The 65,747-nt window shown below is 37.7% G+C and overlaps 3 protein-coding genes across 3 annotated transcripts; all 3 read left to right on the top strand.

Moving 5' to 3' along the window:
• Positions 1 to 16,517: 16,517 nt before the first annotated feature.
• LOC112920142 (olfactory receptor 10D3-like) lies at positions 16,518 to 17,453 on the top strand. The gene has a single exon (XM_025998796.2). The coding sequence runs from the start codon at positions 16,518 to 16,520 to the stop codon at positions 17,451 to 17,453; it is 936 nt and encodes a 311-aa protein (XP_025854581.2).
• A 7,407-nt stretch (positions 17,454 to 24,860) lies between these two features.
• Positions 24,861 to 25,802, top strand: LOC112920141 (olfactory receptor 10D3). The gene has a single exon (XM_025998794.1). The coding sequence runs from the start codon at positions 24,861 to 24,863 to the stop codon at positions 25,800 to 25,802; it is 942 nt and encodes a 313-aa protein (XP_025854579.1).
• A 36,223-nt stretch (positions 25,803 to 62,025) lies between these two features.
• Positions 62,026 to 62,991, top strand: LOC112920140 (olfactory receptor 8G1-like). Its single transcript, XM_025998793.2, has one exon. It carries the CDS (start codon positions 62,032 to 62,034, stop codon positions 62,989 to 62,991), a length of 960 nt encoding a protein of 319 aa, XP_025854578.2. The 5' UTR covers positions 62,026 to 62,031.
• Positions 62,992 to 65,747: the final 2,756 nt, after the last annotated feature.

Genomic DNA, 65,747 nt, shown 5'->3' with positions numbered 1-65,747 from the left:
TGATGAACCACTGAATCCTACTCCTGAAACCAATATTGTACTGTACGTAAGCTAACTAGAATGTAAATAAAAATTTGAAAGTAAAATAAATGTCATAATTAATGAAAAATATAAAATAGACTAGTAAAACGAGAACAGAAATAATTAATTTTGTAAAAATGTTCAAGAAGCTTTCAGAAAAACATTTCAAATATACTCACTCATAATTTTGTGCCTTTGTAAATATATTCTCTCCTCTTGGGATGCCTTTCCCTCATTCCTCTGCTAGAAAAACTTCTACTTATCCTTCAAAACCCAAGTTGAATGGTCGTTTTCTTTGTGAAATTTCTTTATCTCAGACACAATTAAGTTCTTATTTCTCTGTTTCAATTTTGTATTGACATAAAGTATCAATTCATCATGTGAAAAAAAGATTGACAAAGTGACCCTAAAGGATAAACAGCTAACTAGGTGCAGGGAGGTGAAGAAAGGGAGACAGTTGGGTACTAACAGCTCAGAACTATCCAACCTCTCATTTGTTGGGTTAATAAATTGAAGTGTGACTTTTGGATGACATTTTTAAAAAAGATTTATCTATCTTGGGGCACCTAGGTGGTTCAGTCAGTTGATTCTGGCTTCACCAGGGTCCTGGGATTGAGCCCTGCATCAGTCTTCCCGCTCAGCTATTCCCCCTTGCCTTATGTACTCTTCCTCTCTCAAATAGATGGATATTTTTTTAAAGACGATTTACTTGTTTTATTGCAGAGAGAGAGTAAGCATGTGAGTCAGGGGAGGGGCAGAAGGAGAAAGAGGATCTCAAGTGGACTCTGAGCTGAGTGCAGAACCTGCCGTGGGGCTCCATCTCACGACCCTGACATCCTAACTTGAGCCAAAATCCAGTCGGCCACTTACCTAAGTCACCCAGGCCTCCCTCTCGATGACATTTTATTATTGGCTAGGACCTCAGTGTATATATGTTGTTACATGTTATTAAGCATCTGCTAGGAATGCTCATGCACTGCTTTGAGAAAATAGTACTAATTTATGCTGACAGAAGTAACAGAATTAGGTGATGTGGTTTAACTTTTACCTTAACATGTATGCGCTGTATTAACAAGTTATTTAACTAATTTAAATGGTTATATCTTAATAGGTAGATGGAAATAGTTTTTTTTAAGATTTTATTTATTTATTCATGAGAGACACACACACAGAGAGAGAGAGAGAGAGAGAGAGAGAGAGAGGCAGAGACACAGGCAGAGGGAGAAGCAGGCTCCATGCAAGGAGCCCAATGTGGGACTCGATCCTGGGTCTCCAGGATCACACCCCATGCTGCAGGCGGCGCTAAACCACTGCGCCACCCAGGCTGCCCTAGATGGAAATAGTTAAGCCTACTTCATTGAATTGTAAACATTGACTTAGATGTTTCTTTAAATCACCTAACACTGTATCTTGAACATGATAAATGTATTATCTTCCCCTTTTTGTTTCTTAAAAAATGCACTTTTTAAAGGAAAAAATAGATAATACAAAAGCAGTGTTCAGTTTAGAAGATATTTCTTTGGGAACAATTCTTCAAGACAATTAGTGGCAGAGAGCAGTGTTTAAGAACAGTGTTTGAGAGTGTGCTGGGCTTTGTAGCCAGACCGATTGGAGTTTAAGTGCCCTCTTGGACACTTGTCATTTGTATGGTGTTAGGCAAGCTCCCTTCCCATGTATTTTGAGAAGGATGTTAAGTACCCAACTCACAGGGTCACTGTAAAGATCAAATGATGTTATCCATGCAAGGCTTAGCATATAATAAGTACATGGTAATAGTCCATATTGTGTATAATATGACATTTTAGTTTAATTTAATACATTCATTTTATACCTTAATTTATAATTATGTAATATTTTGGATTGAGGCAAAATTGATGAGGCTCTGTTTCCCATTACAGTTCTCATCACTGAAACGCTGAATCCTTGAATGTATGATCCTCAAAAGCTATAGATGATGGAATTAATATTGGAATTACACAGTTTATCTCAACCTAACATCTATTTGGGCTTTAGCTAGAGCTAACAAATTGTAGGCAGATATAAACAAAAGACTTAGGAAACAAAACAAAACAAAACAAAAGATCCTGTTCCTAAATTGTCCCAAAGAGTAAACAAGATACAAAGTTCTCAGGAAATATCAGAAATGCTGCTGCTGCTGCTGCTTCTAAATACTACCAGAAATTGAGAATCTGCCAAAGCAATTTAAAGAAGCAAAAATACAAGATTAAAGGTTATATTAAAATGAATGGGACTTAGATTAAAGAAGTGAGCTGATCAACTTATTACAATATAACTATAGGTGGGAAGGATAAACTGAAACTTCCATCAGAAGTGTTTGAGATACCAAGAAAACATAAAAGTTCATTGTGATTAACTAAGATTTATAGAGCATTTCTGATGTGCTGAGCACTGGGCTGGGTCCTCTGCATGTCCACTGCAGTTCATCCTCATAGTAACCTAAGAAGTAAGTGCTCCTTTTTAAAAAGATTTTATTTATTTGCTTGTTTGTTTATTTATTTTTTAGATTTTTGTTAATTCATGAGAGACACACAGAAAGAGGCATAGAGACATAGGGAGAGGGAGAAGCAGGCTCCCTGTGGGGAACCTGATGCAGGACTTGATCCTGGGACCCCGGGACTATGCCCTGAGCCAAAGGCAGATGCTCAACCACTGAGCCACCCAGGCCTCCCATGTTTTATTTATTTGACACACACAGAGAGATGGCCAGAGAGCACAAGCAGGGGGAGCAGTGGAGGGAGAAGGAGAAGCAAGCTCCCCAACTGAGCAAAAAGCCCTACATGGGGCTTGATCCCAGGACCCTGGGATTATGACCTGAACTAAAAGCAGAGGCTTAGCTGACTGAGCCACCCAGGGACCTCAGTAAGTGCTTCTTATTATCCCTATTTTGTAGTTCAGATATATGAAATTGAGAGCTTGAGCAACCTGGTCAAAATGACGCTTGTACTGTGCGCGTGCTCCAGCCCTAAGTGAATCTCATCTCTGTCATGGGCTACATTGTCTTCTCCCAAAATTCATATGTTGAAGCCCTAACCCCCAGGACCTCAGAATGTGACTGTGTTGGGAGCTGGGACTTTATAGAGGTGATTCAATTCAATGGGCCCTAATCCAATGTGACCTGTGTCCTTATGAGACAAGAAAAGCTAGAGACACAGAGACACCAGGGATGCACATGCAGAGGAATGACCACAGGAAGGGACAGCAGGAGGATGACCATCTACAAGCCAAGGAGAGAGGCTGAAACAGATCCCTCTCTGTCCCCTCAGTGGAAACCAAGCTTTCCAACACCTTGATCTTAGGTTTCTAGTCTCTGAAACTGTGGGAAAATAAATGCCTGTGTGTAAGCCACCCAGTCTGTGCTATTTTTTTTATGATAGTCCTGGCAAATTAATATACTCCCAAGCCCATCTCTGCTCTAATGCCCCTCCTGTATGATTTGTGTGAGTGATAATAAATAGCATGTGCTTTTTGTATTCATGCCTATTAGCATCATTGTTTGAAACTCGGAAAATGGTCCTTGCTTCTCAAAGTGGGTCATGGAAAGTTCCAGAAAAGAAACAACATCTATAAAACTTTTCTTACATTCAAGCTGTGAGATTTCTCTAAGGGAGTCATTGAGAAGAGAACTTTTTAGCTAATTAATGTCAAAGGTATTCTTTCCTAGGAGATGCTTCTCATGCTCATTATGACTTTGGCTTTGCTGCTCTCTAATTTTTGTTCCCCGGTTGTGAGCAGTGTAATAGGGCAAAGTGAATTAATGAGACTGGAAATTGGCTTAGGAAGTGCAAAAGCCTTATTAAAGTATTTACAGTCTTGGGTTCCCTCTGCAATTATTATTCCAAGGAAAAACCAAGCCTGAGTACCACACTTGTAACATGTGTGTAACACACATATAATAAATTACAGCCTCTTTCTAAGCACACACTCATGCACAATTTGATTCACATCCGTTTTTCTAGAATTTCCAACATGAGGCTGATTCTTCCTAAATTCTCTGCATTGAGAGACAGAGAGAGAGAGAGAGAGTATGATATCAACTTCCTTGTGAGAGATAGTGATAAAATGTCACTTGCCAGTTAGGATGCGGTTAAACAGTCTTCGCAGAACAGTGAAAACATGGTTTTTAATGTCCAGGTATTAAATGGCTACATTTTCTAAGGGTGGAATCTTCTTTCTCCGGGAAGCATCAGTGGAATCTGTCAATCACATGCCAGGGCTCAGAGCCGCCTTCGCCCAGCACATGGAGAAAAACATGAATTACAACAAGGCAGTTAGACTGAACAGCAGGACCAGAGTAAGCAATTAGAGACTCTGAATTTCCAGCGGGAATGTGGGAGGCTCAATTTAGCAACCATGACAGTTCTCATGGCTTAAATTAACTGAATACTTGCTGTTTCCATCAGTGCATGCTGTGAAGGGTTTTCATGGCTCGCCTCACTGCCCTGCCAATTCTGAAATCCAAGATTTAAGAGAGCTTTACATTCTTAGTTATTTTTAGGGCACTAAGGAATATTTAATTACCTAAACACACACAAAGAAACACACACCTGCCCACACGCATAACATAATCGATGGGAATAACTAAATGACATTTTTAACTAAATGTCATCAAAATATTTTTAGGGCCTCCAGTAAATGAACCATTGCTATCAAAATAAAGAGATGAATTCTTATGTCCCTTTCGGAGGATAGACAGGGATGAGACCTGAACTATCACATAAAATAATTACCTCATTTTATACATGGTGAAACAACCGGATCCAGGGAGGCCAAAGGACATACATAAAATAACACAGAATAAGTGAAAACAAAGTGAGGTGCTCTGCTATACAGAGTTACTTCATTTAAAGGGATAGATTGGTGTTTGATCTCAGATTTAAATCTTCTGTTGATCTTATTTGCCTTAGAACAAGCTTTTACAATGATCTTTGTATTTGTTCCATCCATCTCATAGATTGCTGAGTCCCCAAGAATAGGCCCTGTATGCCCCATTCGTCTTGTATCTCTGATCCCATTTTTATTTCCCCTGCAGTGGTTCAGCATGGGCCTAAGCACAGCAGAAAGACTTTTACAATTTGTAATATTTAATTGGATATCCACATGTAAATGATATCCATGTGTATCCTCAGTCCTCTGCCAATTCCATTATTTACAGACTTAAGCTTATCTACGTGGAAGCTAATGGCAAGTGGGACTAAAAGGAAAAATTTAGACTGGACCCCACAAACAAAGCTAGTCTAGATGTATCACAATTATATCTTATTTTTATGTCACTATCATTAAATAGAAACTTCGTACTGGAAGGGACCTCAGAGATCCAGTGTAGAAATATTTCTTCCCAAAAATGAGGAAAGAGGCCTATGTACCTAAATGATGGAATGGAAATGAATGTATGAAATGGACAGTTCTGTTCTCCATCCAGGGATCTGAAGCCTAAATAGGTTTTCTACCCTTTTAATTGAGTGAGGTATTAATTTAGTAAACATTCTTTGAAAATCTATTAAGTCATTTAGCTAGATGCTATGAGAATAAAAAAGTGAATGAGACAGAGGTCTTCATATAATTAACTTATAAAACAAATTATAAATTATCTGTCAAGAAAAATACAGTTAAAATACTAATAGATTCAAATGACAGAGGTTAATTTGTTCTGAGAATATTAGGGTGAGTCTAAAGGAGGAGACAACATATAAACTGAATCTTATTGGCTAAAAGGATTTAAAAATTTGGGCATGTGGTAACCATTGGAGGGGAATATAGGAGAGGTTAAGGCATACAAATGTCAAGAAAATAAGAAAAATGTCCTTTTTTTCTTTAGCTAAAAATCAGTAATATATAATATTTAATATTATGTATTTATAATATTGTATCTCATTACAAAATAATGTGAATTATTATTATATGTGGAATTTCTGTAGATACAATATATGTATAGATATATAATAATATTATAATTTTATTTTATACTAAATATAGCATAGTATTTTTATAGTATTTAAAATGTTTATAGCAAAAAAAATGTTTATAGCATAATGTTATATAATATAATTATATTCCTTTGGTGTGAGCCATGCTAACATCATTGGCTCTATTGTCAGAATCTAAGGAAAAAACCCCAGCAGGCTTAAAATTAATTGTTAGACTCTCTGTGTGCTTCTTTCTACCTTTGGTTTCCATGGAGACCTTTTCGAGAGGACCCTGTGAGTCAGCAACAGACCAAAGCTGGTTTGCTAAACCCTGTGAAATGAGGTATAAGCTTTAAGGTCAGTGAAAATGTTGCAAGTAAAATAACACACTGGTCATACAATTTCCAAAGTCCATTAAACATAATTAGGCCTATTATCTTCCCTTGTAATTCTCTGCTTAGCCATCATGCTCACAGGCCTTTGATTTACTCTCTCTTTCTCTCTCTCTATATATGGTTGATGTCACTGTCTGTTTCTTGTGGAGCCACAATTTAAGGTGATTTCAAACATACTGAGAGGATACATGGAGGGTAAACTATGGTTCATATGCTACAAACTTCCTTTGTGCATATGAATGTGTGAAATGTCACTTCCTTTATTTTTCCATAATTAAGCTTATTTTTATCTTGAACCTCCATTTTTACCAAATGCTAGGAAAAAATATTCTACTTACATTCAAGTTAGTGACATTCAAGTTATGTTTGTTTTTAAAATTTTTTATTTTATTTATTTATTTAAATTCAATTGATTAACATATATTGTTGGTTTCAGAGGTAGAGGTCAGTGATTTATCAGTCTTATATAATACCCAGTGCTCATTCTATCACCTGCCCTCCTTAATGTCCATCAGCCAGTTACCGCCTCTACCTCCCCTCGCCCCTCCAGTGACCCTCAGTTTATTTCTCATGATTAAGAGCCTCTTATGGTTTGTCTCCCTCTCTGATTCCATCTTGTTTTATTTTTTTCTCCTTTCCCCAATGATCCTCTGTTTTGTTTCTTAAATTCCATTAATGAGTGAGATGCTATGATAATTGTCTTCATTTGACTGACTTATTTTGTTTAGCATAGTACTCCCTAATTCCATCCACATCATGGCGAATGACAAGATTTCATTTTTTTTATGACCAAGTAGTAGTCCATTGTATACACATACCACATCTTCTTTATCCATTCATCTGTCGGTGGGCATCTGGGCTCTTTCCATAGTGTGCCTATTGTGGACATTGCTGCTATAAACATTGAGGTGCAGGTGACCCTTTTGATCACCACATTTGTACCTTTGGGGTAAATCTCTAGTAGTGCAATTGCTAGGTCTTAGGGTAGCTCTATTTTCAACTTTTTGAGGAACCTCCATACTGTTTTCCAGAGTAGCTGCACCAGCTTGCATTCCCGCCAACAGTGTAAGAGGGTTTCCCTTTCTCTGCATCCTCGCCAACATCTGTCATTTTCTGACTTGTTAATTTTAGCCATTCCAACTGATGTGAAGTGGTATCTCATTGTGGTTTTGATTTGTATTTCCCTGATGCCAAGTAATGTTGAGCATTTTTTCATGTGTCTGTTGGCAATTTGCATGTCTTCTTTGGAGAGATGTCTGTTTCAAGTTACATTTGTTATATTTGAGTTACAGAACTGTTATGTTAAAGTTCCAAATCCAGCTTTTCTTTTCTTTTTTTCTTTAATTTTTATTTAAATTCAATTTTTTGACATATAGTGTATTATTAGTTTCAAGGTAGAGTTTAGTGATTCATCAGTTGCATATAACACCCAGTACTCATTACATCAGGTGCCCTCCTTAATGACCATCACCCAGTTACTTAACACTACAGCATCGGTGGGAGGAAGGCCCACTCCCCCACTTTGATACACCTTCTCTTGGTCTCCTCAAATATGCATGATGCCCTGTGATGGCACTTGTCATCTATATCTGTCTCCATATCTGCTGAGATTGACTCATTCCTGTTACCGATTTTTTTTTAAAACGGGCTTTAATTCACTTTATTATTATTTTTTTAAATAAAGTTATGTGATGGCTATAGCTGGAGCCTGGGTCCTCTGCATGGAGACTCTAGTGTGGGTCTTTACAATATGGTCAGTGAATTCCTGATAGGGAGGCTTGGTGAACACAGTCTTTTTCCATAGGTCAGGGGTGAGATGGCTTTAGGTCCTGACAATGACATCAGAAGTAGCCTTGGCGAGTCTGCCCAGGGTGCAGTACAGCCCATAGCCGAGGTATAACAGTTGCCAATACAGACCATCATCAGTAGCTTCTTGGGCATGGGGGCTGAGACAATGCCGTTTCTCTGGGGGCAGAGATGAGGAGCCCCAGCACAGAGCCACAGCAACCTGTCACCTTGCAAGGGACTGTGTGGGGCTTGCTGATCTCGTTCCTCAGAAGCCTCCACAATGACATCCAATACAGAGACTGCTTTGGCTTGATGACATTCCTTCAAAATTTAATTGTCATTGTTACTTTAAAATTTAATTAATGAGCCAGTGAACACAATACGTTGATCATTTTAAAAGATCATTTTAAAAAGAAGTAAGATTACAACAAAAGGTAAGAAGATTTAAATGATGTTTGAACATACCTTGAGTTTTAGAATCAAGCTGACAAAACATTTAAGATTTTCAAATCTAATGTTTTTATTTAATTTAATTCAGCATCAACCTCATAATCCTTTAGAACAAATGAACAATGAATGTTATTAGAATCATATTGGTTCTATGGGCTTTTTTTTTTGTCACTGAAGAAAGGTTGTAAGCAAGAGTCCATATCCAGTTTTATATTTGAGATAATATAACACATAAGAAATGTATGAGTCAACATGAATATTTTTTCCTTTCTGTTGAAATCAAGTTGAATCACCAGTAATCAAGTTGAAATACCAGTTGTCCAGATCTAACACTTCACATGTAGGTATATCCTCAAGAGATCTGAAAACATATGTTCACCCAGAAATTTGTACATAAATTTTCATAGCAACATTACTACTAATAATTGAAAGTGGGAACTAGCCAGGTTCCCATGAGTGGATAAACAAAATGTGGTATATCCACACAGTGGACTATTGATTGGTCATAATGTCCCTTTGGACATAGTACAGTCAGGTGGATGAACCTTGAAAACATTACACTAGCTGAAAGAAGCCAGACACAAAGGATGACATAATATATGATTTTATTTACGTGAACTGTCAGAAAAGATAAGTGCACAAGGATTAAAAAAGCAAACCAGTAGATTCCTGGAGCTAAGGATGAGAACTAATACTGGCTACCAATAGGCATGGGGGATCTTTCTGAAGTGCTGGGATTGTTCTAAAATTGGATTGAGGTGTTGGTTGCAAAATTCTCCAAATTCACTAAAAATCATTGAATTGTACACTTTAAAAGGATGAATTTTGTGATATGTGAATTATATCTCAATAAACTTGTTATTAAAAATGCCAAAAGTCTAGGTCTCTTTAAGAGTTATACCCACCATTTCTAATAGTATTTATTAAAAGAAAAATAATCAAAGTAGTGTTAATGCTTCATATTTACATTTACAGAGAGATTTACATTCCAAAAACTGCTTTGCACACACAATATCTCATTTGAAATTAGCAAAAATATCATGTGAGGGCAGGGTGCCTAGGTAGCTAAGTTGATTGACCTTTCAGCTCTTGGTTTGGCTCAGGTCAGGATCTCATGGGTCATGAGATCAATCCCCACGTCAGGCTCATGCTTAGCAGGGAATTTCCTTGAAGATTCCCTCCCTCTGCCTCACCCCCTCCCCAACCCTCATGCTTTCTACAATAAATAAATACACTTTAAAAAATTATAAATATACAATGTGAAAGGTATTATCATCTCAATGTTACAGATCAAGAAATCTGATGATCATCCAACAGTTTAGTTAATTGTTCATTCTCTTTTTTTTTTTTAATTTTTTATTTATTTTATTTTATTTATGATAATCACAGAGAGAGAGAGAGAGGCAGAGACATAGGCAGAGGGAGAAGCAGGCTCCATGCACCGGGAGCCCGACGTGGGATTCGATCCCGGGTCTCCAGGATTGTGCCCTGGGCCAAAGGCAGGCGCCAAACCGCTGCGCCACCCAGGGATCCCCCTTGTTCATTCTCATATATGTCATTGCATGGCTGGGACTTGAAATCAGTCTTTAAAATTCAAAATATCATGCTCTGTGCATACAGAAATCATGAGCCCTGTGGTTGGTTTTGGGAAGAAACAATCATTGAGAATTCTATTAAAGTGTCAGGAATAAATGCTTTTTTTTTTTTTTTTTTTTTTTTTTTAGGAATAAATGCTTTTTAAGTAGCACTATCTCTTTGGTTTTCAGAGATTCTATGTGAAATGTTCTCCAAGGTATCTGATAGCTCTTCCGGAATAGTCTTGGGAAGAAGTTTCATCATCTGTGCACCAGTATTAGTTGGTTACGTTCCATTCTGAGATAATAATAATTTAAAAGAAAATAAATAATTATTACTTTCTCCAAACCTAATTAGTAAGAAAATGATGTTACCTTTAAGTCTTAGGGACTCCACACAGACTCCAGGGAACCTGTTTAAGCCTGTGATTGGCAGTTTATTTTCACAGACACTGACTAGCTCAAGGGTAGAAACATGGAAACATAAAGTAAATCTAAAGACCCCAGGACCAAGCCAGTCTCTAGGATCCTTTCTTTTTCTTTTTTTTTTTTTTTTAAGGTTTTATTTATTTATTCATGAGAGGCAAAGAGAGAGAGAGGCAGAGACACAGGCAGAGGGAGAAGCAGGCCCCACGCGGGGAGCCAGACGTGGGACTCGATCCCTGGTCTCCAGGATCAGGCCCTGGGCTGGAGGCGATGCTAAACCACTGAGCTAGAGGGCTACCCTCTAGGATCCTTTCTTAATAAGAGAAGCATCCATAAGTGATTCCAGAAGAACAGAAGAAAAGCCTGCATTTGACTTGGACCAGAAGACTGTTTACATGCTGGTTGTAAGCTTTCTTTGTTTCTTTGGCTCGTCCTTCCTTCCTTCTTTCCTTCCTTCCTTCCTTCCTTCCTTCCTTCCTTCCTTCCTCTTCCTTTTTTTCTTCTTTTTTTTTTTTTTTTTAGAGAGAGCACATGAGCAGGGGGAGGAGCAGAGGGGAAGAGAAAGGAAAGGGGAAAGAACCCCAGGTAGACTTCTTGTTGATTGTGGAGCCCAACTCAGGGCTTGATCTTACGACCTTGAGATCATGACCTGAGCTGAAACCAAGAGTTAGATGCTTAATTGAGCCACCCGGGTGCTCCAAGCCTATATTTCTATTACATATTTTGCTTTCTCTCTTTCTCTCATTTTATCTTTCCCTATTGCTCTCTCCTCTCTGCCCTTTCTCTGTTTTGTTCACTGTTTGCTCTAAGTGAACTAGTAACAATATTTTCACTATTCCTTTATAGAAAATAGTAAAGAAAAATGTAAACAAATAAGTAAACAAAAATTTCACTTTGGCATTAACCTGGTTAATTACAGATGTCCTGTTATCATTTTTCTAGGTTGGGTAGTGATTCTTTACCATTTTGATGGTTATGAACTCTTTTAAGAACAAAAGAATACTATTGAATATTTCCCCAGAAAAGTGTGTGTGCGTGTGTGTGTGTGTGTGTGTGTGTGTGTGTGTGTGTATGTTTGTGTATGTATCTCCTTCTTCATAATAATTCTGGAAATGATGTCAAGGGATTAGGTATAACTGGTTCAGAATCACACCTACCTTGGACCTAAATTCTGATCCTGAATCTATGACATTGGGCAAATTTCTTTGTTCTTGATTTTCACCTCTTCATGTAATATTTGAGGCACAAGCTGAGATCTTTTTGCTTCCTTCCAGAGCGAATAATCTAAGATTTATTCTGCATGAGTTCCAATATATAAGCCTACTCCATGGTCCTCTTTTGTCTTATGATGGTAAGGACATGTCTACAGTTAAGGAATTGTACTATAGGATTAACTATTGGAACCTTAAAATTTAGGCTCCTGGATTGTTATCCCTTGGCGTACATAATTGTTCCCATGGATTTGGGTACTTGCTGAAGAGAAAAAGTTTGAAGTCACTGTCATAACATACTTACAGCCTTTATTTCTGGAAAGTCATGCACAAGACTAGCATTACTTAATGTGTCATTTTGTGAAATTCATTTCAATACTATCTTACACGAAGTTAACACTCATAGTCTTCTATGTCCAGTGAAGTGTTTGACTTACCCTGTGAAGCTGAAGCCACACAACTGTATAAGGCTTTTCCTTTTCCTCTCCAACACAGAATCTGGACTGAGCTCTAAAAAGCTTAAAGAAATCATATCCTAAAATAGACCAACCATAATCACATGACTCACACTTAGCCCAAGACCTCATAAGATCTCTATTTAGCTCCAGAAGTTACTGCCTGATAATCTTTTTTTTTTTTTAAGATTTTATTTATTCATTCATGAGAATACACAGAGAGGAGAGAGAGAGGCAGAGGCACAGGCAGAGGGAGAAGCAGGCTCCATGCAGGGAACCCAACGTGGGACTCGATCCCGGGTCTCCAGGATCAGGCCCTGGTGTGCAGGCTGCGCAAAACCACTGCGCCACTGGGGCTGCCCAATACACTGATTTTTAAAATTAAATTCAAATTGCCAACATACATATAGCACTCAGTGCTCATCCCATCAAGTGCCCTCCTTAGTGCGGGTCACCCAATCACCCCATCCCCCCATCCTCCTCACTTTCTGCAACCCTTTGTTTGTTTCCCAGAGTTAGGAGTCTCTCATGGTTTGACTTCCTCTCTAACTTTTCCCCACTCAGTTTTCCCTCCTTCCCTTATACTCCCTTTTACTATTATATTCCACATATGAGTGAGACCATATGATAATTGTCTTTCTCCGATTGACTTATTTCACTCAGCATAATACCCTCCCCAGTTCCATCCATGTCGAAACAAATGGTGGGTGGGTATTCATCTATTCTGATGGCTGAGTACTATTCCATTATATACATAGACCACATCTTCTTTATGCATCCACCTGCAGAAGGACATCGTGGCTCCTTCCACAGTTTGGCCATTGTGGACATTGCTGCTATGAACACTGGGGTTCAAGTGTTCTGTTGTTTCACTACATCTGTATTTTTGTGGTAAATACCCAGTAGTGCAATTATTGGGTCATAGGGTTGCTCTATTTTTAACTTCTTGAGACTCCTCCACACTGTTTTCCAGAGTGGCTGTAGCAGCTTGCATTTCTACCAGCAATACAAGAGGGTTCCTCTTTGTCTACATCCTGCCAACATTTGTTGTTTCCTGTCTTGTTAATTTTAGTCACTCTAACTGGTGTAAAGTGGTATCTCATTGCGGTTTTGATTTGTATTTCCCTGATGGTAAGTGATGTGGAACATTTTTTCTTGTGCTTGTTGGCCATGTAATACACTGATTTTAACAGTGTATCTGAGTTACAGGATAATCTGGGGAGTGGTAAGAGGAAGAAATGAAAAATGGCCTCAGAACTCCCCACAATTCTCAGATGCTCTCAGCCCTTTTCTTGTGTTTTATCTTTAGCACTCTTCTACTTTGTACATTCAAGGAGTAATCTTCCACTCTTTGGTTACATGTCTACCCCTGAGCTTCTTTTTAGTTTCAGAGTCATACATCCAACTGCTTTTGAACATCATCAGATTTTAATTCTATAATTCACTTAATTCCATATCTCGTTTAATAGCACTACCATCCACATAGTCTTTTTTAAAGATTGTATTTTTTGTTTTGTGAAAGAGAGTGTGACGCAGAAGGGAAATGGGAGGAAGAAGCAGACTCCCTGCTAAGCAGGGAGCCTGACATGGGGTTCTATCCCAAGACCCTGGGGTCCATGCCCTGAACAGAAGGCAGATATTTAACTGAGCCACCCAGGTGTCCCTAGTCTTTCCATTATTTACTAAGACATTAATTCAGTTCATAAGTATATGTGAATTTATTATTTCTTCCTCCCTTGCCTGAGTGGTTGCTTTAGATTTTCATCTTGTCTCTCTAGCTCTAAACTATTCCCCCTGTAAAACCCTATACATTGCTATCAAAGTCATTTATCTTAAGCATGAAGCTCATACATTTGCATCGCTGATTAAAATCCAAAGATTTTATTCCTTCATATAGTGCCTCTTATAGTACACACCCTGGATACTCGGTGTGAAGACTTTCCTCAAAACTCCAACAGGAAGTATTAATCATATTTTAACTATAATAGACATATATCTTTAATGCTATAATTATTACACTGTATCATATTTATTTAATTGTTTGCATTGATTTTCCCTTTAGTCTGTGATCTTTTTTTTAAAGATTGATTATTTATTTATTTATTTACTTATTTGAGAGAGAAAGAGAGTGAAAAAGAGAGAGAAAGCATGGGTGGGGGGAGGAGCAGAGGAGAGGGAGAAGCAGTCTCCCCACCCTGAGCAGAGAGCCCAATGTGGGGCTCTATCTCAGGACCTTGAGATCATGACCTGAGCCAAAGGCTGATACTTAATCGACAGAGCCACCCAGGTGTCCCTGTGTGATCCTTTTGTTTTCATTTTTAGAAATATTTTTCCCTTAAGTTTATTGTATTGTGGTCAGAAGACTTATCATGAGATCTACCCCTTTATCAGATTTTCAGGTGTGTAATACAGAATATTGAGTATGGGTACAATGCTGTACAGCAGATCTCTAGAACTTATTCCTCTTGCTTACACAAAACTTGATGTGGTTTGATTAGTAAATCCCCATTTCCTTCTCCCTCCCTGGCAACCATCATTCCACTCTTTGGTTCTATAAATTTGACTATTTTAGATTTTCATGAAAATGGAATCTGTTTGTTAGTCCTTCTGTGAATGGCTTATTTCACATAGCCTAATGTCCTCAAGGTCCAATCACGTGGCCACATGTTACACGTAACTCTTGTTTTTTAAAGGCAGGAGAATATTCTATTGCACGTATATACAACCTTTTCTTCATCCATTCACTTGTGGTGGCTATTTGCGTGTGTGTGGAGTCTTTCAGGTTTTCTATACAGAAGATCATGTAATCTACAAAATGTTACTTATTCTTTTCCAATTTGAATGTTTTGCTGTTGTTGTTTTTGTTGTTTTTTTATGTTTTTGTCTATTTTTTGTTTTGTTTTGTTTTGTTTTTTTGCTTAATTGTTCTGGCTAAAAGTAGTATCACTGGGCATCTTTACTTTGTTCTGCTCTTAGAGGAAAAGAACACAGCCTATACTGGATGACAGAATCAAAATCCACAAAAATGCTTTATGTGAAAAGAAAGATTTTATTTATTTGGGAGAAAGAGAGCCCAAGCAGGAGGAGTGGCAGGGAGACCAATGCGGAGCTTGATCCCAGGACCCCAGGATCATGACCTGGGCTGAGGGCAGACTCTTAACTGACCGAACCAACCAGGCGTCCCAACCCAAAGATACTTTAATAGCCTCAGGTGATGTGTAAATACTAAAATGATGAAACTGGAAACCTTTAAGCCATATATGTAAGGATCCGTGATTTTGCAGAAACAAAATAAAACAACAAAAAAGAATGGTTCCAGCACTTAGCAGAAACCAGGGTGAAACTCTTCCTTGTAGTTCGACATATGAAAAAGTTAGATTTTAGGTCACAGTGTTCTCAAAGTTGCTTTGATTGTTCCTGAGATGTTTGAGCACATTGACTGAAATAAAGAAGCAATGATAACCTTCCTTGTTGCATAGCTGTCTGAACTGTTGAACAATAATAGACAAAAGGATAGAATTAACCTACGAATGATTAGAAAGGAGTTCAAGGACCACTTGGCAAGGACATTTATGGAGAAATCCAAATTAAAAAGTCAGTGATTGAGCTAAATTATCACTAAGGCCCTTTCAGTTCAGAGAATACATTGATTTTTCTTTTATTTGCATTTCTATAGTTATTTTTTCCTTTTATCCAGTTATGGTGTAATGCATTTAGAATCCTTGGGTCCCAATTCTGGATCTGTCATTATCTGTATCTGAGAATCTGAGCAAGTTATTTAACTTCCCTGAATCATCATTCCATTATCATCTATGAAATGAAGATATTACACTTGACTTCGAGGATTCTTTTAAAGCTCCAGAAGCAAATGGTTATGAATATTCTATGTAAACTATAAATGTGTCTAATTTGTTTCCTCCTCTTTTCTCTATCTTATTTTCTTTTCCTTCTTTCGTCTTTCCTCTTTGTTCTCAGTTCTCAAAACTTCTATGCTCTTTGTATTTTGTTCTTCTCCATCTGATAATAATAAAATAATACCTGTCTATGGACCAGTCAAGTTGCCTGCATTGTGTCCTCACCCCAGAGACCACACGTCCTCCTGGGGCATTTGCTGCCCCCAGTCCAAATAACTATACACATTATCTTTTCACTGATAGAGCATAAGATTACATTCCCTTTTGTGAATCTACTGATAGCAAGCAGTGCGATTTCATTCCTTGGGCCACTAACTTATTGTCATGTTTCCTCCTTTCCAGAATAAAGTCTAACTTCTATGGAGGTGAGGAATCACACTTTGGTTACAGAGTTCATCCTGCTGGGCATCCCACACACAGAAGGGCAAGAAACCATGCTCTTTGTTGTGTTCTCTGTCTTCTACCTCTGTACCCTACTAGGAAATCTGCTCATCCTTGTGGCTGTGATGTCTGACTCCCACCTCCACACTCCTATGTATTTCTTTCTTTGTAACCTCTCTGTGCTAGATATTGGCTTCTCTTCTGTGAGCACGCCGAAGATGTTGGCCAACCTGCTGGTGAGGAACCGAGTCATCTCCCTGGGGGGCTGCATTTCTCAGGTCTTTTTTTACCACTTCCTCGGCAGCACTGAGTGTCTGCTCTACACGGTGATGGCGTATGACCGGTTTGCTGCCATCTGCCACCCACTGCGTTACACCACCATCATGAACCGCCGGGTGTGTGCCCTGCTGGCTGCTGGCACCTGGTTTACTAGCTCTTTTCATGCCACAATTCTCACCACGCTGACCTTCCAACTGCCCTACTGTGGGTCTAATGAGGTAGACTATTTCTTTTGTGACATCTTTCCTGTAGTCAAATTGGCATGTGGTAACACCCTCATCATTGAGACAGTGAGCTTCACCAACATCGGCCTTGTGCCCATGATGTGTTTTCTGCTCATCCTTGCCTCTTACATCCTCATTGTCATTGCAATCCTAAAGATGCACTCTGCTGAGGGGAGGCGCAAGGCAGCGTCTACCTGTGTCTCCCACCTCTCGGTGGTCACACTGTTCTTTGGGCCCTGTGCCCTCATCTATACCCAGCCATCTTTGAGCGAGGTACTCGTAACTCCAGTGCAAATCTTTGGCAATGTAGTCACCCCCATGCTGAACCCCACAATCTACACCCTGAGAAACAAAGATGTCAAAGGAGCCTTGAAAAAACTGGCTACAGGCCAGATAGTTTCAGGTCACTAGTCCCCTTGTGGGTTAGGCTTATTTTTTGGTCTTCCCATTTGTATGTTAAGTTAATTTAAAAACATGTATCCATGACCGTTGTAAGTCTTTCTGCCATGAAGACAGCTGAGCAGCAATTCAACTGATACAAACCTGTGACATATTCCCCATTTAATAGACCAGGGATCAGCAAACATTTTTCTCTAAATGTTCAGATAGTATATATTTTAGGCCTTGAGGACCATATAGTCTCTATTGTGAATACTGAACGCTACTATGGTAGCATGAAAAGTGCCATAGAAAAATATACGAACAAATGGATGAGACCTGTTCCAATAAAACTTTACTTACACAATCAGGTAGCAAATGAGATAATGCCCGACCGGCCATAGTTTGCTGATTCCTATCACAGAGGTTAGTTGAATTTGAGAATCAGTTTTTTCAAGGACATGTTGATAATGGTTTAAGAGTGGAATTTGACATGGGCTGGGTCTCACCACAGTGCAAAGTGAATTTCTGATCAGGGGTAAGTGGTGAAAAGATGGATGTTAAGGGACAAGGTACGCACATCTGTGAGAGGACTGTGTAGCACCTCGAATACATCTTCTGAGAACTCTTCACTGCAGCAGGGCCATCTGGATGTGATCCATGCGGATGCCTAGACATGTCCTGAAACCTCTGCTCCTTATATCCTTATGGCCAGTTTCCAAAGGCATGAATGTAAACAAACACTATTCTTGCTCATACAAGCAATCTCCATTCCCCTCCGAAGTTACTCAGCTTCCCCCTGCTAGCATCAGTAACTGCATTCGTTTTCCATCCACAAAACACCAAGAGCAATTGGGTAGGCACCTTGGAATGTGATTTTGACAAGTCTACCAAAATCTGTCACAAGATATGATTATTGCATTGATTTTGCATCAATTTAGCAGGGTACTAGACAGAGTGAATCTCCTCTTGCTGCCTGTGGTCTGACTGCAGTGCTAAAGGACATGATGGGTGGTGTGTATGCCTGTGAGTGACTGCAGCTCATTCAGTGGTGGGACCAGACCCTCTGAGAATAGTACCAGAAATCATGGAGCTTTGTGCTCCCCCTATCTTCACAGAGAAACAAACTCTGTTGGGCAGTGGTGATAGTTCTCTGGGTGGGACCATCCACCTGCATGTTTTAATTATTTCCTATCTACTCTGGGAACTGACTCTAGTCAGCTAGTTCTTTTTTTTCTTTCTTTCTTTCTTTTTTTTCTTTCTTAATTTCATGAGAGACACAGAGAGAGCGGCAAACACATAGGCAGAGGGAGAAGCAGGCTCCTCAAGGGGAGCCCGATGCAGGACTCAATCCCAGGATCACGCCCTGAGTTGAAGACAGACGCTCAATCACTGAGCCACCCAGGTGTCCCCCTGACTAGTTCTTAATAAGGAATTGGGCCAACTGGGCTATTAGAGTGGTACTAGCAACTAGAGCTGTCCTTGGCCTGATGGATAGACAGATCACCTTCTTTCTAGCTATATTGGGCTAACTTCTCCTTTCCTAGTTACCCATAAAAGCAACCCTCTAAATCCCCATGTGCCAAGCCTCCAGAACTTTCAAAGGACTTAGTATAATGAGGTACTTCTTTTGCCATTTCTAATTCCCTGGATGAATGTAAAATACATATTTATTTCAAAGGACAGAGCAAAAGTTACAGCATACTTCAGCATAATCACATCAACTACTGATTTTGACCTTTTCTAGAAAGGTTGTCATGAATCATGGCCATTTTGGGCTTATGTAGAATCTGTAATTACCCTAAGCTATGCCCTAACATATAATGAAATTTTAATCTGTATTTTAAAATATATTTGGTGAACAAATCAAAAATAATAAATCCTGTTAAAATTATGTATCAATAAATTATGTGTTGTTTTCCATAATCAATAAATTAAGCTGACTGTATTCTTTTTTGAGTGGGAGTAAATATATATATTATCTATTATTTATATTTTTACAGTATTCAAAACAAATTTAATAATACATTCTTATTTATTGCAGTCTTAAAAATTATTTTTGCTGTGAAATATCTTTCATATTTTAAAAATATTATAAAATTTAAAGAATATTAATAGATACCTGTGTACTTTTCAACCAGCACAGGAAATAGAATATAATCTAGAAGTTTCTTTTGTGTGCTTCTGTCATCCTTATCCTCACAGTAGTTATTAGCAAGCTGTTCTTGTTAAGGAAATATCTTTATTTTATTTATGGATCTAGCACTATGTATGAATCCCTAAACAACATATTATTTAGTTTTTTTCTGCTTTTGAAATTTGTTAAAATAGACTCATACATGATTGCCTTTATTCCGTTCAAGCTTGTTTTTGAAATTCATTGATTTTGATGCATATGGCTGAAATTTTACATTTTATTATTTTTTAATTCATTCTATTGTTTTAAGACAGAGGTGGCTCCTAATTTGTTATTATGAACATTCGTTTGCATGTCTCTAGAGCACAGGTCAAAGAGGTTTCTCTAGAAGATGCATTCAGGAGCAGAATGGCTGAAATGGAGGGAATTCAAATAGCAGATTTGCTAGGTGATGCCAAACTGCTTTCTGAACGATTCTAACAATTAAAGCCACATCCTCAGAGGATGAGAATTCATGGCACATCTCATGATTGTCAACACTTTGTAATGATGTTATTCTTAATATTTGCCAATCTGATGATATGAAATTGTGGCCACTGTATTTTGAAATCACAGTACTTGATTACTAATAAATTTAAGCAACTTCGTATCTGTTTAATGACAGTTTGGGTTTCCTCCTTTGGGAGATTTATGTAATTTTCTTAACTCAGTTTTCTGTTTAGTATTTTGACTTTTATAAAATTGATTCACAGTGGTTCTGTATGTATTCTAGATACTAGTCTTTTATTGATAATATGCATTATAAATATCTTTTCCTAGTCCAAGGCCAAGCTCCTCTGTCTTTTTTTTTAAATAAAATCAATGTGTTCATTTAATGTGAATAATTTATCAAACTTTTCCTTTATAATCTCTTCCAGAGATGATTGCATCTTGTTTAGAAATCATATATTATACTTAATTTGTATCTTTAGGGTTTTCATAGAGTTAGGGTGCCTGGTGACATGGGCGGCAAATAATTGCATGAAGAGTGGAGCAACAAGCAGGACAGACTTTATTCACTCTCCAAGGGATGGGAGAGGCCAGACATCTAGAGAAAGGTCAGCCCTGAGTTTCTGTTAGGCTGGGCCTTTTAAAGGGTTTTTAGGGATATGAGAGGGTTGCAGTTGACCCCATGAGGGCGGTGTGTGGAGGGCATAGACTTTTGGCCAGGTAGAGCAAGCGATGGCAGATTTCTTAAGGGACTCTGTCCAGGGCTGCACTGGGATGTGGGTTGTGGGCAGGCTAGAGAAGAATATGCTTTGTAGTTGGAGTCTACTGAGACTATAGGGGACCGCGACCTAGAAAAACAGAGTTACAGCCAAGTGCAGACAACTGTGAGTTTTGTCTCCTGCCATGGGATGGGGAGGGACTTGGAATAGATTTCTTTCACACAGTCTTGATTTTCACTTTTAAGTCTTTAATCCATCAGGAATTGACTTTTGTTTGTGATGAGATAAGAATTCAATTGCCTTCTACTTAAAAAAATATGAATATCCAATTAATTGTCCCAGCATCATTTATATTCTATTTCAACATCCCCTACTGGCCTGCAATGCCTCTCTAATATGGCCTCCAATGACCCCCATCTTCTAGGATTCATGCTTTCGTGCAATCAGGTCCTTAGTTTTAGTGACTTGTTTTAGTGAATACAGCATAGCAGAGGTGATGGGATATCACTTCCAAAATTACATTATAAAAGACTATGTTGGGGCACCTGGATGGCTTAGTAGTTGAGGGTCTGCCTTTGGCTCAGGTTATGATCCTGGGGTCCTGGGATTGAGTTCCGCATTGGAATCCCTGCAGGGAGCCTGTTTCTCCCTCTGCTGGTGCCTCTCTCTCTCTCTCTCTCTGTCTCTGTCTCTGTCTCTCAGGAATAAATAAATAAAATCTTTAAAAATAAAAGACTATGGCTTCAATCTTGGGTGAATGTGCTCTATTTTACTGTCTTTAGGATTGACTACCTTGGGAGAAGCCAGCTGCTATATTGCAAGGCAGTCCTATGGACAGGTCTCAGATCTACCAATAGCCATGTGAAGGAGCTTGGAAGCAAATCCTTCTCCAGTCAAGCCTTCAAAAACAGTGTAGCCCCAGACAATGGTTTGCAACCTCAAGAAAGACTCTGAGCCAGAGGCACTTAGTTAAGCTGTGTCTGGATTCCTGACCCAAATAAACCAAATGTCAGTTATTTTAGGCCACCAAGATTTGGAATAATTGATTATGCCATAGAAACTAAAACATATATCTATTCATATTTTCTATATTTTTGAGTCTGTTTTGATAAGTTGTATCTTTTTAAGATTTATCCAGTTTATTATAGTTTTCAAATTTATTAAAAATAAACTTTTATATGCACTTTCTCTCTTTTGTCCAATAATCATCTTTTTTAAAAGATATTTTATTAATTTTTTTGAGAAAGAGTGCATAAGAAAGAGCACAAGCAAAGGGAGAGGCCGAGGAAGAGGGAGAAGCAGACTCCCCACTGAGCAGGGAGCTGGATGCAAGGCTTATTTCCAGAACCCTGAGATCATGACCTGAGCCAAAGCAGATGCTTAACCTACCAAGCCATCCAGACACCCCTTTAGCAGTCATCTTTATAGAGGTATACTCCTTAGTCTTTTCAGAGAGCCAGATTTTAGCACTGTTGAGCCCTTTTCCTTTTGCCTTCTTTACTTCATTCATTAATTAATCTATTTTGGTTCTGTGAAAACTATAACCCTTTTGTACATGGAAGATGAACAATTCTAACATTGTAAACATCTGGTCTCAAGTGGCAAGGTTCTCGACACCCTTCAAAAAAAAAAAAAAGAAAGAAATTCCAGATTCAGCAAACATGTCTTGTGCATAGTTGTATATATCCTTAATAAATATGTGTTGTTTTATATATTAATACAATTCTGGAAAAATCACGTGGAGAACAAGTCCTAGTTCAGAAAAGCCAACTCTGCCAATTGACAAAACTGCTTTTTGGAGAATCTAATCATGGAAATTTTATTTCCAAATCAAAATACTGCATCTCAAAAGTAGGAGAAGAGCTATGGAGAACAATTTGAGATAAAGTGTTTGAAATTGGATATTTAAAAGCATGAGATATATAGTTGTTCTTCTCATTCTAATATTATATCCTGAAACTAAGAAAATGTTTTCTACCTATATCCTAGGATTGAGTTGTACCTCTCAGCCGTCAGTCTCACTTCTCTAGATCAACCACAGAAATAGAAAGTGTAGGCATGGTTCAATCTTGTTCACGCTGTAGTAATGCCACAAGGGGGAACATTAGCATATTCTGTTTCAACTAGATCATTTACTTACTTGTAATTACTCCCTTTGTTCAACAACCCCCTTGAATCAGAATTCACTCAGGAATGGGATCCCAAAGGCCTCCAAGGGCATTTAAATTTCCACATAAAAGAAAACAATGTAGCTATTAGTGTCTTGGAAGCAATCTTTGGAGAGGACAGAGGTACACTCAGCTTTACTTCATTTAGCCTGAGTTTATTTCACTAAGAGCTTTCCAGATCATGGGAGGAGATCCCTGACCCTTATTTACCATGTGACATTAAAGGCAAATCGAGGCGAAAGATCCTATAGAGACAGATGGTGAAAGGATCAAATTTCCTCCTTGTAAGTCACGTGAGTGCCACCTTCATCTTTTTTCTTTCTGCTCTGTTTTTGTTTTTCATATGCCTCATGGAGAGGAGAACTTGGAGTCTTGGTTTACAAATGGTTTCTGAGTCTAGGGTGAATAGGAGCATGGAGCTACTAAACACAGAATAGGATGTTATTTCCTTTGTTTGTCCTTCACTTCATCATGTTGGCCAACCAACTCAAAAACTCCTTTCTTATTATTGTCCTGTATACCCAGGGATTTGGACTTGATTCAAAATAATTAAAAGACTGGACATTCCAAATGAGACTTCACCTGGATATACTGGGCCAATTCTTTCTGTAATGTGTGACACCTCTTGATAAAACATCCAGGGCTTTTGGTGGGGGGGGAGTAGATTGCATGTAGTTCTAATTTTGGGTCTGGTCACCTTTTAGAGTACAGTGCAGAGCTTCTTCCTGGGTACAGATGCCATGAAGGTAAAGAGAGAAACTCTAAAGATTCAGAAGAATAAGGCCAAACAGGAACAAGTGGATGATCATGCTTCTTTACAAGGTTGTGGATGAAGACTTCTATCCCACAGTATCATCTAAGTCCTTATATAAGACAAAATACTGAATGTTATCTAGTTTTGTCAGTCATTGAATGAGTCATTTGACTACTTTGTTCATCAAGCATTTATTGAGAACCTGCTCTGTGCCAGACATTGTTTTCTACACTAGAATATAGCAGTGCACATCAAACTTTATAACTTCATGTGTATGTGGTGGTGGTGGTGGTGGTGGTGGTGGTGTGGGTGGGGAAGGACAGGTTGGCTTTCCATTGCTTACTAAGGAGGAGAAGGAATATTTTCCTAGCCTGGTGACATCAACAAGAAAAAACATGAATAACACGGAGGCAAAATATGAGAAGGCTAGTAATGTCGCAGTCCACCATAGATGCATACATTGGAAAGACTGATGATGTCAGGAGAAAAAAAAATAGATCCCTAGCTCTACCATTCTAGGTATCTCGATCTAGGAGAGTTGCTTCACCTTTTTAATGTGTGGCTGTTTTCTTTTCTATAGATTTATCTCAAAAACTTATTGTTAGGGTTACTAAACTGAAATCATGTTGTATCAGCATTTCCAATGTAAAGCATTGATTATTCAACCCTTATGTCTCTCTGAAAAGTCAGAGAGAGAAGAAACAATGTTGTCAGTAGTAGTGGTCCACAAATACGGTGATTAAAAAAAATATAGTGATTCTTAAGTTGTAGTTCCTATCTTGCCAAATGAAAAAGCCCCGGGTTGATTCTGAAGATTTGAGATCCTTCCTCTCTGAAGGAGCACACGTATGTGTGGGCTCTGTCCTTCCCTTTGAAAAATCTTTCCTCTAAGATGCTTTTCTTTTTTAAAAAAGTATTGTTTTAATAAGAGATGTCTGCATTTAGAATTGGTATAACAAAAATATTTGGCACAAAACTGTTAAATTTTCTATGACAACTACATTCCAGTTAAAATGCCCTGTAATATGGGTCATAAGCAACTTTTCCTTAACTTTGAGCCAGAATGCTATCCTTTCAATGGCATATTTCATTTGCCCAGTATGTTCACTGCCATCAAGCCAGGGCATCTGTCCATGTCCTCTGCTTCCTTTTCCTCCTCTAGGACACTTTCTCATGGAGAAGAAGAACTGCTCGGTGGTGACTGAATTCATCCTGCTGGGGATTCCACACACAAAGGGGCTGGAGACTATGCTTTTTGTCTTGTTCTTACCCTTCTATGCCTGCACCCTGCTAGGAAATGTGTCCATCCTCATGGCTATTCTTTCTTCCACTCGCCTTCACACACCCATGTATTTTTTTCTGGGGAACTTATCTGTGTTTGACATGAGTTTCTCTTCTGTGACCTGTCCTAAAATGCTGTTGTACCTCATGGGACTGAGCCCACTCATTTCCTATAAGAGTTGTGTCTCCCAGCTCTTCTTCTTCCATTTCCTTGGCAGCATTGAATGCTTCTTGTATACCGTGATGGCCTATGACCGCTTCACTGCTATCTGTTACCCTCTGCAGTACACAGTCATCATGAGTCCTAGAATCTGTGGGGCCTTGGCTGCAGGCACATGGCTGTTAGGGTGTATCCATTCCAGTATCTTGACTTTCCTCACCTTCACTTTGCCATACTGTGGTCCCAATGAAGTGAATCACTTCTTTTGTGATATTCCGGCACTTTTGCCACTGGCCTGTGCTGATACATCCTTAGCCCAGAGGGTGAGTTTCACCAACGTTGGCCTGGTGTCTCTCCTCTGCTTTCTCCTAATCCTTTTATCCTATACTCGAATCACCATCTCCATCTTGCATATTCATTCAACCGAAGGCCGCCGCCGGGCCTTCTCCACTTGTAGTGCCCACCTCATTGCCATCCTTTGTGCCTATGGACCCATCATCACTGTCTACTTGCAGCCCACGCCTAACCCCATGCTGGGAACTGTGGTGCAAATTCTGATGAATCTCGTAGGACCAATGCTGAATCCTTTGATCTATACCTTGAGGAATAAGGAAGTGAAAACAGCCCTGAAAATAATTTTGCACAGGACAAGCCACGATCCTGAGAGCCAGTAAAAGTGGATGGATAGGTATACAAAATGGAATTTCTTTCTGGCCCAACATGCATGCAAAATACCCTTCTGGAATCCTCATGTGTAACTTTTCAGCACACAATGAAGAGCATGGCTGACTCTATCATACTTCATTTTTTTGTCTATTTTATTTTTTTGTTTTACCTAAGCACACTCTCCTAGCTTCAAGATAACAGTCTGGGTTGCTATTGTTTTGTTTTTCTTCTGTGGAGAACCTCCTGCCACTAAAAGGAAGAAAGATGATCTTGCTCCTGCAGCATTTGTCTACCTTTTTCAGCTCATGTCCCTCTAAACTATGTGTCAGACCAAGTTATAAGGAAGGCAATCCGCAGAAAAAACGACTGTAAATAACTGATTGAGAGTATGATAGTATCTTCTCTCTTTCAATATTAACAGACTGAATGTCAGAAGCAAAATCAAATGTTTTCTCTTTCTCCTCAACTGCACAAAAAAGGAATAACTTAGAATTTATCAGCAAAGATATTTTCCTCTCCATCCCATGATTTTCCTCATGCCTGTTTTCTCTGCTTGTAGGTCCTTAGGCAAATACGATTACCTCCCAACTGTGTAAGGAAAGTGAAAATTTTGTGACTAGTGTCCTAAACTATAGGTGTCCATTTCACTACTAGCTCACAGTGTGATTCTGAGTGTGAAAAAGCAATTGGTTTTATCAGGTCAGGTTGTTAGACTAAACCAGCGGTTTTCTAAGAAAGACTCAAAGAGCCCAAGGGCTCCAGTGAATTTATTCTTAGGCTTACAAGTTATGAATAGTGAGGACTTCTCTTATTCCTGCTCTGTGTATTAGATTTAAGCACAAAATTTCATTGGGAAAAAGCGTTATAGCCTCCGGAGTATGCAATTTCCATGGCATCTTCCAGGACGACAAACAAGATGTGTGTTGTTTTCTTCTACCCGTAACTTTAAAGGTGTTGCTGCTTCTTTAGCACCTGACCCTTTACTTTCCTCTTCAACACTCACATGGACTTGCTACATTTGGTAGAGCTCCAAGGTTCATGCCATTACCTCCCAAACAATTCTGCTCTTCCAATAAAAACAATTACAAATGAAATATGTATTATTATACTTGGTCTTATGTGATCTCTTCATTATTTGATATACATCAAAGATCTACTTTGGCTCACAAGTGTCTACATGGAAGCTCTGTGTAAGACACTGATTAGATCTGAAGATAAGAGTTTAGATTTGATTTTGCTGGGTCCATCATGTTAACTGCCTAGAATATACATCATTTTACACTTTGCACCTCTGACCTAAGCACTGTACTATTAAAATTCCAACTTGAAAATGTCTTGATTCACTGGGATATTATACAAGTTCAGCTCCTAATAGCAAAGATTCCTTCTAGAACTTCCTGAATCCTTGGAAATATCAAGTATATAATTGTTTTAAATAACCTCTTGACCCATTTGTTCTTCAAATTTTTGTCTTTGGGCCAGTATTGTGAAGATTATTATTTATAGAGCTCTTACTTATTGTCAGGTATTATGCCAAATGTCATACAAAAAATGATCTCATTTAATCCTCAAAATGATCTGGCGACATTTGTGTTATTATGCCCATTGTATTGATGAATTCCTAAGGCTTAGAGAAAAAAAAAATAAGTTCCTCACTCAAGATCTCACAGCTGGAATGTGACGAGGCCAGGTTATGAAACAACGGCATTTTGCTCTTAAAATATTAAGAAACTGTTTTTCAAATGCTTGGGAGTCTTCCAGGTAAGAACAGAAAAAGTACTAAGTAGGAGCACTTACCTTTGTTAATGCCAACCCACAAAGATAGGATATCCCAGAAAAGGACATTTTTTGTCTTACCCCTATAAAAGAAATGGTAACCAAGATAGGCAGTGCTGGTTTAGCACTAGGACATAGGTGGTACATGAGCGAAGATCTCTGGCCCCATAGTGAGACATGTTGGCATATGCCAATTAGGGACTACCTGGGACACAGCAACAGAAAAGCAATTCGAAGTTCCACATCATTCTCCACAACTTTTTTCTGGAATAGAAGGAGTGCAGGGACTATAAATGAAGGAACTGGAATCTTTGATTGTATCATCTGGGCAAACTTGCAAAGAGAAGATGATTGAAGTTATAAGAGAAGCAAGAGCTGAAGAGAAAGCTAAGTCTCCGAACATTCACCTGATGCCTCCTTCTATCATCTGTGACCTCAATCCTCTTTTGAGGAAATTTTCCTGAACCTTGAAAAGAAATGGATATTAATTTCCTAGTATTGATTTTTCACTGGATCTGGGCCATGGCCCTTTGGCCTAGCAGCTCACAACCCTCCTTTCGAACAACAATGTTGTTTTGCATTGAGCCTGATGAATTCACCTTCTGAGGAATCTCAGAAACATCCCCAAAGCTATTACTGGGGAAAGGAACATCCCCTAAAAGACCCAAGAAACCCCATGGTGGCTTCAAATTTACTCAAGGCCCTAGAGAAATGATAACAATGGGACTGAATTTTCCCCTCTTCCTCTATTTTAATACAAAATGAAAAAGTGAAGATAAATGCCACATCCATTTTGAAAGGAATACTAATCCATTATCACATCTCTTTTGCTTTCGATTACTATTTTAACTGACTCTGATTTTACTCACAGCTTGTGCCAATTAATTTTGATCCCATTTTCAACAGTAGAAGCCTTTGGGATTTTAAAAGTTTCTTATTAATGAATCATTAATTAGTAGCTTGGTGTTACTAGGGTTAAAACATCTAAGGAACATATTTCCTGCAACATTCTCTTAAACTAGGTTTCCTGTACAAATCTGTTTGAGGTTGTTCACAATCACAACAGAAGACTTCCTTTGTGTTCCTGTTTCAGTTTGCTTGAGGGTGACACTCTATGCTTTGACCTCTCCTTCCTCTGTATTTCTTAATTAGAAATAAAGTTTTCTGTAGCAACCACCACTTTGGCTCTCCTTTCAGCTGAGCTGTTCACTTTATTCAACAATTATTTAATAAAGAAGAATGGGACCTAGCAATGCCCAGAGATTTTCTCCATTCCCTCTCACAATACGCTTAAGCAATCTGAAAGCTTTTAAATTAAAAACAAGTTTTGCTTCAGGAATATTAAAATTCATGTTAATAAAATATTTACAAGATAAATTTATTTAGCTTATTCAAGAATTTCTTCTCTGAACCCCCAGTTAGGAGATGGTGGGAGGCCTGAGGCCTCACAGTCTATGATGGAAACAATAAAATATAGCCTAGTCATGCTCCTTAAAGAGGTTTCAGATCCTGTGAACCCATCAATATTCTTACTACTATAACAAGGGGGGGGGGGCACAAACTGTGTACATCAAGCCACCTTTAAAGTCTCCATAAAGCTGTCCTCTAAATCATGTTGATCAGAGCGCCTGCTCCAAAGTATTTGATGTTTTTCATGCCAGAAATTTACCATTAAAAAATGAATTGGGTGATGGGCATTAATGAGGGCCTTTGATGTAAATGAGCACCAGGTGTTCTATGAAACTGATGCATCACTAAATCCTACTTCCGAAACTAATAAAAAATAAATTAAAAAATAATTTTCTTCCCAAATTCTATATTCTCTTTTCAAAAGCAAATTCCACTGGAAGTAGCAGAAATGAGTTGATGTCCACGGTTGAGGGGAAAGAGAAACAAAAAGGCAAGGAAGAAAATTCATGGATACAGGTCTCTAGGTTTCAATTTGGCTAAAGTTCAGCCAAATGCCCTCAAGTTTCTTTTCCAGCAAGACACCTTGGAGAAGTAATTCAGTGAATATTTATTAAACATCAGTTTTGCAGCAGATGCTATTCTCATGCTAAGTCTGTAAAGATGAAAAAGGTCTCTGCCCTGAAGGAACCCACCATTTCATGTTAGAATAGAATTGTCCATGATAAAATGTGATGATGCCAACAGAAAACACTTCTTACTACATGCTAGGTATTTTTATAGGCACTTTACATATATTAACTCATTTGACCCTCACCATAATCGTATTAAGTAGTAGTAGTAATACTGCATTTTATACATGAGACACTAAGTAATTTTCCCAACTGGTAAGTCACAAAATGAGAATTAAAAGTCCTACAATCTGACTCCAATGACCTTTATTTTAACAATTTAATGACATGAGCACCATAAACACAGAGAAACTATAAAAGCTTGGAGGAGTGGGTAACTATTTCTACTTAACAGTCTTTGGGAAGGCTTTGCAGAAAAGGTGGCCTGTGAGCCAGGCTTTGAAGGATGAATGATGTGGGAGGATGAATAAATGTCAGACAGAGGGTCGGAAAGTACATAGGGTAAGAAAGAATGGGACATTTCATGGAAGCAGGGATGTGTGATGTGTACACCATTTTCTGGGAAAACTAAATTGGTAAAATAATTGGAAGCCTGAATGGAAGTGAGGAGAGAGGACACTAGGAGACAAAAGGGGATGATGAAAAGGAGATTAAGCAAGTTATTGGATTTCACATCTATGTAGGAATGCCTATGTTCATGTTTACCAGGGGAATTTGTGCATGATTGTTAATGATACCTATGCTCTCAATAGTGTTCTGACTTGTAAAATAAATCATGTGGACACTGAGGCCCAATCAAAGTGTGGAGGCTTAGTATGACCTAAGTCTGCCAAGAATATTTGCCAGTCCAGCCAGTGCCAGGCATATTGCGGGCAGGCCACTTCATTAACAGAGAGAACTCTGCTCTCTTTACACTCTGATGTGAGTCATTTAACACTTAACACTCACTAATCTTTGAATCATCAGATGTAGGTTGTCCCACTCACGGACTCATCTCCCCAGGACCCTTTGTCCTCCCTCATCTGAGCTCATGCAACAACTTCATGGTCTAAGTAGGACTGGATCAAAGCCTTCTAGTTCCTCTGTCCTACATTCTGCCAAGTATAACCACTTAGATTTTTCTCAAATGTGAGTGAATAATGTTCTGTTTTTTTTATATTATTATATAGAGTTATATGTATCACAGGTTCTTAATTTTCCAAACTTAAGCAAATCATGTTTCAGTATCTATGCATGCTCATCCACATGAGTTGGTCTTTGTGACTAGAGGTCGAGGGATAAGACACAGTAAAACTGAGTATCTCTCTGAAAATATGCTCCCAAATCAAAACGACTTCCATCGCAAAGGATCAGGTAAGGAGATGTTTTGCATTATTAAGTGGAACATCTCATAGTCAGTAGGATGTGGTTGACATTTAGGCTCACGAGGCTTATGACCAAGAAGGGTATGAGAAACTCCAAGTTATCTGCTCACAGACCCACTGATCATTACCACTGATCTTTCTACTTCCAAACTTTTCCAGTCATGGGTATGCAATCTCCAGATCTACTTATCCATCACCATTTTCTACTCAATCAAAATTATTCTTTCTAGCAACATCCAAAGAAACAGATATGAAGGCTAATCCCAATGTTCTCTGCTTTTAGATTCTGTGACACTACTTTATGATGGTTTGCTTCCAATTCTCTCGTCAGAGATTTTCTTTCTCCTAGATTAGCTATTTGGGAGGTTTGGTCCATATTCCACTACTTAATCATTTCCCCCAATAATCCCATCTAATGAAGTGACTTTAAAAGAAGGTAATCAATTAGAGCTGAATTGAGTTATGTAAAGGACAAATGGGGATGCCTGGGTGGCTCAGTGGTTAAGCATCTGCCTTCAACCCAGGGCATGATCCTGGAGTCCTGGGATTGAGTCCCACATTAGGCCCCTGCATGGAGCCTGCTTCTCTCTCTACCTATGTCTCTGCCTCTCGCTCTCTTTCTGTATCTCTCATGAATAAATAAAATCTTAAAAAAAAAGGACAAACCTCTCTCTCTTTGTGTCTCTCATGAATGAACAAAATCTTTTAATAAAAAGGACAAATGTAAGAGGAAGATCCCTATAGTTAGTGAGTTTCAAATATTCCTATATTTCTTGAGCCTCTTTTCTTTTAACCTTCAGGATGACCTTTTAGTGCTCTGAAATTTTATATTTCCCACCTATGTTTAGTGAGCTCTATATTCCCTCTGGTTTTTATTGCATTTCAGTCATCTTTTATCATTACTGTAAGATTAAACAATAGTGTAACCTATTTTGGCCATATTTTCTAGCTCGTACTGAGGACATTTTGTTGCTTCCCTTATTTATGATGTTTAGATGCTAAATACTGAGGAAAACTTTTATGGATTGATGCTGGTTGATGTATGCTAAATAGGTCAAGAGCCCCCAAAGAATGGGAAGATCACCAGATGTGACTCCTTAAACACACCACTCTCTCTCAGTAATGCCCCCACATGGTTTGAGCTCTTAAGGTAAAGACAAAGAGAAGAACTGGTAGAGAGCTGTGAAAGGTATTGCACTGTAGAAAGAAGGATTTGCTTAGATGAATTATTTGTATAAGCTTATTTTTTGAAGCTGGGTTTGAGGTATTATAGTACCTTTCCCATGTGGCAGAATTTTTTAAATTTAAATTCAATTTTTCAACATATAGTGCATCATTAGTTTCAGATGTGATTTTTAATAATTCATCAATTGTGTATCACACTCAGTGCTTATCACATCATGGGCCCTCCTCAATACCCGTCACCCAGTTACCCCATCTCCTTACTTCCTTCCCCTTCAGCCACCCTCAGTGTGTTTCCCAGAGTTAAAAGTCTTTCATGGTTTGTCTACCTCTTTGATTTTTCCCCATTCAGTTCTACACCCCCCTCCCTTATGGTTCCTTGCACTATTTCTTATATTCTGCATATGAGTGAAACCACAGGATAATTGTCTTTCTCCAACTCATTTCGCTCAGCATAATACCCTCTAGTTCAGTTCATGTCATTATAAGTGGTAGGTATTCATCCTTTCTGACGGTTCAGTAATAATTTCATGGTGGTATTTATATGTGTAAATATAAATCTTCTTTATCCATTTATCTGTCAAAAATATCTTGGCTCCTTCCAGTTTGGCTATTGTGGACATTGCTGCTATGAACATGGGGGTGCAGATGTCCCTTCATTTCACTACCTCTGTATCTTTGGAAAGAATATCCAATGGAAAAAGAGACAGTTTCTACAATAAATGGTGCTGGGAAAATTGGACAGTCACATGCAGAAGACTGAAACTAGACCAGTCTCCCATGTTGCAGAATTTGTGTCAAGTTCTCCTAAGTCTATCAAGAGTATCACACTGGACTCTACCTTTATTATTTCTACCTTTGCTTATATCCTGCAGACCACTAAGAGAGAGCCCAGGTGATGAGCTCATTTATAGAGTGATAATGTATTATAACTTTTAAGGAATTTATTAAATATTGAAGACCAATATTCCAACAGATGAAGAATGCAATTAATTTGATTGTAGAAACTTGAGCAGAGCAAAGGGAGTGATTTCTTCAGCTTAGTATGTATGCTCTACATTTTATATTCTAACTATAGTTCTGTTGAGTTACCCTAACCCATATTACTCCTCTGTTCTAGGAGTTTTCCTTATTCTCATTCCCTGGTTTACATGATATGCCAGGTAGCAATGATATCTGTAATTGATCTTGGGCCTCATTCCTGCCTTAGTCACTGTACTGTGTGAAAATCCAGAATTGAGGTGTTACCATATAGTGTAACAGTGTAATAGTGATTCGTGAAACTAGGCCTAGATTCCTTTCTAGTCTATAACACTCCTAGGTTATATGATGACTTGGACCAAGGCTGGAGACATAGGTTGCTTTGAACAGTCTGCCCCTAGGTGTCTGTGACTTCTAAAGACATCATTTTCCTATGACTTGAAACACACAGAAACAAGACTGAATCAGGTAGTGAGAGTGGTCAGAAGGTTTTTCCCATGAATCATATCAGAAAATCTTGAGACTTTGTACTCTCCCAGGTGATGTTTGTACTCTCCAAGGAGCTATGATACTTGTGGTAGATTCCATCAGAGGTTCATTGAGCCACAGTCTTCTTGACTCCAAGGAGGACAATGGTATGGGCAGGGAACTACAGAAAATAGACCAGGTCAACCTTACATTCTTCCTCTAACACAAGTCAACACACATGGACCAGGTGAGGGACGGCAGGAGCTAATGCTCATCAAGCTAGCTAGATTAAAACTACTGTGCTCTCCGTGATGCTTAGTTGTGACTCAGCCATTGCCCATTTCCCCTTGAGCTCATGGGCAGAATCTCTGGATAAATTATAAATTTTTTAAAGAAAAAATAGCAGGTTTCAAGTCCTGTTCTTTTACAGAGGAAATGAGGATAGTAACTCTACCTCCCTTATAGGATTATTGTGAAGATCACATGATGAAATATTTAAATCACTTATCAGAGTGCCTGGAACATATTAAACAATTAAGCGATATCAGTTATATTTTTCTGCCAGAGAATCTTAAAGATTTTTAAGAACATCTACTAATCTTTACTCACTTTCAAACGAGAAATTTGAGACCTAGAGAGAGGGAGTTGTGAGTCCAAATCCTTATCATATAAAATATTAACTAAACTATATATCTATTGAATTTATTATATGAACACCTATTCTATTATATAAAATATAATTTAAAATTTATTATTCAAGGGAAGATTATAGATTTTCAATAAAAATGATTACATTGAAGTTGACACAATTCCTAAAACTTGTCCTTATTTGAGCTTTTACCTGGGAAGAACAGATCACTAAGGGAAAGATTTAAGCTCTGTAATTAAAAAAAGAAAAGGCAGAAGGGTGAGGAGTAACATGGAAAAAAGGAAAAAGATTAAAACCTAGAAGATTTAGTGTGTCTTATATTTGTGTAGAATGTCTTGATTTATAATGTACGAGGTTAATGGACATGAGAATTATTTTAGACACATTGATAGGCAGGGAAATTGAGAACCAGAGAGATCGAGACATCCTAACACCAAACAAGTAGCAATATAGGCAGGATTAGAGGAATGCTTACTCTCATGACCTGTTAAATGTTTTTCCAGTCATTTTTGGAGTCTAATGATTTCAAGTCAATTCAAGCTCAATAAGTAAAATATAAAATAATTTATCTTAGTCCTATAGAAACATACAAATCCAGAAAAACTGAAACAGACAAACACATACCTTTATATGTATATGCATTTAAACATACATACATTCATAACTTGAGTGACAAATTATCAAGGGCTACAGGTGGAGGTCATGAGAGTTCTCTTGCCTTTTTTTTTTTTTCAATTCTTGTTCGGATTCCTCAAGTATACGTGAAGAAAGCTCTGGAAATGGTGACGCCAAAACTAGAAACCAGTCTCTCTCTCTCTCTCTCTCTCTCTCTCTCTCTCTCTCTCTCTTTTTAAGATTTTTAATTATTTTATTTTTTTGTGATTTAACTTTTTTTAATAAATTTTTTTCTATTAGTGTTCAATTTGCCAACATATAGAATAACACCCAGTGCCCATCCCATCAAGTGCCCACCTCCCCTTCGACCACCCCTAGTTCATTTCCCAGAGTTAGGAGTCTCTCATGTTCTGTCTCCCTTTCTGATATTTCCCACTCATTTTTCTTCTTTCCCCTTTATTCCCTTTCACTATTTTTTATATTCCCCAAATGAATGAGACCATATAATGTTTGTCCTTCTCCAATTGACTTATTTCACTCAGCATAATACCCTCCAGTTCCATCCACGTCGAAGCAAATGGTGGGTATTTGTCGTTTCTCATGGCTGAGTAATATTCCATTGTATACATAAAACACATCTTCTTTATCCATTCATCTTTCGATGGACACCGAGGCTCCTTCCACAGTTTGGCTATTGTGGACATTGCTGCTATAAACATCGGGGTGCAGGTGTCCCGGCGTTTCATTGCATCTGTATTTTGGGGTAAATCCCCAGCGGTGCAATTGCTGGGTCGCAGGGCAGATCTATTTTTAATTCTTTGAGGAACCTCCACACAGTTTTCCAGAGTGGCTGCACCAGTTCACATTCCCACCAACAGTGCAGGAGGGTTCCCCTTTCTCCACATCCTCTCCAACGTTCGTGGCAGAAACCAGTCTCTGTTCCTTGTAGGACCACCTGTTTAAGATCCTTTTCTCCTCATATGTTGGTGATTCTCCCCATGTCTCCCTTTCCTATAATTAGTAGATCATTCTCTGGCCATTGGCATAAGATTAGTCAATGTAGAAGATAATGATGATGCTTCAAAAGGGTCATATGAACCAGGATAATGTAAGAGGTAGAACCTGAATGATACATAGAATGGATACAAGTTGGTCTGTTGGAGAAGAATATTAGACTTTTTTTTTTTATGATAGTCACACAGAGAGAGAGAGAAAGAGAGAGAGAGGCAGAGACATAGGCAGAGGGAGAAGCAGGCTCCATGCACCGGGAGCCCGATGTGGGATTCGATCCCGGGTCTCCAGGATCGCGCCCTGGGCCAAAGGCAGGCGCTAAACCGCTGCTCCACCCAGGGATCCCAAGAATATCAGACTTGATCCAGTAATTTAAATATAATTTAAATAAAAAGATGCCCATCCCTGGCATCTCTGGCCCTTATTAAAAGTGATGATAATAAACCCAAAGAGTTGCACAGTCATTTGTGGTTTGCAAAGTTATTATATACAAACTATTTTATTTTATTCTCAAAATAAACTTGTGAGGTTGGTAAAGTATAAAGTAGATATTGTTTTTTGCTTTTAAAACCAGATGCCAAAGGAAAATATTCACAAATAATTGGGGAAGGTAAATAGATCACTCTCTAAAGCTAATATTTCATAATCAAAATGTGTATCAGAAAAATGAACTTTAAGAAACAATGTATTTTGGTCCATCTGGACTTGAGTATAATCTGAATAACTGTGTTTATCCAAAATACAATGTGTTAATTAGTATCTTAGTTCGTGTGGGCTGCTATACCAACAACAACAACAAAAATCCATGGAAAAGGTAGCTTAAACAATAAGCACTATTTCTCCACAGTTCTGAAGGATGGATGAGTGCCAGCAGATTCAGCATCTGGTGAGAGCCTGCCTCCTGATTCATAGGTGGCCATAGTCTCACTGTGTCCTCACATGGTGAAAAGGACAAGGGAGTTCTCTGAGGTCTCTTTTATAACAGCACTAATTGTATTCATGAGGGCTCTAGCATCAAGATCTAATACCATCACATTAGGAATTAGGATTTCAACATATGAATTTTGGAGACACACAAACATTCAGCCCCCAGCACCCGGGCAGTGTGTAGAAGTTGGGTAGGACCTCAGAACCATTAAAAAATATATATATTTAAGACAAATACAGCTAAGATAAACCTGAGAGGTAGAAAACCTAAACAAATTAACTGATATATTCCAAATATTCTGGTCTCAGAGCCAAGCCAACCCTCTTGTAGAAAGGGATAAAAGAAGTTGTAGCCAGCTGATTCTAGGTGTTACCAGCCCATTGGAATACAGGGAGACGAATGCAACACCTATTTAAAATATCTAGTTTGGTGATTTACTAACTCTGGCCTAGGGAATAGCATAAAAGTACAATAAAATTTCCACCAGTAAATGGAAAAAATGAGATTTTAACGTTGGCATTTCCTTTCTTTGGAAGGAATACATTTTTTTCCTTCTGAAATTATATGTCTCTCCTCCCTTTTTAAAAGATGGTAGTTCTAGTGCTATATTTTTAATGCCTTTACTTGCCAAAATAAGGAGGTAACTCCATATGTAGCCCTAATTGAATTTTTTTTTGTATTTGCTGACAAATAAAATCCAAAACTGGAGTAAAGCCAATTCTGTTCAACAATTTGATCCAATCCATCAATTTTCCTTCTAATTTGGCTTCTTACTAAGATCTTGCTGAGAGAGACTGCAGGCTTTAGATTTTGCTAGGTAGTGTGACATTTAGGATTCACATTTTAAATTGAACTTTGGGCATTCAGACTTCCCATGTGTAGCAGTATTTTCCTTAACAATTGTAAGTATTCTGGATTCATGATAAATTAATAAATTAGGATTCTGCTTTTATGCCTCAGTTTTGTGTGCTGGTTAATGTGAAATGCCCCCTGTGAGAGATAATCCCCCCTCCAAGTGTAGAGAAAATTAAGTTTCCAAGACTACCGAACTGAAGGTCAGATGTCTAGACTGTGAGAAATTCACTGAGGTCATAAATATCAGTCTCTGTCATCTCTTGGAACAGCTGCTTGGCTTTTTCCCGGTGATGCATCAATATCGATTGCTGAGTTCCACACTCTTAGCCTTTTTATACTGACGAGGAAAAATCACACAAAGGCATTAAAACCAAGGCATGGAAATGAAATAATCTGGGTGGGTCTGGTTTCCAAATCTAAGTCTTCTGATTCTTGGTCCTCATCATATGCTATTAGCTGGTGTTTCAACTGTTCCTTTGAAGCAACTCTAAAGGGTGGGAAGAGAAGATTCTATAGGATGAAATGAAGTTGGGAGGGAACTGGGGATGGTGGGGGAGGACAGTTAACCTCTAAATAAATTTTCTAAGCTTCCATTTTATGTTAAGTGTCATTTAAAAATCTGATAAATGAATATTTTATATTCTATTCCAAAATGAGTTCTATTTTTTTCATCTTCAAAAATTCAATTCATTCAGACTTCATAAAGGTAAATCCTATAAATCCTTCTACATCAAGAACCCCAAGCCCACCTTGGATTAATCCTTGTCCACATAACATAATTTGAAAAGCAGGGCTTTACCTTGTGTTGTTTCCTCTTGATGTGGTCATTTTAAAAGAAATTTGTTTTTCCCGTTTTCCTTTTCTGTCTTTCTCTGTCTCTTTCTATATGCATACTCCAACCTGTTCCCTTATCTTCCTCACCTAGTCTTCAGGGCTTCCAGTCTTGTGTTAAACGGTTGAAGGTTTTGCCCTGCAACTCAGTGCCCCTGATCTATCCTTTTCTCATCCACTGGTCCCAAGAAAGCTTCTCTGGCCTATATCATGAAATCAGTTCTGAACATTTAAAAAAAAAAAAAAGTATGTACAGAGTGCCCAGGTAGCTCTGTCAATTGAGTGACAGACTCTTGATTTTGGCTCAGGTCATGATCTCAGGGTCCTGAGATCAAGCCCCAAGTCAGGGCCCATGCTCAGTGTGGAGTCTGCTTGAGATTCTCTCTCTCCCCCTCTCTCTTTGCACTCCCCTCCTTGCATATGCTCTCTCTCTCAAATAAATAAATATATATTTAAAAGGTATGTACACACATATTTGCAAAATAAAGAACTTTGAGTACAATATTGAAACTAATTATGGCTGATGTGATATTAGAAAGAAATATTTTTTCTTTGCATTTGTCTATATTTCCCTATTGCATGGATTAGTTTCATAACCAAAAACAGAGAGTAAGAGTTGCTATTTAAACACAAGATCAATTTTGGAGAAGAGAGAAACCATTATAATTCCATTATCGGAAAAATAGAAAAAGAGAAGAAAAAACTCCCCCCCCCCACTACAATAAAACTCTTTCATGTTTCCATACTTAAGTGTACAGTTTAGTGGTATTAAATAGATTCACACTGGGAAGCTATCACCTCCATCTATCCCACAACTTTTTATCATATAAAACTGAAATTCCATGTCTATTAAACAGTAACACTCCCATCTTTCCTCCCCCGTAGACCCTGGCAACTACTATTATATTTTCTATCTTTATGACTTTGACTATTCTAAGTACCCCATTTAAGTGGAATCATGCAGTCTTTGTCTTTTTGTGACTAACTTATTTCATTTAGCATCATGACCCATGTTGCAGCATCTAGTAGAACCTTCTTCCTTTTTAAGGCTGTACAATATCCAGTCGTATGCACATACCGCATTTTGGTTCTCCATTCATTGGCCTATGGACATGGATTTCTTCCACATTTTAATTACTGTGAATAATGCTGCTATAAACATGGATGTACAAGGATCTCTTTGAGACTCTGCTTTCAATTATTTTGGGTATATACCCAGAAGGACAATTGCTGGGTTCACATGGTAGTTCTAGTTTTAATCTTTTGAGAAACCTCTGTATTGTTTTCCAGAACACCTGTACCACTTTACATCCCTACCAACAGTGCACAAGGGTTCCAATTTCTCCACATACCCTCTTAATGTGAATTTTTTTCATAATTGACAAACTTTGAAATCCTATTTTTCCCTTAATAGAATATTATAATATTTTCTAGATTGATAAAATTTTCAAATTTCTTATTTAATAATACTTTTTTTGCTTTTGTGATGTTTATACAGATTTCCATTGAATAAATGTATCTGAATATATCCTCATTTACTCTATGAGTGACTTGCCTACTAAATGACTTAGCATGCCGTGATATTGTGATTTATAAGAAATATAAATATATTTTGGTTATTTCTCATATGTATTTGGTCTTTGTCTCCAATTCCTGGCTTACTGGTCCCCAAACCCTTGTAATTTCCTGGGAGATGAGAGCAATGGGACCATTTTTTCTTATAATATTTGGTTTCTTGTCCACAGTTCCTGAGGTCACTTCAGAGCAGAAAGGTGAACTGGGCATCTTGTTATTTATAACAAGCCCCTCTCCACTACACCTGGGTTTATGTTAATGAGATGACTTTTGGAAAGTGCCTAAGGATGGGGACTGGTTACCAGGGGAACAGACAATGAATAAATGGTTGCAACTTAGGGGGGATCAGTGGTTTAGTGCCACTTTCAGCCCAGGCCTGATCCTGGAGACCTGGGATAGAGTCCCACGTCAGGCTCCCTGCATGGAGCCTGCTTCTCTCTCTGCCTGTGTCTCTGCCTCTCTCTCTCTCTTTCTCTACGTCTCTTATGAATAAATAAAATCTTAAAAAAAAAAAGGTCACAACTTTGAGTCTCACCCTCTGATTTCTACAGAGGGAGAGGGCTTGGAGGTGAAAACAAACCTGGCCAATGATTTAATCAATCATGACTATGTAATAAGCTGACACAAAAACTCAAAAGGATCAGTTTGGAGAGCTTCCAGGTTACTGAATGCATGTAGAGTCAAGGAGAGTGGCCTGCCTAGAGAGGGTGTGGAAACTCTGCTCTTTCCCTACACCTTACTCCAAGCATCTCTTCTATCTGGATGTTCCTGAATTATATCCTTTTATAACAAACTGGTCATCTAGTAGGTAAAATATTTCCCTGACTTCTGTGAGTTGCTCTAATAAAACAATTGAACTCAAAGAAGAGGTCATGGGAACCTCTCACCTGTAGCCAGTAGGTCAGAAGGCCAAGTGACAACCTGGACTTGCAATTGGCATCTGAAGTGTGTATATGTGTGTGTGTGGGGGGGGGGGCTTAAATTGTGGGGTCTGAGGTTGTCACCAGGTAGGTAGTGTCAGAATTGAGTTGGATTGTAGGAGACCCAGCTGATGTCAGAGAATGGCTTGGATGTGTGAGCACATCCCTACCCCTTTTTGGAAACTGAGTCCACAACAACTGTAATAAGACAAACAGCAGGCATTTAATGCTCTTCATGCAAACATCTTAGATCCATTTCTACTTGCTGTATAAATGCCTGCCTCCAGCCTTTTAATCTTTTTTCTGTTTATCAATATTTCAGTTCCCTTAGAGTTAATTTTTTTTTGTTTGTTTGTTCACTCTGTCTGACTTTTAGACTCACTCCAAGGACTTGACTCATATTTGTCTTATGGGAGATTATTGCTTTTTCCTCTCTTGAGCAAAATGCTTAATGCAGGAGTACATCATGTTCTCTACCAGGCTCAGAGCTGCATATGAACAGGAAAAATTTAGCTATCTTTCTAAAATCAGTCTATCCCCATGGTCTGGTGCAGGGACAGTTAGTAGGTAGTCAAGATATTTTGTTGATTTTGATTAATCAAGTGAATGTTTTTGTTTGTTTCATTTCTTTATTTTTACAAAATCCATTTTGTAAAAAAAGATGTCTGTTGTTATAGCAACATGTGCAAATTATCATGGCAACATGCTCTGGCATCAATTTCAATTACCTGTAAAATAGAAATGCTTGCCTGATTTAAAACAAGCAACAGAGTTGGACTTCTACTCTCAGGTTCTATGTTCTCATGCCTCTTACCTCACCTCTGGCAACAACTCAACTATCAATATTTTTTTAAAGATTTTATTTATTTATTCATGAGAGACATGGAGAGAGAGAGGCAGAGACATAGACAGAAGGAGAAGCAGGCTCCATGCAGGGAGCCTGACATGGGACTCAATCCCGGCACTCCAGGATCATGCCCTGAGCCAAAGGCAGATGCTCAACCGTTGAGCCACCCATGTGTCCCTCAATTTTTGAAACAAAATGTATTAATCTGAAAGACTTGTCAAATATTTTTGAGCAGCTAAAGAAATCTGTGGACTTTCAGATCCCTCAATTTGTGAATGAGCAGTCAAGGTGACATTTTTGGTAAACCCTCTCTTGACGGACATAAAATTAGAGGTGGATTTACGAATGAAATCCAGAAACCCTGCTTGGGTAGATCGAGTGTTCCTAATGATCCTCAGGAGTGTGTTTAACATTCCTGTCCAGGAAGAACTGACTAATGCTGGCTCTGGATGTTCATCAGGAGAAACCTGTCAGCTGATATGACAGGTAGAATAATGCTCCCCAAAGATGCCCATGTCCCAAACCCCAGAGCCTGTGAATATGTTAGGTTACTGGTAAAGGGGAATCAAGGATGTAGATGGAGTTAGTTGCTGATTAGCTGACTTTTACTTCTGTATATCTTCACTCATCTGCTAAAGAAAAGAACACTTTCAAAAAACCCACTGTAAAAAGTAATCAGTTACCATGTAATGCCAAATTTACCCAAACTATCACCATTCCCAATACATAAATATCCTACACATTTCATTGAAAAATCTCTCACTGGATATTTGTACCACCTGTAGGATTAACACAGTTTACAATTCTTTAAATACATAACACTACATTCCATCTACCTTGCCATTATTTGGGAAAAGATAGAGTAATTTTGTTTGGTGGGAAGTGTTAATACTTCAAACTCAGGTCCATATTTCTTTTAATGAAAATATTCAGAAGGAGGTCCAAGAACTCTATCAACAAATTTTAATTTCTATCCTTTTACCATTATTTGTGGCCACTAATGAATATAGCAGAAGGCAGCTACATTCCCCACTCATCCCATTCTGAGAGCTTTCCTGATTGAGAGCTTTGTCCTACTTATGGAGTAGGTACAGTTAATAATTACATAAGATAGTAATAAAAATTATAATACTTTGTTTCCATTTTTGGAGAACAAAATTAAGGTAATTTAAATATGTGGAAAAGCTGAAATGCTTTTATGTCTCAAATTTCTCTTAGTCTTTAAATTCAGGATGGGGAAAATGATTCCAAACAAGACACGAGTCAAAAAAATTTCCATTGTATTTAGGCCCACTAATAACTGTAGGAGCAAAACTTAACTTCAGTGTAGCACCAAGAACAGAGACACAAATGAGGCTGGTACCTCTTGGAGACAGACAGGTACATAGAAATTTCCTTCTTTAAATCACAAGTTCTCCATTAAACCTCTCTGATTTTGTTGCAAATGTCACTATCAGTTCCAAGTGCACTGATGAATGCATGTGCTGTGACCCTACGCACTGGATGCAGTATTTACTATGGAGATGACCCTGAGAATGATTCTCCTGTTAGAGAAAATTGGGGTGGCTTTTAAGTAGTGTAGCAAATACTCAACTCTTGAAAGTACTTAGGTGAAAAATAAAAAACCATGTTTCTTTATGACATGACGATAATGACAGAAAATTGAAAAGGAGGAATTAGATTTCACTTCCCAAAGACGCAGTGCTGTGGTTGACCTCACGCCCATCCTAGGATATGCATTCTCATGTCATAGGTTATTAAAATATATAGCTTTAAGACACAGTGGATGTCATATTATTTACCATTCCTTTTGAAAGATGAAATCTCTAAAAGCTTCTGAAAGCCATTATTTTTTGGATAGTTGAATAAAATAAGATATATATTATTTATTTATATTAAGGATGTATCTTTTTTAAAGATAAAGAGGAACATATATCTATAGTTTTCAGGCATACGTATGTATATGTGTGTGTATATATATGAATCTGTATATATAGAATGACTGTTATAAAGATGCGACATATTTCTCTATATATACAGAGATAGAGATTCTCAGGGGAGGAAATCTTTACACGTGCCTAATTCACGAGGTGAGTTTGAAAGTTTTATGTTTCAATTCTTAGCAATGTCAGGAACTGAAGAACTTGGAATTTTCCTTTGACCAATATGTAATAGGTCATGTAATAGGTCATATAATAATCCATAGTAATAGGATTTAATCCCCTCCTTCTATTAAGTCTCCAGTTACTGTAGTGGAAGCAAAGGGTTGGATGCATTAGGCTGTGTGCCTCCAGGCTGCATTTAGGTAGTCTGTTTTACAAAATCAAAGGAATGTAAAATGCAACAAGTTGTAGCTCCAAAGTCACAGTAATCCCACTTGTGACCTACTTCATCAAAATGAAAATACATCATTGGGTGCACCCTCCATGTGTAACTCCGAAAGGTGGAAGAATGGGTAACTCACTTTTGTACTTTTCCTTACATTTTGGGCTTGTGATAAAAAAGAATGAAGAAGCATACAGAGACTCTTCTAGTTCTTTAAATCATCCCTGGATCTTTTGACCTCTTCAGCGGATTTCTCCCTGCTTGAAGATGGCAGCTATGGTCACTTTCTCCTCTTAGACATTATTAGCTTTACAGATAACAGGGATTTTGGCAATATCTTGGATCTGTGGTGCAGTCTACTAAGTCAATAAGTCTAGACATAAATCACTCCAGTCTGGACACCACCAAAACATTTGAATTTGGCAAAGTGTGCTCTGTCGCCCTCTGCTGGATGTAGAAACATCTCCCAATCAACCCTGAGTTGAAGGTTCTTGACCAGCACTCATCAGGATATTTGACATTGGAGGGGCAAGAAAACTAGAGGAAACGTGTTTTATGAATTACTTGATAGTTTGGAGGAGATGACAATCTCTGCGTCAATATTTATGTACAAAGATGTTCCAGCATCACGTTATTTAAAAGATCTTTTTCAAAAATTGCAATCAAAATATTGAACAATGGTGTTAAAAATAATTATATCAAATTAATTGGATTATGAGCATTTCTGACATAAATTATTTTAATTACAATAAATATGTGTGATTATTGTTATAATCTGAAAAATGCTTTCTTTACATAAGACTGCCAAATAAAATAAAATTAAATATTTAAAAAATTGGTTTTATCTGTTATCTTGTCAAAAATCCAGAAATAAAAAAAAATTAAAACCATCAAATCAATAAATAGCATTTAGTGAAAGTTTACTGTGCATGTAAGAACTGCCCACAAACTAGGAGTTTCAAATTCAAAGATTGATATGAAGATTAGGGGCATGAAGTCATAGGATGACTTACCAAGTGAAAAATAAATAAGTTGTTTAATCTTGACAATGATTGGTAATTACAAAGGGGGTTTCCAGATGGTGAGAGATGGATGAACAATGATTATTTCATACCATTTTTAGAAGGGGAAGTTTAGGGGTTTTTTTATGATTATCAGAGCATTTATAAGAAATAATCTAAGTTCCTGAAATAAGCTAGATTTAGTTTTGCTTTCACTGCTTAAATAGTTTTGTCTGCTCAGGGAATTTTCAAGTCTAGTCTTCATTTTGTATTTAATGTTAACAATGTAAAAGTATTCCTGTGTTTTAAAAAAATTTTTGTGTCTGTCCATTTATAAACTTTAAATAAAATAAACTTTTTAATATGAACATAATGGTTTTTATAATCTGGCTGTATCTAAATGTCCAGCCTCATTGTCCCTTTATTTCTCCTTCAGTCCAAATTGCCAAACTATTTGTCATTTCTTTGAAATGAATTCTATCAAAATGTGGTGCCTTCGCATATGCTGTTACCTGTCTGTGAAATGCAATTCATTCCTTTTTCATTTGTCAAAATTTCTCTGTAAAAAATCTCACCTGATTTCCACAAATTACATGTTCTCTTTTTGCTCTAATTTTAGATGCTGAATGCCATAATATTACATGTCACATTTTATTGTATTCTTTAAGCTCCTCGGAAGTCTGGACTGTGTTTCCAATTTCTATATATGTCAGGTTTTGTAGACAGAGTTATAATTGGCTTATAAAATAGATTGGTATGTGTTTTACATTATTTCTTCTTAAAAGTTTTAGGAAACTATCTAAACCTCAAGCTTCCTTTACAGCAGTTTTTTGTTTGTTTCTTTGTTTGGTATTACAAATTCAATACATTTGATGGTTGGAGAAATAATGTGATTTTCTATTTTATTCTATGTCAGTTTTTGAAAGTTATGCTTTTTAGGGAATGTGTAAATTTTGTCCAAATTGTTAAATTTATTGGAAAAGTTAAATTACAGTTAGAAAGCTAAACATACCAGGTGTCCCTGGGTGGCTCAGTGAGTTAAGCATCCAACTCTTGGTTATGGCAGTGATCTCAGGGTTGTGAGATAGAGCCATGCGGCAGGCTCCATTCTGGGTGTGGAGACTACTTAAGATTCTTCCTCTGATCCTCTCTCCCTCTCAAAAAAACAAAAACAAAAACAAACAAAACCCCCCCCAAAAAACAGCAAACATTTCTGCTCATCAGAATCACTTAAAAGAGTCTGATTCTGATTAAGATGAAGTAATCATACTCCATCTAATCTCTCAAACTGAATGCATGAAGTTGCCACCTGAAGATTCTGAAAAGTAAATGGTAGCAGGAAGATGGGGGACAGAAACTGGGACTAATACAGCAATGAATTTCCTGTCCCCCTCACTCTCAGTGTCCTCTAGCCTGGGTTTAAAGGCAAATTGAAACCCGAATCACATCATTTTACAGACAGAAAGAACCAGAGAAGCACTTTCTGATTTGAAGAGTGGGAAGGGAAATTCCAAGGGTCAGGGAGAGGATGGTAAGTCCCTGGATTTTTCTGGTGTGTGTGTGTGTGTGTGTGTGTGTGTGTGTGTGTGTGTGTGTTTTCTTTTCAAAAGATTTTATTTATCTATTCATGAGAGACACAGAGCGAGAGAGAGAGGCAGAGACACAGGCAGAGGGAGAAACAGGCTCCATGCAGGGAGCCTGACATGGGACTCGATCCTGGAACTCCAGGATCAGGCCCTGGGCCAAAGGGGGCACTAAACCGCTGAGCCACCTGGGCTGCCCTGTTTTCTGTTCTCTCCTACTCCTCTGTTCCCAGGAGATACTGAGGCAGAGGTAATGGTAGCAGTGACAGGGCAGTGGCAGCCCAGCAAGAAGACAGAACTCTGGTTTCAAGAATGTGGGAAGAATCTCTGGTTCATTTTCTCTCTTTCTTCCACTTTCCAGAAAGGCAGATGCCATCACAGAAATACACAGCAGAGTTTAGAAAACTAAAGTTCCAATTTTCTAGTTGGAAAATGAGTAACTAGAGCTAAAAGGGCAGCTCTCTAAGCGTGTAGAAAACTAAAACATGGTAATCAAATAAAACTTGTATATGAACTCTTTGGGCCTTGGATGTATATGCATGACTCTAACCAAAAATAGCACATCAAATCTTTGGATAACTGAAGTATGGGGTACACTGCTCAGGTCCCAGACTTACATGAGGTGGTTCACATAAGGGACAGACCCAAATAACAAGGCAGATGCTTCCAAAACTGAACTTAGTGCCATAACCCACAGAAGGCAAGCATAAGCTTATAATAACCTGTATGGAAAAAGACCAATATTATAAATGATCAAAATTTGCCTGAGGAGAGTTAGGCAATCTGAATATCTATTAAAGAAATTAAATCTGCAAAAAAAAAAAAATCACAAAAGGGATTTCCAAGCCTAAGTAAGACAAAAAGATCACTAATACTCAGTGATCTTCATTCTCAGTGAGTTTCATTTTCTTCATCTATAGAACAGGACTCACAATTCATACCAAGACTTCACAGAGATTCATCAGTTTTAAATAATGCATGAGAATGTGTTTTTACAAGTGGCAAATTGTGCACAAATGAGAGAAAATAAGTAACTGGACAGCCTGTCACACATGTACAGCCTTTTGGGAGAAGCAGAACATCCTCAGAATCTGGAAGTATATACTATGTCAGTAATGTTTTCTCCCTCCCTCTCAACGACAAGCCTGTTTCTGAACACAGTAATTCAGCATGTAGAGGACAGCCCGTGGCCTGAAGTGGACATGAAATGCAGATTCTGGGCTAATCCATCACCCACCTAAAACTGAGAATAACAGCATGAAAGAGTCTCCCTCTCCGTGTGTAATGAGGAAATGAATGCCTGCAACAGCAAGAAAGAGGAAATTTGGTACTATTATGGATGGATATGCTGATACTTGTTCTAAATGTAGAAATTAGATGGTCACAAATGGAACTGACTTTAAATTAGCTCTTGGGACTCCTGGATGGCATAGTTGGTTAAGCACCTTCTTCCTGGTTTTGGCTCAGGTTGTGATCTCAGGGTTGTGAGATCGAGCCCCGTGTGGGGCTCTGCACACAGTATGGAGTCTGCTTAAGACTCTGTCTCCTTCTTCCTCTGCCCCACTCCCCTGTCCTCTTGCTCTCTCTCTCTAAAATCAATAAATAAATCTTTAAAAATAAATAAACAAATTAGCTCTCAAGAACAGAAATTGAGTCAAAATAAAGACATCTTGCTATATAATGATAGCCACTGACAATAATTTAGATCAGGATAAATAACCCTTTCCTGACTTGAACTCAGACCCTGAGACAATTAAATAAAGTCTGTGGGGTTTATGACTAATAAAACTCCAGATTTATTTTCCCTCAATGATGAACTCTTTTAGCACCTTCTAAGAATTCAAGAGAGACAGCACAACTTTTTAATTAACCTCAAATTACTCATCACCTGAGAGCACAAGCCAGAGTTCTGCAGTGAACCACTTGAAACACACGTCTTACAGGTGAATTGTGGGTTTTGGATAGGGTATATTTTTGGTCTAAGGAAATAACAGAGCTGAGACTGGATGCAGGCAAATGGAGCAGGAGTGATGGAAAGACCCCACCTCAAAAATATGAGAAAAATTCTTAGAGGCACAAAATCAAGAAGAGTCCAAAAACCAGTCCATTATCTCTAGGCAGAAATGAAAATTAAGTCGTTAACTACAATCTTTTCAAGCTTCTCAAGAAATACATTTATATTTTCTGTTAGCATCTAGATCAGTATGAGATAGTCTTTAAGTATATAACCTAATCTCTTTTTCTGTACATTGCAATTTCCTTAAAACTTGAAAAAAATGGAAAGAACCTTGGAGCTATTATAGTTCATTTTTCTATGTTGATAGCAATATACAATAAAGAATACAATAAAGAACATTGAACCCAGACTGAAACTTTGTTTTTTCTCCCTTCCTCTTGGTGTCTTTACATAAAATTATGAACAATGGTGAATGGCTTTGCTATGCCCCTGCCCAGGCTAGATCACTGGGCTTTGCAAGGCTTTCAGTGGACCAACCACTTCCTACTGGAAACATCTACCTTGACTTAATGACCTGTTATTTTTGAACAATCTAGCTTTCTATACCATACTTGTGAGACTCTTAAACCCACCTAGAAGTTAACAGAAAATCATGGGTCAGCTTCACTCTCGAGATGTCAACTTGTATCTTTTAAGTAATGGAATGTCTAGATGCCACCATGTTGTTGGTTGGTGCCTGTAAGAATTATCCTGACTCACCTTCACTGATCGTTATCTCTATAGCTTCTATCAATGAAAGCCAATTAGAGGAATTCCACACATATAATATGGGCTCAGATAAACCATAGTTTTCTAGGTATTCATAGTCACAGATCTTAACAGATCATAGAATTGAAAGATCTCAAGAAATCATCTGCTTCTGACCTTTATTAAACAGATTAAAACCAGACCAAACCAAACCAAAACAGCTGTGGTTGGAGGAAATAATCCTAATTTAAAAAAAAATCCCTGTCTGATAATTCCAGTATTCTTATCATATCTGAGTTTGGTTCTCATGCTTGTTTGGTGTCTTCATGTTTTCCTCCTGCCTCCTGACATGTCTTATGGCTTTTGTTGAAAGTGATTCATGTTTTATCTCTTAATAGGGACTGAAATAAACTGGCCCTCATGTGTGAAGATTTATATGAATCTGGCTGGAAATGAGGCTGTGTTTAATGTTTGTTGTAGTTCTAGGGATCAGACTTCAGATTTCTCTATTGTCCTTGTTCTTTTTTTTTAAGTTTCTTTTTATTGGAGTTCAATTTGCCAACATATAGCATAACACTCAGTGCTTGTCCCATCAAGTGCCCCCCTCAGTGCCCATCACCCAGTCACCCCCATCCCCTGCCCACCTCCCTTTCTACCACCCCTTGTTTGTTTCCCAGAGCTTTGGGTCTTCTCTATGTCCTGCTCAGAGATAAGCTGTCTTGAAGCTGTTTAAATTGTAGCCCACTGTTATTGTACTTCAGGGTTGGTGGAGTGGTTGAAGGCATGTCCTATAATCTTCTAATTGAGTCCCAGTCCTTTAGTGGGCCTGTATCTCATGGATGTGGCCTTCAAAAGTGTTTTGTTTATGTCCTTCTATCAGTCGCCACAACTTTCTTTCCCTTTGTCTCCCACTCTCTTACCTAGGGGTATCATTTTCAATCTATTTTGGAAGATCTCTACCATGTTGGCTTTTTTTTTTTTTTTAAATGAGAAAGGAAGACCAAACTGGGGCATAATTCCTGTCTCTGACTGGGGAAAATGTTTCAGATTTGCTATCTATCAAGTGCTTTCCCCCTGAAGGTTAGGTCTTCATTAGGGAAAACGAACTGGATGGGTTTCAGGATGAGGACTCTTGATTCCTGGCCAGAACCAACAGAGGATCTGTTTCATCTCATTACCAGGAGAACCTTGTGGATTGCTACAGAGCAAGCCTGTAATATGCGGTCCCCATATGACTGAGGGCCCCAGAAGTTTCTCACAGTTATGCTAGTCTTCACTCAGCCTCCTGCAGTTCATTAAAATAATATTCGAGTGTTCTTACAAGCTTATGGAGTTATGAACTTTTGCTTCAGGTAAGCACATCATGAGGGCTGTTTCTCTCTGGTACATTGGTCTCTAGTTTTCAGGCTGGCAGTTTGCCCTGCAACCTCTGTTCTCTGATGGGCCCAAGAAAAGCCATTAATTTTTAGTTTTCCTAGTTTTTTTTCTTGCACAGACAGGAATGACAACATTCAGTTTCTTTACATGTCCTAATTGAAACCCTTTGTTATCATACAAATCTTCACAACTGCTGTTGGCTAGTTCAGTACAGAAAGTAAAGTGCGAGGATGCCTGGGTGGCTCAGAGGTTGAGCACCTGCCCTTGGCTCAGGGTGTGACCCGTGGTCTCAGGATCAAGTCCCACATCAGGCCCCCTGCTGGGAGCCTGCTTCTCCCTCTGCCTACATCTCTGCCATTCTCTCTCTGTGTCTTTCATGAATAAATAAATTTTTAAAATCTTAAAAAAAAAAAAAGAAAGTGGGCATCACCAGGACATGACTAACAAGAACATCATTATACAGTGATATAGCATCCCTATAGAATTTAGACAGGAACAGATAAAAAATGGTAGGGATGTGGACTTAGTAGAAACTTTGAAAAAGAAAAGGGGGTTGGTGAAATGTGAATGCTTAGTGTAGCTGCAGCAAATAAACTAATGTTTAGAATAATTTTCCTAGAAATTCCTTTGAGTCTGTGTTAGCCAAAGTGCTTGAATAAAATAATAACTAAATTTTTCTGCATATTTGTCATGTTCCAGTGTTATTTAATCTTTGCAGTCCTGTGAGTCAATTCTGGCTATAAATTCATGATATAAGTACCATGTTATTAAACACCACTTTAACCATTAAGAAACTGACTTTTACTTTTAAATTCGGCCACTTTCCCTGTGTCACACAGGTGGTAAGAAGTAGAAGAAGGGCTGGAACCATGATTCATGTGACTCCAAACTTCCTGTTCTTAATCAGTAGTATAGGTCCTCCCAAGGAGATAAAAAAAGTATTCTAGAAAAAATCCTATGATTGATATATATGACTAACCACTTTAAGGTCAGGAGAAGCCTGAAGGCATCAGTTTATAGGTAAAATGTGAATTGCTAGTCAAGCTACATATGTTACCTTACAACACCTTTTCCTTTTAAAGGGAAATTGATATCGCCAAGTCAGGGCGGACCCACCAAAATGGTCAGAATGTTGAAAGCTTGAGAAATACTCCATGAAATGATAAATGAGGAACATTTGGTGGAAGCAGACGTTTGCATTAAGAGGTGTGGGTGCCAGAAGTTCCCCACGTCTCTTCAACTTCACTGTCAAGATGGATACAACTTTGGGACTGACCTGCAGGGTCAAGGCTATCACCCAAGTGGTCACCTCTAAGTATGCACATACTTAAATGCTTGAGACCATAATTGGCAGTCTCATAGCACAACGGACCTGTTTTCCTTAGCAATTATCACTTTTACAATTTACTTTTATTTCATCAGCTTCTCCCTCTTCCACTGAACCAGCACTATCCAATTAAATTTTTAGAAATGATGGTAATATTCTATGTCTGCCATTGACTACATGTGGCAACTGAGTACCTGAAATGTGCTGAGGTAACAGAGGAAGTGGGTGGCCACACAGGGATAGTGACTATCATTTTGGGGAGCATAGCATAGCTTTAGACAATAATCCCTCTATATTTACTTTGCTCACCATTGTAACCCCAGGACTCAACATAAAGCTTTACACAAAACAGGAAGATAAGTACTTTCGAATGAACAAATGAGCGAAGGAATGATTTTACTAGTCTTGGGCCTTAGCAGAAATTCAGGTTTTTCTAAGTATACGGTAACCACTAGGTTTACCAGGCATGATCTTTGTTTATGCCAGTTGTAGCATATTTATTTATAAAGTCTTTATAAATCTTTCTGTGCGTCAGTTTCATCAGCCTTGAAATAAGAACAATTCTAATAGATATAAATATATAAGTATGAAGCAGGAGAGTGCTTAAACTATTTGACACAAAATAAATGCTATAAAACGGTTCTTTATGCAGTAAGCTCACAATTGTAGACTTATTTAAAAACATACAGCTTGCATTTTTTGAGTTTATTTCCTGATGAAGGAAATTTTCAATTTTTAATGTTTGTGGGCCCTCTTCCTGGGCTCCCAGGGAGGCTACATATTAACTTTTACCAAGGTCAAAATGATTTAACTGAACTTCAAAGCACGGGATCTATTTTCTGCCCTGAGCACACATTTTACATCTGAGTCCTTAGCAAGTAACCTCAAAGAAACATTTCAAACTAAAGGCACGAGCAAAAATCTTCCTAAGTTCTAACCCTACACCTCTAAAGCCTGCAACCTTGCACATACTAAAAGTTTGTAATTTTCTGAAATGTCCTTCGTCATGATGATTTGTAACTTTTTATGAAACATAAAACATATATGACCCTGTATTAAACATTCCTTCCCCTGAGCACTCTCTTCTTTGTGAAGATTGTGTATCCAGGGCAGCTGTCCTGACTTGGGCTCAAATAAAACTCTCTTCCTTTTAAAAACAAATTCTAAAAATTTTGCTCATTTTGTGCCAACAGTTCTAACACATGTTATGGTGTATTTCATGTCCATTGAAGGAATATTTGATCGAATACTTTAAAATATGTGATATACCAGATGTAACCATTTTATGAGCAAATTTACTATGTTGGTAAGTTTGGACAAATGACTTAATTTTTCTTGCTTCAGATTCCTTATTTTTAAAGTATTAAATATATTGTTAGGTTGAATCATACAAAATTGCTACCGGATTCAGCCTAATATTATCTTTTACATTGAGCTGTTGTGAAAAATGAATAAATTAGTAAAAGTAACAAGATTAGAATTGTAAGTGGTTAAGTATTCAATAAATCCTGGCTATTATCATCACTAACAATGATTTATGCACACAAAAATATGGTATTTTGAAACTATAAAGAACAGCCACCACTAATAATTGTACATATTTAACTATTTCTCCAAACTTTAGATTAGCAGCAAAAAATTAAAATCATGATTTCAAATATTTCAGAAATTATATTCAGGTAGGAAGCTGTTGTCATAAAGACTTTCTAGGCCAATGTATGCAAAGCTTTAATTTCTAGCTCTTAACCAAATGACTGTCTACTATTCCTACACTGAGAGAGAATATTATACATATGGGAACTAATGAAAGCATCAACAAAAGATTTTTTAGAAAGCAAATTTTAATTGCTTCTGTGCCCTAGTAACTTATCCCTGGTGAAAGGAAGTCTCACGGGAGCTTCTGTGTATATATCTTTGATGCTATTACTTATATATTACCCTAGGTAAAAATAAGTCACTTTGGCGAGTGGCTCTGGTAGCATTATGAGGAAGCTACAGTAGGGAACCATGGTTTTTGATACATAATACTTATGTGAACTTCTCAGTAATTGAGACCTGCCTTTGATCTCCTAAGTAGAAGAGAGCCCAGAAATTTCTATTTTGAACAGCCTCTACTGTGATTCTCAAGAGCTATTTCCCTTAGAGGATACTTGGTCTAAATAGTACATATAACCCAGACTAAGGTTTCCAAGTAAAGGGTGAGTATCTGAATTCTATATATTGTAGGAATTTTAATCCCAGAATGTTGAAGGAGTCTAGCTTCCTCACAATATAGGAATTTCCTAAAACTTCTAGAACATGGTCACTCTTTTGCTATAACACATCTTTTGCTATCACACATCCAAAGACAGAAAATAAGCTTTTTCAATGAATGGATAAAGAAGATGTGATCTACGTATACAATGGAATATTATTCAGCCATTAGAAATGACAAATACCCACCATTTGCTTCGATGTGGATGGAACTGGAGGGTATTATGCTGAGTGAAATAAGTCAATCAGAGAAGGACAAACATTATGTGGTCTCATTAATATGGGGAATATAAAACATAGTGAAAGGGAATAAAGGGGAAAGGAGAAAAAAATGAGTGGGAAATACGAGAGAGGGAGACAGAACATGAGAGACCTCTAACTCTGGGAAACGAGCAAGGGGTGGTGGAAAGGGAGGTGGGTCGGGAGTGGGGGGTGACTGGGTGACGGGCACTGAGGGGGGCACTTGATGGGATGAGCACTGGGTGTTATGCTATATGTTGACAAATTGAACTCCAATTAAAAAAAAAAGAAAATCAGCTTTTTCATAATTCAACCCATACCACTTTCAGGCACATTTAGATGGTTAGAGAGATATTTGATGTTAAAACAGGTAGTTCATTGGCCATAGCTCTTCCCTTTAAAGTAACATACAATAAGTTTGATTCCAATTCCTGTTACTAGTCATGTAGCCACTTGGTGCAAATTATTTTGATCCAAATCTTCAGATTTTATACTATAGTTTGTAAATTGCCATAATGAAATACTGCCCTCAGAACTCAACGCAATTTACCAGATGAAGTTTATCTTGTGTGACTATCACTTTGCTCATTTTAGATTTCTATGTTCCTTTTAATTAAATAGCATTCTTAGGTGTTTTGTCTTTTGATCCTGATCTTTTCAACACAAGGCCAATGGTTCCCAATTTTGAATGTTTGCAGACCTGGCTTATTCCTACTTATTCTTTAAGATTCAGGTTTCTTTTGGAAGCCTTCCTGGACTCCCATTTGGGGTTAGCACCACATTCACTGTGTTCCTATAAGACTTGTGCAATCATGTATTAATCACATTGCCTTGTCTGCCTCCCCACTTCTACACTGTAACATTCTGAAGAGCAGGAACTTTATCCCATTCATCTCTCTAACCTGAGTGCTCACAACAAACTTTATGCTTATAAATTCCCGTTAGCTAACCTACATTGTAATCTTAGTGTCAGCTGTACACTATAGCCATTCAACACTTCTATACAACACCAGGTGCTCATCACAAGTGCACTCCTTATTCCCCAACACCTATTTCACTCACCCCCCCACCTCCCCTCTGGTAACCATCAGTTTGTTCTCTATAGTTAAGAGTCTGTTTTCTGGTTTGCCTCTCTCTCTTTTTCCCTCTATGCTTGTTTGTTTTGTTTCTTAAACACACATACACTACACCACATATGAGTGAACACACACCACATATGACTGAAATCATGGTATTTGTATTTCTTCGACTGGCTTATTTCACTTAGCATAATACTCTCTAGCTCTATCCATGTACTGCAAATGGCAAGATTTCTAAATTCATTTTAATATCAGCCTAGATTCACAACCTAACATTCTCTTCTTAGATTATTATCATCATACAAGTCTTTACTACTCTTATCTATGTTAACATTATCTCTGAATTCCGTAATGTCTTCTATGGCATCATCCAAGTTATTGATAGAATGTTTTTCAAGACAAGACTAAGTATACAGTCTTATGGAATAAGAACTTAAAATTTCTCACTTTGTCATTAATCTTTAGATGTTCATTGAATTCATGGAACTATGATGTTTGTTCTGTATTTTTACCTACTACACATAACTTTGTCATGTCCATAGACTATCACAAGAAATTTAGCAAACACTTTAAAAATCAAGATAATCTAGGACTGACCTTTTTTTGTCTATTAATCTAGTAAAACTAAAGAAAAAAATCTGGGCTACCTTAATGATCTTATTCTGGCTATAAATCATAACATTTCTATTTTAAGAACTCAACTTTTTTTCCCTTTCCTAAACTGTTTTGATGTTTTCCTCAGGACCCCTTCATCTCTAAGATAGATTAGACTAAGAAAAGGGAAGACCATTGATGAAATGTTGGGAATTCTCTAGGGGTTTCAGTCATGGGCCTTCAAACAGGAAATAATGGAAACTCTGATCATGTGTCAGAGTCACATTGCAGAGGGAGTTGGTCACCCATTAGAAGAGCTTAATACTCACAGTAAAAATTATAAAAATTAGACAAGGTATAATGGAACATCTGTGATGGCCAGAAGTTTTTAGTGGGTCACTTTTGTGAAGGGCTAGGAGTACAGGAGAAACAGTTGTAAAGAGTCAGAAATATGGAAGGACACCACAACTCAGCCCCTTTGTTACAAGTAAGGAAAAAATAAAGGATGGATTAAAATAAATAATTGGGATTTTGTAAAAGATAATGGGGGGAGACTGCCATATGGGGTTTATGAAACTGGCAACAGGTTTGGCTTGATCATGAGTTGAAGGTTTGTGCATTAAACATACTTAAATTCCTCACAGTAAGATATAGAATTGACCCAGAGCCAGGGATGGTTGGTTTCTGCTGGAGATGGCAAACTTTCTGGTTATCTGGGAGTAAAAGGAAGGCAGATACCAGGCAGCAGCAAATCACTGGGTACTTCACTTAAGTCTCCTGGGTATTTCAGGCTTACTTTTTCTGTACTTGTCGATTTTTTCTCTAATGAAGACATAAGATAAAGGAGAAATCATTTTAAATAGAGTATATTTCTTTAATCTGTAATCAGAAAGAGAATATTATAATTGTAAAATATAGTTATAATTTTTGAGCCAATATTGCACAATTTTTTGGAGAGAAAGATCTCACTGTTTGAAGAAACATTTAATGGGCATATTTGGCATAAATAAAAAGACATACACTGGCATAACCTAGAGGGGGGAAGGCTTGGAAGGTCATGGCAAATTAGCAGGTGGTGGTGGAATATTTTGAAAAGTAATTATGATATTATTATCATTTTGTTGTGGTTGTTTTACTTGTTTATAAAAGCTTTACTGATGTAATTCACACACCACAAAATTCACCCATGCAATGTGTACAAATCAGTGGTTTTATTATATTCATAGAGCTGAATGACCATCACCACGTCCTACAGAACATCTTTATTACTTCAACCCTCTCCGCCACTCCCAGAATAAAGGTCTGTGCTCATCAGGAGTCACTTCCTTTCTCCCGTGCTCCCAGCCCCGGGAGGATACTAAACTACTTTCTTTCTACATAAATTTACCTTTCCTAGACACTTCATATAAATGGAATAATACAGTATGTGGCCTTTTGTGTCTCTTTCACTCTCCATAATGTTCTCAGGTTCATCCATGATGTGGCATGCCTCAAAACTTTATTACTTCTTATTGTGGAATAGTTTTCCACTTTATGCATATCCACTCATCATTGTTTATCCACTCATCATTGTTTATCCACTCATCATTTGATAGACATTTGGATGGTTTTCCTTCTTTGACTATTAAAAGTAATATTGCTAAGCATTCATGTATAAATTTCTATGTGAACATTTGTTTTCAGTTTTTGTGAGTGTGTGAACTCTGGGTCATATGTTAAACTTTATGTTTAACTCTTTCAGGAACTGCTGAACTGGTTTTCTAAGCAGCTATATCATTTTGCAATCCCACCAGCACTATATGAGGGTTCCAATTTCTCCAGATCCTTACCACTACATGTTACTGTCTGTCTTTTCGATTATAGCCATTCTAATGTGTATGAGGTGTTATCTCACTGTAGTTTGGACTTCCAGTTCCCTAATGACAAATGATGGTGAAACTCTTTTCAGGTGCCTATTGGTCATCTGTGTATCTTCTTTGGAAAAATATCTACTCAAATCCTCTGCTTATTTTAAAATTGTGTAGTCTTTTTATTGCTGAGTTGTAAGAATTTTTATATTTTTGGGGTACAAGTTGTTGTTAGATATGTAACTTGCAGATATTTTCTCCCATCTGTTGGTTGTCTTTTCATCTTCCTGGATGATACTTGTTGAAATACCAGTTTTTATGACATTATTTATTTTTTCTATAGTTATTTGTGCTTTTGATGTCTTATCTAAGAAAATATTGCCTATTCCAAGGGCACGGAAACTGATTCCTATATATTTTTAAGAGTGTTATAGTTTCAGGGGCACCTGAGTGGGTAGCTCAGTCAGTTAAGTGTCTTACTCTTGATATCAGCTCAGATTTTGATCTCAAGGTTGTGAGTTCAAGCCCTGTGTTGGTCTCTGCACTGGGTATGGAGCCTACTAAAAAAAAAAAAAAAAAAAAAAAAAGATTGTTATGGTTTTAGCTCTTATATTTAGGTCTCACACCTATTTTGAATTAATTTTTGTGTATGTTGTAAGGAAGGGATCTGACTGCATTCTTCTGCATGTGGCTAACCAGTTATTGAATAACCATTTGTTGAAAATATTCTTTCCCTCTTGAATTGTCTTGTTATCCTTGCCAAAATCAATTCACCACAGATGTATGTGTTCATTTCTTAACTGTAATTTCAATTTCTTTGATCTACATGTCCATTATGTCCATTTTTATGTCAGCAACACATCAGCTTAATTACTGTAGCTTTGTAGCAAGGTTTCAAATTAGGTCTGAGTCCTCCAACTTTGTTCCTCTTTTTCCAGTTTTTTTTAAGATTTTATTTATTTATTCATGAGAGACACACAAACAGAGATAGAGAGAGGCAGAGACACAGGAAGAGGGAGAAGCAGGCTCCATGCAGGGAGTCTGATGTGGGACTCAATCCTGGGACTCCAGGATCATGCCCTGGACAGAAGGCAGGAGCTAAACCACTGGGCCACCCAGGGATTCCCCCCCCCCCTTTTTTTTTTGGCTATTCTGAATCCTTTATATTTCCACATGAATTCTAGGAAGAGCTGGTTAATATCTGCAAAAACAGCTACGATGTTGATAGAGATTGCATTGAATCTATAGATCAATTTGGGGAGTATTGACATCTTAAGGTTTTTGATTCATTAACATGAAATGTCTTTTCATTTACGTAGGTCTTCCTTAATTTTCTTCAAAAATGTTTTGTAATTTTCAGTGTATGTGTCTTGTGTCTCTTTGTTTAATTTGTTCCCAATTATTTTATTATTTTTTTGCTATTACAAATGGATTTTTTTCTGGATTATTTATTGTAAATGTCTAGAAATACAATTGGGCATTATATGTTGGTATATTTTTTAACCTTGCTGAACTTGTTAATTATTTCTAAGGGTTTTTAAATAAAGTCCTTAAGATTTTCTATATGTTACATCATATAATCTGTGAATAGAGATAGTTTTACTTCTTCCTTTATAATGTGGATGTCTTTTATTCCATTGTCTTCCTTGATTGCTGTTGATAGAATCTTCAGTATAAGGCTGAGAAGGAGTGGTAGGATGGCCATCTTTGCCATGTTCCTCATCTTAGGGAATAATATTCAATTAAGGATGATGTTAGTTGTGTTGTTTTTTATGGTTGCTGCTTAGGTTATTTAAAAAATAAAACAATGTTTTTTTGACAGAGCATACGCTCCTCAAATTGCATCATAACCTCTTATTTTTTTTAAAATCAAAGTGGCCCTTTGAATAATTTATGTTTGAGAAATCTTTAGGGCATTATGTTAAGTGTAATAAGCCAGTCACAAAAATATAAATGCTGTATGATTACACTTATGGGAGATATCTAAAGTAATTAAATTCATAGAAATAGAGTAGAATAGGAGTTACCGGGGCCTGAGGGAGAGGGAGAAAACGGGATTTGTTTAATGGGTATAGAGTTTCAGATTTACAGGATGAAAAAGTTCTGAGGATCTGTTTCAAAACAATGGGAACATATATAACACTACTGAATTGTACACTTAAACTGAAGACATGACAAATTTCATGTTATGTGATTTTTTACATATATATTAGTATATTATATGTAGTATATATATATACTAATATATATACTAGCATATACTAATATATACTAATATACACTATATAAATAGCATATATATTATATATGCAATATATACAGGATATATATCCATTAATCAGTTGATGAACATTTGGGATTTGGGCTGTTTCCATAATTTGGCTATCATAAGCCTTTTAAGTTTTATCTAAATATGCATACCCTTGTTTTTGATACATGAATAATTCGTAATGGCATCTCTTGGATCTCTTTCTTTTGGAGATGGAACAATCATCACAGCATACTCTGCCTCAAATCATCAGTTTTTTTCCAAACCTATATCCCAGAGACAGAAAGATATACATATTCTTTCTGCTCTGGTTTCTTGTGCCCCTGAAGGAGTGCTTTTAAAAGCTCTGGTTCAAAGTGGAGTACAAAGACAGCAAGACAATGTGCACATTGTTGTTATATAATATATCCTGCAAGATTGACATTCTGCAGCTCTGTTTCCCCAGAAAATAAGTTCCAAAGGTCACAGACCACATCAAATCATACACAGCACTTAGCTCATGCTGAATATTCTATAAATGTTTTTGGAATAAATTAATTTGGGCTTCAATGTTTCAGATTTCTGAAATTCTCGTTAGAAACCTTATGTCCTTCCTGGATGTGGAATTCAAATTGATGATAGACTTATTGTTAGCTCTCCAGTTACTTTCAGAGCCACTATTTCTGTATTTTTGAAGAGGTGCCCATAGTCAAGGTACTCAGGGAGTATAGGATACAAGGTACTACAGGGAGTCTAGACTGGACCAGTTGTCAATGCACTATTGTAGTACTTAACATAATTCTTTTCCTTCACATTAATTGGCTTCTCTGATATGATAAAGAGATAGCGATAGGGGAGCAGACATAAGTAGCTAAAATGAGATAGGGAAGTTGAGAGAGACAGGTCTTACCTCATATCCTTGATCATTTACTTATTACATACTTAAGGATAAGCAAATATCCAACCATTATAACCCTCGGTTACCTAATATGCAAACCAGGCATACTAGTATTTGTTCTGCATAAGAGCTGAGAGTAGAAAAACAAAAACAAAAACAAATCATGGAGATTTTTATAATAAAGTTAACAAAAAAGTTCTTTGGATGTTCAGGGACTGGGCAATACTAAGACCCACTTTATTATCTTTTTAAATTCTGGTGTAACAGTGTTATATTAATTTCAAGTGTACAATATAGTGATTCAACAATTCCATATATAATTCAGTGCTCGTTAAGATAAGTTTACTTTTAATCTCTTTCTCCTATTTCATCCATCCCCCACCTACCTCCCCTCTGTTGTCTGTTTATTCTCTATAGTTAAGAGTTTGCTTTTGATTTGACTCTCATTTTTTCCCTTTGTTCATTTGGTTTGTAAATTCCACATATAAGTGAAATCATATGGTATTTGTCTTTTCTCTGACTGGCTTATTTCACTCAGTCTTATACTCTCTAGATCCATCCATGTCTTTAAGCACTAACATAGAGATCACGGACAGACATCGAACTGGACCTACCTCGTTGAAAAGACAGATTTTGTTTCATACTACATTACGCAATAGGATAATAAATATCTACCACAAATTTTCTTCTTCTCTTTCTACATAAAATTCCCAGAGGAAAATGGGAGCAGGAAATCACTCCACAGTGACTGATTTCATCCTTGCTGGGCTAACAGAGAAACCAGAACTCCAACTGCCCCTTTTCTTCCTCTTCCTAGGAATCTATGCGGTCACAGTGGTGGGGAACCTGGGCATGATCATGCTGATAGGGCTCAGTGCTCACCTGCACACGCCCATGTATTACTTCCTCAGTAGCTTGTCCTTCATTGATCTCTGCCATTCCACTGTCGTTACTCCCAAAATGCTGATGAACTTTGTGACAGAGAGGAATTTTATCTCCTATGAAGGCTGCATGACTCAGCTTTACTTCTTCCTTGTTTTTGTTATATCAGAATGTCACATGTTGGCTGCAATGGCCTATGATCGCTACGTTGCCATCTGTAACCCATTGCTTTACAATGTCATCATGTCTTATCAGGTTTGTTCCTGGCTGGTAGGTGGGGTGTATATCATGGGCTTGACTGGTGCCACAGCTCACACAGGCTGCATGCTAAGAGTGCTTTTCTGCAAGGCTGATAGAATCAACCATTACTTCTGTGATCTCTTCCCACTATTGGAGCTCTCCTGCTCCAGTACTTATATCAACGAGGTGGTAGTTTTGTGCTTCAGTGCAGTTAATATTCTTGTCCCCAGCCTGACGATCCTTGCCTCCTACATCTTCATCCTCTCTAGCATCCTCCGCATCCGCTCCACTGAGGGCAGGTCCAAAGCCTTCAGCACCTGCAGCTCTCACATCTCAGCTGTTGTTGTCTTCTTTGGATCTGCTGCATTCATGTACCTGCAGCCGTCATCTGTGAGCTCCATGGACCAAGGGAAAGTGTCCTCTGTGTTTTATACCATCATTGTGCCCATGCTGAACCCCCTGATCTACAGCCTGAGGAATAAAGATGTCAGAGTCGCCCTAAAGAAGATCCTTGAAAAAAGAAGGAAAACGGTATTTTGCTCGAGCAAAAATTTTTAATTCTCCAACAAGTTTCAATAAGGAAACACTCCGCAGACAACCATGTATATCCACAAGATTGTTGTTACTACTTGATAATTTGGAAAAATAGTGCGGGGGCCTGGGGAAGACTAGATTCATAATACCAGTCGTATGGAAAGCATCACTATACATAGAGTGTATTGGACATAGAACTGGACACCATATGGACATCAGAAAGCACCAAGTGTATTGGAGTTAGAAAGCAAAGTGCAGATAAATAAAATTCGTAAAATTAGGATATCTTCTAGAAATAGAATACACAAAAATGGTTATGTGCTAATTTAAATGGGTGAAATAAATACAGTTCCTGTGATAATTCTTACTGAATTATCTTTTAATATGCTTTTCAAGACTTTTAACTTCTACTAGTTATTTGAAAGGACAATATATTGTAATGACTGTCATTATCATATAGGGTTCAAGAACTATTTTAATTTTACATGTTTGGCTTGAAAACTTTGACTAATCATAACAGATAGCATATACCACCGGCCAGAACTCTATGGTAAGATCTTCCTGGTATGCTTTTCTTTCTCTCTCTCTCTTTTTTAAATTCAAGTGTAGTTGACACACAATGTTACTTTAGTTTCAGGTGACTCAACATAAACATAGTGACTCAACATGTCTATGTGTGATGCTGTACTTGCCACAAATGTAGCTACTATACAACACGACTTTAATACCATTGACTGTGTTCTCTGTGCTGTGCCTTTTAATCTCATGACTTACCCATTTCATAACTGGAGGCCTGTCTCTCCCACGCCTTTCACCCATTTTGCTCATCCTCCCCTACTCCTCTTCCTCTGGCAACCAAAGTTTGTTTTCTGTATTTATGAGTCTGATTCGTTTTTCTGTATGTTTATTCATTTGTTTTAGTTCTTGATTACACATATGAGTGAAATCATATGGTATTTGTCTTTCTCAGTCTGACTTAGCATAATACACTTTAGGTCCATCTATGTTGTTGCAAACGGCAAGGTTTCATTTTTCATGGCTGAATAATATTCCATTGTATAGATGTATCCTCTTCTTTATCCACTCATGTAATGATGGACACTTAAGTTGTTTCCATATTTCAGCCATTGTAAAGAATACTGTAATAAACATGAAAGTGCTTATATTTTTTGAATTAATGTTTTTTGTTTCTGTGGGGCAAATATCCAATAGTGGAATTATTGGATCATACGATATTTCTATCTTTAACTTTTTGAGGCACCTCTATGCTGTTTTCCACAGTGGCTGTACCAGTTTACATTTCCAGCAACACTATGCAAAAAATCCTGTTTCTGCACATCCTCACCAACTCTTCTTATTTCTTTCTTTTTGATTTTAGTCATTCTGACAGGTGTAAGGTGATATCACATTGTGGTTTTGATTTTCATTTCCCTGATAATTAATGATACTATCTTTTTCTGTGTCTGTTGGCCATCTATATATCTTCTTCAAAAAAGAAGGTCCCCTGCCCATTTTTTAATAAGATTGTTTGGAGGTTTTTTGGTGTTGAGTTGTAGAAGTTCTTTATGTTCTTCATATATTTTGGATATTAACCCCTTGGTGGATATATAATTTGCAAAAATTTTCTCCCATTCAGTAGGTTGCCTTTTTGTTTTGTTGATGGTTTCCTTCACTGTGCAAAAGCTTTTTTTTTTTAATTTAAGTATATTTGACACACAATGTTACATTAGTTTCAGGTGTATAATATAGTGACTCAACATCTCTATACATTATGTTAGGCTCACCACAAATGTAGCTCACCATACAACATTATTATAATACCATTGACTATATTTCCTATTCCAGGCTATTATCAGATACACATCTGGTTCATCACACATACTATAATAATGATATCTCTTCTGTTGTTGTTTACTATTAAGGCATGCTTGTGGATATTATCTCTATCAAAATTGTCAAATTCTTCAGAAGAAAAATTGTGTCTTGCATTGTGCCATATTCTTGTTCTAAGATTCGATTGTTAATAAGCAACATTTTCTATAGGCTTTATGAATTATTCTGTTCTAGGTTTTTCTCTTTTCATAGCAGTCGGCAAAAATACCTTTACAAAAAGGTTGAAGCTCCATTTCTAACAATAATTTAAAGCATTTAATAGTAAATTTGATTAAGAAAGTTTATTTTTTTTATTGTCAAAATCATATAACATTCAATAAATATTTTGAAAAAATATTAACTCCTAGCCCTTCTTCCCTGGTACCTACACCGCGGCCCTCCAACTTATGAGATGCTCAAGGAGGAGCATGAGGTAGCAGTACTTGAGGCGCCCAGAGCTCGACTCCCGTGATGACCACTATGATCAACATCTATAGTGACAGGCCATGCCTGACCACATTTTCTGGTCTCTGTTCAACACAATCTTCTTGAACTGGTGCTGCCTGGGCTTCGCAGCCTTTGCCTACTCTGTGAAGTCTAGGGGCAGGAAGCTGGTGAGTGACATGACTGAGACTCAGATTTATGTTTCCACTTCCAAGTGCCTGAACATCTGGGCCTTGGGCTTGGGCCTCCCTCTAACCATCACCTTCATCATTTTTTTTGGCCACTAGCTCACTGCTGATTTTCCAAACAATTTCAGAGATCATAAAACATGGAGGGTACTAGTAGCTGCCCATGGCCTGAGGCTGTCACTTCTGTCACCTTTTATGTATGTGTCATTCTACCATTCGTGGCAATAAAGCACTTGTGTATGAGAAAAAAAATTAATCTCTAGAGCACATATATTT

Source organism: Vulpes vulpes, chromosome 12, assembly GCF_048418805.1.
Source record: "Vulpes vulpes isolate BD-2025 chromosome 12, VulVul3, whole genome shotgun sequence".
In the NCBI taxonomy this organism is placed as follows: domain Eukaryota; kingdom Metazoa; phylum Chordata; class Mammalia; order Carnivora; family Canidae; genus Vulpes; species Vulpes vulpes.
This window is presented reverse-complemented; position numbering and strand designations above follow the sequence as displayed.

Excerpts from the sequence above, each read along its gene's own strand:
- LOC112920142 (XM_025998796.2), top strand. The coding sequence starts at position 16,518 with ATGGAGGTGAGGAATCACACTTTGGTTACAGAGTTCATCCTGCTGGGC.
- LOC112920140 (XM_025998793.2), top strand. The coding sequence starts at position 62,032 with ATGGGAGCAGGAAATCACTCCACAGTGACTGATTTCATCCTTGCTGGG.
- LOC112920141 (XM_025998794.1), top strand. The coding sequence starts at position 24,861 with ATGGAGAAGAAGAACTGCTCGGTGGTGACTGAATTCATCCTGCTGGGG.